At 42.7% G+C, this 71,290-nt stretch overlaps 8 protein-coding genes across 8 annotated transcripts in view; 2 read left to right on the forward strand and 6 right to left on the reverse strand.

Annotated features, from left to right (window-relative positions):
• The window catches only part of LOC310948665 (transmembrane protein 182-like), a 4,975-nt gene extending 4,623 nt beyond the window's left edge, over nt 1-352 (reverse strand). Inside the window, exon 1 of the mRNA XM_083915865.1 lies at nt 43-352. Within this exon, the coding sequence (XP_083771991.1) occupies nt 43-210 (168 nt within the window). The 5' untranslated portion in view covers nt 211-352. The remainder of the gene's footprint in view (nt 1-42) is intronic.
• A 1,674-nt stretch (nt 353-2,026) lies between these two features.
• Nucleotides 2,027-7,882, reverse strand: LOC310948349 (sodium/hydrogen exchanger 2-like; the record flags this gene model as incomplete). Its single annotated transcript, XM_083915442.1, has 12 exons — nt 2,027-2,038; nt 2,309-2,422; nt 2,544-2,640; nt 2,902-3,036; nt 3,293-3,363; nt 5,015-5,104; nt 5,177-5,373; nt 5,502-5,719; nt 5,811-6,061; nt 6,146-6,386; nt 7,134-7,356; nt 7,630-7,882. 12 exons carry the CDS (start codon nt 7,880-7,882, stop codon nt 2,027-2,029), a joined length of 1,902 nt encoding a protein of 633 aa, XP_083771568.1.
• Nucleotides 7,883-11,024: 3,142 nt separating this feature from the next.
• LOC310947873 (uncharacterized protein) lies at nt 11,025-12,666 on the reverse strand. The gene is made up of 2 exons (XM_083914846.1): nt 12,421-12,666; nt 11,025-12,200 (listed from the first exon to the last, which is right to left on the reverse strand). Exons 1-2 carry the CDS (start codon nt 12,578-12,580, stop codon nt 11,491-11,493), a joined length of 870 nt encoding a protein of 289 aa, XP_083770972.1. The 5' UTR covers nt 12,581-12,666; the 3' UTR covers nt 11,025-11,490.
• A 3,538-nt stretch (nt 12,667-16,204) lies between these two features.
• Nucleotides 16,205-31,267, reverse strand: sh3bgrl (SH3 domain binding glutamate-rich protein like). The gene is made up of 4 exons (XM_083915035.1): nt 31,037-31,267; nt 20,473-20,658; nt 17,475-17,555; nt 16,205-17,007 (listed from the first exon to the last, which is right to left on the reverse strand). The coding sequence occupies exons 1-4, from the start codon at nt 31,079-31,081 to the stop codon at nt 16,972-16,974; spliced, it is 348 nt and encodes a 115-aa protein (XP_083771161.1). The 5' UTR covers nt 31,082-31,267; the 3' UTR covers nt 16,205-16,971.
• A 941-nt stretch (nt 31,268-32,208) lies between these two features.
• hmgn6 (high mobility group nucleosome binding domain 6) lies at nt 32,209-35,399 on the forward strand. Its single transcript, XM_083915660.1, has 6 exons — nt 32,209-32,347; nt 33,305-33,337; nt 33,503-33,532; nt 34,109-34,156; nt 34,266-34,385; nt 34,482-35,399. Exons 1-6 carry the CDS (start codon nt 32,333-32,335, stop codon nt 34,527-34,529), a joined length of 294 nt encoding a protein of 97 aa, XP_083771786.1. The 5' UTR covers nt 32,209-32,332; the 3' UTR covers nt 34,530-35,399.
• Nucleotides 35,400-44,892: 9,493 nt separating this feature from the next.
• Nucleotides 44,893-51,363, reverse strand: tent5d (terminal nucleotidyltransferase 5D; the record flags this gene model as incomplete). Its single annotated transcript, XM_083915443.1, is given in 5 exon segments — nt 44,893-45,494; nt 48,029-48,038; nt 48,043-48,306; nt 48,574-48,888; nt 51,241-51,363. Coding segments are annotated over 5 exon segments (1,206 nt in total). The 5' UTR covers nt 51,256-51,363.
• Nucleotides 51,364-53,140: 1,777 nt separating this feature from the next.
• LOC310948701 (charged multivesicular body protein 1b-like) lies at nt 53,141-58,427 on the forward strand (the record flags this gene model as incomplete). The annotated part of the gene is made up of 8 exons (XM_083915908.1): nt 53,141-53,156; nt 53,653-53,750; nt 53,847-53,993; nt 55,087-55,155; nt 55,275-55,382; nt 56,106-56,149; nt 56,390-56,462; nt 57,863-58,427. 8 exons carry the CDS (start codon nt 53,141-53,143, stop codon nt 57,908-57,910), a joined length of 603 nt encoding a protein of 200 aa, XP_083772034.1. The 3' UTR covers nt 57,911-58,427.
• An 11,207-nt stretch (nt 58,428-69,634) lies between these two features.
• The window catches only part of tbx22 (T-box transcription factor 22), a gene marked incomplete at both ends in the record, with an annotated part of 5,665 nt that continues 4,009 nt past the window's right edge, over nt 69,635-71,290 (reverse strand). Inside the window, 3 exons of the mRNA XM_083915584.1 lie at nt 69,635-70,176; nt 70,263-70,348; nt 70,604-70,668. Of these exons, the coding sequence (XP_083771710.1) occupies nt 69,635-70,176; nt 70,263-70,348; nt 70,604-70,668 (693 nt within the window). The remainder of the gene's footprint in view (nt 70,177-70,262; nt 70,349-70,603; nt 70,669-71,290) is intronic.

Below are 71,290 nucleotides of genomic sequence, written 5' to 3' on the forward strand. Positions count from 1 at the left end.
TGTGTGAATTAGTGAATATGTGCACACATGTATCTGTCCTACCTCAGTCCCATTGGCATCTTTTGTCAGTGTTGTTTGTGTCGGCCAAGTGTACGGTCCACAGTTATCACTGGCCACCAGCCAGTAGTCTGTACCAAAGGCAAGGAAGAAACACAGAGTCCCTACTACCCCAAATATCCCCCCAGCCAAGGTTGCAGCTCCCACCCTCATAACTCCAGCCTAAAACCTCCTTCACTGTGCTCCTCGGCTTTCAGTCTTCAGGCCAGTTACTCCTCAGCCCCTCTCTGGTGTCCACTCTGCAACCGTCTGCCCAGCACCAGTCCCATAGAAAACAGTCTGGCTCTCCCAGCCACTCCCTGGCATGCTGGGAGCTGTGGGGAAAAGAAGCTCCAGTAACTGAGGAGGTCAGGCAGGGGGAGGACAGGAGTTATTTTAGGAAGCAGTAATCCTGTCCTTGTCAAATTACCAGTGTGTGTGCTGTGCATTCATAAAGGAAACAAGGAGAGGCAGGATTGGTGTGTGCTTGTAATGTGGACAGCAAGTATCAGCATTTATGACTGCAAGGTATTTCTAAGGTAGGTGTTACACTTTGAAAATGAATTAGACTAGAGCTGCAAATGACCCTCAAACCTCCACCAAAGGTGTTCAAGAGCTAAAACACAGAGCTAAGGAAAGCAAACACTCGAAATGATCAAACCAGGAGGCAAATTATTTAATCCAATTTAAAAGTTTTAATTGGGAGATATCCATGAAATTGAAACCTACGACTCTATGGCTAAATAAATATGAGGTTCTTATCACTTTATGGAATGGCTGCATTCACTGGTTTACAATTTCTTCTCCTCGCTTTCTCACAGTCTGCCTTCATTGGCAGTTCTCACTCTCCAAAACAAAGCTGAGTTGTTTCTTCGGGGCTCTTCCCACAGGTGCTTGATGTTGTGAAGAGAGCGGCTCCTCTCCTGCAGCGGGAGATGTTGGATCCGCCGGCCCTCTGGTCTGAGCTGAAGCTGCCGGGACCGATGAGTGGGGCCTCTGGCTCATGGAGCACACTGCCAAGAGAAGAGAGTGCTGCAGTAAGCGCAAGGTCCACAAAGTCAGAATAGTCACACCATAGCTGTTAGGGTCAAAGGTCAGGAGGTGAAAAGAGACGGGAGACAATCTAATGACGTATCTGTATTGTTAGAATGTGTCTTTAGTGAGGGCTGAAAGCTTGAGAGAAAGCAGAGGACTGGATATAGAAAAAAAATTGTTTTTTTGTATGTAAGTATGTCTTTCACTTTACCTGTGTGAGACCTGCTAAGTCCTGCTCTCACTCTACGTGAGTCACTGAACTCTGCATCTTCCACCTGTCACAATGGAAGAATACAGTAAAACATACTGCACTGTGTGTTTAATACACTAAAAGCCAAAAAAGACAGTTGAAATCATATTCAAGTATATATCATATAAGTGATCATATAACTTGTGTTACGCATATTTATTGATTTATTTATTGATGTTTTTTAGCTTCTGGTTCAGTGTGGTAGGTGTACCTTGTTTTCATTAGTTTTTTCTGTATTTGTTGCTGTTGTCAATATTTTATGTTTATCATGGACCTCGATGTGATTTGATGCCTGCTGCAAATCAAATTTCCTTGAGAGATAATAAAGTCAAAGTTGAAATGGACGTTGAAGTTGTACCTACGTGACTGAACCTCCCCTAAATTGAACATATGGCATAATATAAAATAATTTTAATAAAAAAGAATTAAGTAATAACAAACATGAAGTCAAAAAGACTTTATGTTTAGAAGATATTTAGCATGAAAAGAAAAAATATGTAATTAAATAAAAATGAGAAAAAAAATAAAGTACAGCACACATTCCTCACAATAGATTAGTAATTTCACACTTCCTATTTCACATTTCTTTAACAAATTGCTAAAACATATTTGAAATGTTGCAAAGCTCAGGCTTTCTTCCCAACTATATGTGAGTAATTTTAACTAAATAAGTTAAATTAGTAAATTTAATTTAACAAAGCGCACTCATAATCTTTCCTGAGTAGAGTGACATTTTCTTGACACGAATAAGGATTTATATCCCAATGTATTTCCAAATAGTTACACTTGATTCACTTTTTATAACAAATAAATGTCACCCTCTTTAAATGTCATTAAGTGCTTTCATAAAAAGTAAGAGCATAAAGGTAACTGGCTCAAAAGATATCTTAAGACTTATTTCACTTCATTTGTTGAGATTTTAATTTGCTTAAAACAATGAGAATGAGAGAAAATGAGACTTAATGACTGTTTCCATGGATGCAGTACCTGTGTATTATACGTATATCTTTCTCCCAGACTCTGGTGTCTGTGAAGAGGCTTCCTTGTTCTGCCTCTCATGGCGTCCTGGTGCAAAGTGTGTCTGCTGTAGGCTGGTGTCTGCTGGAGTGACAACACATGCAGGAGCCCATACAGTAGATGAATAGCTCATGTCTTTAGTGCACATTTAGTGATTCCTTGGTAAACAAACTAAAGCTATAAATCTACCTTGTTGTGAATTTACCTTGTTGTTGAAGCTCTGAAGGTTTCTGGAGAGAATACGCCTGATGCTGTCCATCTCCTCGGGTAAGAGGGGACGGCTGTGTGAGCGAGTGTCCACTCTAAAAGTAAAGGGGTGAATATTCACATCCATTTAGCCAATAACTGGGTTGTGAAGACTGATATTTTCAGTGGCATGATTGGGTTTTTAAGTAGGAAGAAGCCTGGGAATTGACTTTCAAAGTTGCAGATGGTGTATTCTCACAAACATGTTGTGTTGAAGCATTTTCGGATCCTGTGGGGATCCTTAAATGAAGTGTTGGAGATCTCTGAGCCCTACTACGAGAGGCGCTGACATAAAGTAAAAACGTGCTTTTTCTCACAGTGGTGGCGCCTCCTCGTCTCCCCTCTGCTCCCTTCTCTCCAGCTCCTGGTAAACTCTAAGGATGCTGGAGCAAGCCTGGTGATCTTCACGGATCAGGAAACGACGCAGGTACTTCTTGTTGAACTGTTCAAACCTCACACACACACACACACACACACACACACACACACACACACACACACACACACACACACACACACACATACACACTCAAACACAAATAAATTGAACCCATTCAGATTAAAAGGATATCTGACAGGAAAATTATCAGGAATATTTGCATGCAGTGTTTGCTGCCACCTATTGGTCATTTTAGGATCTATTTTTTGGACATGGAATAACTTTTAAACATGAGCAAGTAAAGTAAAGGCAAAACTAGAGAAACTTACTTATCTTTCCAGTAGTGCTGCCCCCAGTAGCCAACCACATCCTCTATTCCTGCCAGCAGGTGATCAATGAACTAAGAGGAGACATGATGTAAGTATAGCATTCATAGAGTCCTTTTCCATGATTTATTTTGAAGTGGGTGTTCGTCCCTGCATCGCTGCATGCTGCATATCTGTTAAGTTAGTATCATCACAAAACAGATTGCACTGTCTATACTAAACTATCACTACTTTTTTCATTTTCACAGATGAATGGGGAGAAGCATAAGAGGTCTGTGTTACGCAGAGGCCATGACACCAGTGAAACATGAAGCTCATATTATATTATTGCTGTTGTTCTATGACTGAATCAACTGAAGAACTAAAGCTCATCGCTGATCATTTTTAACGTATGATGTACTGATATACTGTATGATGACTTAAAACAGCAAGAAAAGTAGGTGGAAAAGGTACATTTGAAGATACATAACAAGTTATAACACATATTAACACCAAATTCGTCTTTTGGTCGACACTTTGTGACAGCATAATGTCAAAAGCAAGACAAATATAAACAAAGCAAAATAGCAGGCACTTTTAAATGAAATTATAGCAGATGATTTCATGTTGGTTTGTTCAAATATTCTACCATATTATACTGAAAAAGGAAATCACATACACAGTATGAAAAACACTGACGAAATAATGAAATTATCACCATAAAAACAGGTGAGGTGTTGTACCTGAATGAAAGATGTATTGAAGATACATAACTACAGTATTTTAGTGTCTACATTCCTTCCACTCAATGTTGACTGTTACACCAAAAACACCATACTAATAATGTTTATACAGTACTGGATTCCTTAAAGACCATATTGTAAACCTCCCTGTACATGTGACAGCACTTACAGCACAGACCATCCTCCATAGGTCAGTTGTGCTTGTGCAAGCATCTTATAGCGACCCATGTTTACGTCTGCTGTTAGGCGGCGACCTCAAGCAGCTGTAATAGTTATCATGGGAGATAACAAGGTAGTATGGTAGGGTGGTTTCAGAGACTAAAACTCCACATGAGAAGGAGGGCCGAGATGCTGGATGGATCAAACAAACACACTTTCATCAGGGAGACCAGTGTTGGTGTCCGATGTGAAACCAAATATCAACAGTGACTTTTTTTTTCTTTCAAATTATCCAAGTTCCATCTGTGATGTAGTAGCGTGACTCATGTTAAGCCAATCCATAATCTTTCCCTAAACCTAGACACATATTATTGTTGCCCAAACTTAGAGTTTAATTCTGGCGCAAAATCATCCCATGGTCTCTTTTGGCACCTATATACATCAAATAAGCCATCAGGACAGTTCTTTTCGTGCAACAACTATTAACAGAGAAATCCGTGAGATTCGCAAACATGGTTAGGGTTAGACGTTTTAATGCCTTTACCATACTGCACTGAGCTAAATCAGTGTTAGCCCATCTCGCTGTTAGCAGCTCTCCAGGAATTGTCCATTAATAGTTATTACACAACAAAAGAACTGTCTCAATGTCTTATTTGATGTATGTAAGTGCCGAAAAAAATTATGGGATGATTTTGCACTGAAATTACACTTAAGCTGTTGTGTTTCCCAACTTGGGTAGTTCCACCGTGCAGCTGTTTTTCAATGTGAAATAGAATGGTCTTATGTGTTGTTTTGTGAGTCGTTCGTGTCGTGTAGGTCTGAGGACGTGTTGGTCATTTCTCACCCTGCTGTGTATCTCCTCGCTGACAGAAGGCAGAGCTCTCTTCTTCCTCTTCACATCCAGCAGCTCTACTAGAGGCTTAATAGTCATCCCCTGGAAACCAGACCAAACCGAACTTTAAAAATATAGCCAAAACAGAATTCGCTAGTGTCATTATTCTCCCACCTGTACAAAGACAGTGAAGAGGATGACCACGATGGTAGTAGTGATGAAGAGCCTTTTCTTTGGGAAGTCATCAATCAGGAAGACGAGGGAGAAGCAGATTGCCCCTCTCAGGCCTCCATAGGCAATTATGAACTGATCTCGAAAGGTCACTTTGTTCCTTCGGATCTTGTTCACCACAGCAGTCAGCAGGAGAACCCCTTGAGTAGAGGGAAGTGTGTTGATTTCTCTATTTTGACAGCTGTTTATCAAGCTCCTAGACAGAGCATCACTGGTACATTGTTAGTCATGTAAAAAGTGAAAGTCCAGGAAAGACTTTTAAAGCTACCTGTGGCCCTCCAGATGAGGCAGAGCAGCAGTGTGGAGCAGACAAAGGGCCAGCTCCACATATGGACATCCTGTATTGTGGACACGCCTAGGAAGATGAAGATGAGGGTTTCGCTCACGCTGCTCCACATCTTCAGGAAGTACTGGATGCTGGTGTTGCTGCGCTCGGACACATTAGCCTCCACATACTGCTTCATGGTCACAGCGCAGGTCACAATGCTGCAGAAAGGGGAAATATGAGACCTAATCACATTTTTACCAAACTAAACATTTACAAAAGGAGTTTAAGTTAACATTGCGCAGCACTCACGCCATGATACCAGAGAGGTGAAGCATCTCTGAGGTCAGGTAGGACAAGTAGGAGTAGAGGAAGACAAAGAGCGGGGCAATGACCTGGGCTCTGGAGGTGAACCGTGAGGTGAGGGCCGCCACCAGGCCAAAGAAGAGGCCTATGAACAGGCCACCGAGACCTACCACAAAAACCCTGCACCCTCCTAGCAACACATCAAGACCCGACACTGACGGCAGACGGAGGAAGGACTCAAACAGCTTGTAGAGCACCTGAGAGGAAGAGAGATGTATTATGCAGAGAAAAAGATATTTGATCTTATTTTAAGACCACCTGATGATGACCTCTCCCCTCACCACAGTAACGGCGTCGTTTAGCAGCGACTCTCCAAACACCAAGATGTGAAGCTGTTCATTAACGTGCATCTCCTGGAAGACAGAAAGCACGGCAACAGGGTCGACGGCAGCGATCAGAGAGCCAAACAGCAGGCAGTGGAGCAGAGAGATGTCTCCCAGAGAGCTCTGGGCCAGCAGACACACACCGTACAGAGACAGGCCGATGCCCAGCACGTTCCATAAGGTTCCCAGCACAGCATACCTGGAGATGTATACAGAATCAGCAGCTTTACAGGAAACAAGGATGATACTGCTTGGCAAAGGTTGTGTCTAGACGGTAACCCTTGATTTGCGAAAACTTGCAAGACTGGCTGCCAAAAGTCAGACATAAAAACAGTTTCTACCCCCAGGCCGTCACACTGCTGAACAATTGACCCCACCCGACACATCACACACACATGCCAGACATACAAGACAAATGCACCTAATGCACCTTATGTATATCACTGTAAATAACATAACAAAGATATTTATAACAGCCTGGTCACTTTACTTTGCACAATTATTTTATCTTTCTATTTTAAATTTCTCATATTTACTTGTTAACCTATTTTTAATATTACCTCTATTTTTTATCTTAAATTATTGTTCTGTGTTGTTCTGTTATTGTTCTGTTATTGTTAATGTTATTGTTATGTTTAGGTTTGTCCTGTTAAATGTTTGGAACTGTGAGTAAAGCATGAGCCGGAGTCAAATTCTCTGTATGTCCAACATACTTAGCAATAAACCTGATTCTGATTCTGATTCTGATTCTGATTCAAAAGACCTATCCTAGTCTTAACCATTCATGGTCATTGCCTGACCTCAACAATCTTACCATTACCATCTTGAGTGAGTATTGCAAATCGTAAGTTACAATCTAGACACAACCCTTGGCAGGGTGGTCAAGATAGCAACCAGGAGACAATGCCACACACATTAAAAAGCAAAACATTGACGGGGCACCAACCAGAGGATGGTGCCGAGGTTTTCAAAGAACAGCTTTCCTGGCAGGAAGTATCCTGCATCCAAGACGATGGGCGGGAGCAGAAAGAGGAAGAAAGCATTAGCGCTGAGGGTCGGGGGAGCAGAGTGACGAACACCATAGATCACCCCTCCAACCAGGAGGCCCACCATAATAAGGAGACAGCTTTCCGGGACGACTGCTGGGACTCGACCTGACCAGTGGAAACCTGGAGGTTAGAGACAGAGATGATAAAAGGACATCATGCTAGATTTAACATTTGCTTTACATATTCATAATATTCAATTCCTTGTTATCTCTTGAGAAGACTTACACATTTTTGAATAAGGATGCTTTTTACTTCATAAATTTTATTTTAAAGGCGGATTATAGTAGTGGTATTTCCTGTATGCCTTTATATTATAAATATGTAAATAAGACATTTGAAAATGCTAATGATTTTGGCTTTTCATGTATGAGCAGAAGACCAATTGAAGCTTACCCAACTTGGCCAGTGAGGCCAGCATGATCCACAACACAATCTCAAAGGGAGCCTGCACATGGTGATAGTCCACACTGAAAACCCTCAGAGCCATGGGCAGATCCACAGATAGGCTGCCATCGCTGGCGTTGAAGCCCAGCGAGGGGGGCAGGTTGTGGGGCTGCGGGAGCTCAGCTGGGGGAGTCAGGGCCAAACATGCAGGCCAAAACAGGCAGTCAGAGAGCAGCAGAGAGAGCGTCCACAGGGCAGCCATCCTGCAGCCATACTGGGACAACAGGAGAAAGAGACAGGGAGAGAATAGGGCAGGGGGTTATGAAGATAAAGGGAGGGGGAGCAGCACACGCACATACACGCGGATGTACACACACAAAACAACAACTCCACAACTCATGCGGCCACTAATGTGCACAGGAATCCCTGAGCTAGCAATGATATCCATCCAGCAGTACAGAGCTCAACACACACACACACACACACACACAGACACACACACACACACACACACACACACACACACACACACACACACACACACACACACACACACACACACACACACATACTCGCTTAGGAGAGGACCCCTCCTTTTCTGAGTGCTTTACATTATAAAAATAACTTCATATTTCAGATAAAACCTATTATCTATCTATCATCTATTGTACCATGTAAAATGATACCTTCTGTTTAGGGATAATGTACACAACATGGTACACTGAAGTCTTAAGAAACCTACTTTGTTTACTTCATGTTTCCTTTTTTTTACCATGAAAAGCTTTCATTAGGTCAGGAATCAATTCATCTATTGATTATTTTCTTTTGCATCTAACTGATTATGTTTTTAGGCCCTGAAATGTAAATGCTTATCAAAAGTTTCCTACTAACTATAACTACTACTCCTCTTACTCACATGTGCTTTTCATCGAGCTCAGCATCCTGCAGTATGTCTACCCTACCCTGGTTCTATTTCGTACAGGCCTGTTGCTTGTGGGCCTCACCATCATTATAAATAGCGATGAGACTGAAAAATTGGCTCTCACCTGCAGACCAACAACATCAACCTGTCACTCAACAATCACAAGATCAATACCAGCAAAGAAGCAAGATCCCTGGGTATAACATTTCAAAACAACAGGACCTGGACCGAACACATCAGTAACCTAGAACAAACAGAACGTACAGTCAGCTAATAGTCATATACGCTTCAGGCCTCTTTAGGGATTCTAGTCTTTCTTGTGATGTGTGTTTTCTTGTGCATTCATCCTGTGTTCTATTGTGCTTCAGGACCATATTCTTCAGCCTTCATCCTCTCATCAGCAGCAATCCACCAGCCAACTCCTGCAGGCCACACCGTTCCCATCCATCTTGCTCGAGTCACTCATTGCTCATCACTCTCATTCCTCTGCCAAATGCCTCCCTGCCCATTCCACCTCCATTCCCTGTTTCCCTTAAATCACGTTTTATAGTCATCAACTCTTGAGTCTCTCTGGGTCAATCTGCAAAACACAACTTTCATTTTACTTTATTCCTGTACTTCTACAAGTCTGACATGTTAACATTGTTGTACAAATTAAAACTGCACGAGCAAGAGCAAAGTTTAGTTCGCACAGATTAAAATGAACTACTTCAAGACAGCTCAAGACAGCTTCAACTTGATGTGATATTGCAATTTTTAAAAAAGCATGAGCACTTCAAAACACTGCATGTGAAAATGTCTTCTGTGAAGTAGCCTTTTTCTTTTAGTGGTAAGGCACCTGTTACAGTAGGACAACTTCCACCTTTGCCATTCTTTTTACTTAATGACCCAACTTCCCACATAGCGCTACAAAACTTCAACCTGAGCAAATTTCTGATCAGCCAAGTGGAAGTAGCCATGTGAGCTCACAGGACAAGGCCTCAACACAATCAAGCAGTCTAGTATACAGTAAACATCCACACAGTCCTGAGAACAACAGCTCTAAGCAGGTGACATAAGTGAAAACACCTGTGGGGCTGTGATTGTGTAGGCCCCTTAATACAAATTGGTAAAATGTCATATTGAACTTTCTGGTCAATGTAAATTAGGTATTTTATCATGGTGCAGCTGCAATGTAAAGTAAAACAAAAGTCTGTTTTCTAATGTTCTGAAGCTTTTTTTATTATGTTATTGAGGTCTCTATTAATAATGCACTTGTGTTTTTAATTGTTCAAAGCAGCTCATCTCATTATGAAAAGTACAATATTATAGTGTCGCTCTAGGGTTTCAACTTTGATTCATACATCTTCCAGGTAGAAAAATTGTATTTAACTTTAGAGTTGCAGTAAATAATAATAATAATAAATTCCCTTATCTCTAAAAAGAGGCTGTATGTAACAAAGTCTAGACTCAGATCTGTTAATTAGAGGAAACCCTCTGTATTGTTTTTATCTTTTTGCACAGATCAGTGAATCAGACTCCATAAAGCATGCTGATGGATCACCATTGCCTTCACTGTGGATACAGAGGAAGCTGAGCTATGAGGAATTGGGTTTCACAGGTTACAAATCAACCTTAAGCAGGCACATGCATCATAAATCTATAGGCTATTGCTTTTGATGATGCACAGCTCCTCACTAAAGCACACCATCCCCGCCTGTCCTTGGGATATTTTAGCAGGGGTTTATAGGATGAGAAATGTCCACGTTATTCAAAATAGTTACAGCTTTTATAGTATTGCAAAAACAGATGATGTGGACACAATGGACACTGAGACAGGTTTCTAGTATTTCACAGGTTTTATACAGACAAACCATGTGATGTGAGGTATAAAGTTGTCCAAACTCCACAGGCAATAACTACTGGCTTCATTATATTACCTCACATTAAAGAGAAGAAATGCCCTGACACAGAATCAACTGTAAAAAAATAACAACGGTTATTGTAGTTGGCAGTGAAGTTAGTGTGTATGTGCACTTCTTTGATTTCTATGTTTCAATGTCTATATATATTTAAATGTCCTGAACAGGGCAGCAGGAACGCATTCTGTCATAATGTTGTAGGTATAACCATCATGCGTGCTAACCATGACATGGCAAATCATGTAAATCTGAAAGTCCAATTTGTAGTTATGTTTCCAAAATTCTACACATCTTCAACTTATAAGACAGGAACAAAACAAACTGCATCCTAAAATTACACTCAGGCTGTCTCAACATGTTTCATGTTGTCGTGTTACATTACCCCTGTTTGACATAAGTGATTTGGGGACATAAAATGTACATTATTGAGAGACAGACATATCTTTTAAAAAACAAGAACAGACGTGGGTGCACAATATTGAATTTGAACATTTATCCTGCCATATAAGACCAAATATAACAGTCACCAGCAAAATAAAAACAACAGAATTAAATCCAAATACAGCTCAAAAAAACAAAAAGTTTTTTTAGATTTTTATTTCACTTCACTTAGACCAGATGGATTACTTTATACTAGGTTACATCACAAGGCAACGTCAATGTGCAGCATACATTTAAATCTTTTATCTGACGCTGGATTACACTTTGCTTCAAAATAATAACTATCTTACACACATCCACTTATATATCAATAAAATAAATTCAAATGTTAATCAGGTAAATCCAGGACGGTGTAGTTCTTAAACCTAACAGCAGATGGCTCATGAGAGCAGTTACATTTGAGGCATCATTTCATCAAGCAAGTAAACAAAGACACTGTGTAAATATAGGTAAACAAAAATAAAGCATGCCATGATTTACTGAATTGCACTTCACACAGTTGCATGCAGGTCTGTGTAAACTTGGAGGTAAAGAAGTGCAGAAGCAGCGAAGCCTATAGCTGAGCATCACATTCAATACTTTTGCAGAATCTGTGCATGGTTGCATTCATTGCAGATCCGTACTATCAGCCTCTGAAATCCTTAGCACAGGGGAGCTGAAGTTGGACGAGCAGGGAACTAAGTTCTGTGTGCTCAGATAACTAGTCCTCTTGCCGTCGCCCACTCCTGGTCCCTGTTCCAGACTGGCCTCCAGTGAGTCAGGCCCCTGCAGCTGGCTGCTGGGCTGTGGCGGAGGTACCAGGCCGTGCAGGATGCTGTTACCCAAGTGGGAGTGACATCGAGCCAAGTTGTCAGTCAGATGCTGCATGTATACCTCCTCCAGCTGTTTCTCCAGCAGCCCATTGAGCACAGAATTAGACATAGGCTCCAACCCTGATCCGGGCAGATCCAAGCTGATGTTCACACTGGCCCCCATAACCAGATACCCCTGGTCTGATATCAACGAGACAGGCTCTCCTTGTGACCCCGGTTGGGCTGCCCATTCTGGGTGCTGGCAGGCTTCGGGGGCAGGAGGCTGAGTGTAAATTCCGTGCTGGGGGATGGTGGCCCTCAGTGGGTTTTGGGAGATGCGGCCTGAGTCGGCCACCTGCAGATCGGGATACTGTTGCAGCAGGCTACAACTGTCTAAGCAAACTGTAATGTCAGGGTCCAGGGAGAGGACAGGTGGACACCCGGGGATTGAAAGGCCTACAGGTCCTTGAGGCAGCACTTTCAGACCCTGGAATTGGTGGAAGTCTAGTTCTTCCTGCTTTGGACCTGATTACAGAGAGTAAACTGGTTATTTGGATGTGTTCAACTGGCTTGCCTTGACTTGTGTCTCTCTTAAAACATTAAAACATTAGTGAACTTTTATCTGACGAAGGAAGAACATTTTCTTAAAAGGGAAGCAAGTGAACTAGATCTTCTGAAGTTAATGTTAGTATGTGAAATCAGTACGGCAAGTTAAACTTAGCACTACATCAGACGGTTTGTTTACCTGCTTCAGATGAATCTGTCAGTAGGTCTGTAGAGTTGGCAATACAGCTGGACTGATCCGTACAATGAGTTTGTGTCTGTGCTCTCTTTATCTTGGAAGAAGAAGCAAACTTTCTCTCCTCCCTGTACAGCAGCACTCTGAGAAAACCTTCAGCCAACATGGCACAGAATGACCGTCCACTTCTTTCTTCTCTGTCTCTCTTCAGCTACCTTTGCTTCTTATGATTGTCAGTCTTAAGGACAAATAGCACAGTGCTACTGCGTATATAATAGTTAAGTTCTACTGACTAGTTTCACTTCTGCAACTGAGAACTGGCCCCTCCACCCCTACTTCCTTTATTAAAGTGTAAAGGAAAATCACAGTTCAGAGAAAAGAGAACAGTACATTTATACACAAGCTGAGTGTAATAGGTGTCTCCAGGACCACACACACACAAACGCACGCACGCACACACGCACACATACACACACACACACAAGAAAACAAAATGATCAGAAATCTCTTGCAAAATGAAACACTGCACTCAAAATCATGTTCTTTCTTCTCAAAACTTTCTCACATGAATATCTCTTACAGAGCATCAAAAAACACTGGTGTGATACATTTAAAACACTACCATCAAAATACTGTTCATAGGCCTATATGTTTTGGTTTAGTGAGGCCATGTTACATATTCAGATGTATAAAAATGTGTATACATTGTTCCCTTTAGCACTGTCGCCTTAACCCCCTGTTCGAATTCGGGCTGGGGCCTTTCTGTGTGAAGTTTGCATGTTCTCTCTGTGTCTGTGTGGGTTCTTTCCAGGTTCTCCAGAGTCCAAAGATATGCACGTGTTAGGTCAATTGATTACTCTAAATGGCCCGTAGGTGTGAATGTAAGTGTGAGTCTGTCTCTGTCTCTGTGGCCTCCTGTCCAGGCTGTACCCCGCCTCACGCCCAATGTCGGCAGGGATTGGCTCCAACAGCCTGCGAGTTCGAGATGATGATGATGGATGTTCCTTTTGGGGTAGCAGGCTACCTCAGCTGGTAGAGCATGCGCCCCTTCAACTGAAGTCCTTGCAGCTGTGTTTTTACTGTGGCAATTAGTATTCAATTCCAACCTGTGGTCCTTTGCTGCGTGTCGCCCTTTCTCCCCTTTACTCTATCCAAAACTGGTCTCTTGTGATAAAAATGCAAGAAGTCCCCCAAAATGGTTCTATTTCTTAAAGTTAAGCTATTTTTTTTTCATTGTTTACTCATAATTGGTTGCATTTTATAAAAAAAACGGTTGACTTATTGTAATACAATACTTGGAATATCTATTTTACTATATTGCACTAACACAATCATTGTACCAGCACCAGATACAATTCACATTTGTCTCTTAATGAGCTCCAACCAGCTTCCTAAAGTCAGACTGTAACAATGTAAGAGCTCTGATAATAAACAAATGTTACCTTTTGTCAAACTCAAAGTAATTCCACTGATAAGCAAAATGAGAAACACTACTAAGGAAATATAAGAAAATGTTTAAACTGTTTTTCTGGGGATGTAATGCTGAGACCAGTGCATGAATACAAAAAGGTAAATATGTATTTGTTACTGTAATACAGTAAAATATTCCGCTGACTTAAGTGACTTCATGAAATAAATTCATTTCCTGTAGGTAATGTGCTCCATGCTCCCGGATGCTCCTGAATGCTCCAGTGCTCATAGCAGAATTCCCCTGAGATCTCTTTTATGCTCTGACACTTGATTGGAGTGTTGCTAGTTGAGTTTGACAATAGGGTTGCTTGTTCGAATCCCGGCTGGGGCTCTTCTGTGTGGAGTTTGCACATTCTCCCTGTGTCTGCGTAGGCTTTCTCAGGGTTTTCCGGCTTCCTCCCACAGTCCAAAGACATGCATATGTTAGGTTAATTAATGACTCTGAATTGCCCGTAGGTGTGAGTGTGAATGGTTGTCTGTCGCTGTTTGTCTCTATGTGCCCTGCGATAGACTGGCGTCCTGTCCTGGGTGTACCCCGCCTCACGCCCGATGTCAGCTGGGATTGGCTCCAGCCCCCCGCGAACCGACAGGAACAAGCGGTGAATGGATGAATGGATGAATGAATGTTTCACAAACTCACACAATGGTTTCAGTCTATGTTGTTTTGGGAGTCATTGGCAAACAATCTAGTCTGTCGTTGTCATGTAAGAAGACGTGTTGTACAAGAAACATGCTACTGACGGAAAACTTTTCCCTCAAAGGTGTTTCGCTTGGGGTCTTGATGGGCCTGAACTTTAAGACTCTGACTGTCTGAGTCTGGATGTTGGTTGCATGTTGTCCTTTTTTCCACCTTAGTGCTATATTTACACCCATTAGCGGTTGAAGATGGATGGATGGATGGATGGACATGCACAATAAAGATGATTATGATAAAAGTCTTTGGCGATTAGACCCCATCATATTTAAAGGGGTTAGAGAAGCTGTCAGTAGTGTAGGATAGACATTGGTGGTGATGGTGATGAATAAAGAAGATGCTGGGAAAGATGTGGATGGATGAGAAGAGGAGCTCAGACCTGGATGCTGGAAGTGAGGGGGTGGAGGAGGGTTGCAAGGATTCACACTGATACGACAGCTGACAGCAACAGAGAACAGATTTAAATGTTGACAGCAAAGATGTGATTGGCTGATAGAGATTGTGGCTAGATCTGGTTGGCTTATTTAAAAGAACAAACACCCCTTATCAGCTGATAAGAGGAAGCAGGAGAAGAGAGAGAAAGGGAGGAATGAGTAAGTTATGAGTTGTTACATTAGTCTTTCTGGTTGACCTTACGCCAAGTGTCAGGAGAGGAGTGATAATGAAAAAAAAAAGAGAACTAAGTTAGAGTAACGATACAAGAGGAGTCCCGATTCCAGTGTGTAGATACTTCTTGTATTCTTCAGAAACACTCGTCATAGATTTCACCATCTATTGCTACAAAAGTCAGTACAGTTATGTTTGGCGCGGAAGGCTCTGCTCTTAATAGATGGATTAGCCAAGCAGCAGGCTGAGCCAAAACAGGAAGTGCAATGCGGAAAACCCCTCATGGGTATAAAAAAATGGGTCCAAAGTAAGACATTGAATACCATTTTGAACTTTTGAGCCATGTTAGGACCCTGAGGCTGGGGTGGTGGTGGCAAAGCTTTGGCGGCAGCAGCAGTAAGTGGCAGCGTTGGCGTAACAGAGGTCAGTGAGGAGGGAGTCATATTTAAATGGCACGCCTTGTTGTGAGAATGGGCTGCGGTTAGTGTGTGACTAATAGAAATGATAATTGAGTCAGCGGGCTGTCAGCTGATTACAGCTGAGGCGTATCATTTCTATACCCTGCATGAACTAACACAATGTTTTAATTTTTCTAAGTTTAAATTGTTATTTTATGTAAAAGTTTATCCTGAAAAGTACATAGTTACAACTGTCACAACCTGTAGTGAGTAAAAGGCACACTACTTATCTCTAATATGTGGTGGAGTAGGAATATAAAATAGAATCGTGGAAATACTCAAGAAAAGTACAAGTGGTTTTAGTGGTTGGATAACATTGTGGGGAAAATGACTTCTTCAAAAACAAATCCTACTTTCTCTTTCAGTGTTTATACTTTGAAGACAATGCAATCTCCCAGAGAAGTCGCGCCTTAAGCCATGCTCTGTCAACTAAAAATCATATATTGCACATTAAGAAGGTGGGATTTCTATAATATTTGTTTTACTTTGTCATCACTGTAATGTATTTCACGACAACCACCAATGAGTGCTGAGAGTCAGGCTTGAAGATTTATTTGCAGTCTTATTTTTATTTTATGTATGACAGGGATTACCAACACAATGTGAAACAGGACACTTACAGCGAAACCAAACTCTCCTTAAAACAAAAACAGCAAATAAAAAGTTCACATTCCTCTATGTTTGCACATTTGTACTTTTGGCATGTGCTTTCATTTCTAAACATATAGCATCTTGTAGAAAAAAGTTTGCTATTAAAGCAGCATTAAGACAATATAAAGTAAATAAAAACAGATAATGGGATTGTAATAGATCACTTTTACAGAAGGTGCTGCAGGTTTGGCCATGACGTGATTGGCAGGAGCGCAACATTTGACTCAATGTTTCCAGGACTCAAAAGGTAAGAATTGCCCAAATAAAGCTGTCTAGTGAAATAAATGAGGATAAAGTTTCATGGATGGTGTTCTGTTGGCCAAATTAGGTTGTGCTATGTTACAACTTACAAAGTGCTTACATTTTGTTGTGTCTGATGATTTGTTCTCAAAAAAGAAGCTACACATTCATGCTAATGGTTGATTGACATGTCATTAGGCCAATAGGCTTAGCAGGCTGAGATTAATGTGAGGAGGCAGAGCTGTCTGTAGGTACCCATAATGCTCTGCTTTAGTACCTCCTTTCACTACAGCTCACAAGGCACAGCTGAACACAGATTAATAGAAAAAACATATACTGTCCACATGTTTATAAGCCGAGTGAAATGTCCTGGATCAGCTCCAGGTCCTTCTGGGTCCAGATCTGGTTTAGGTCTCAGGTAGAAACGGTGTACAGCTGCTACTGCTGTTCTTTCTTCGCAAGAGCCTCGGCCTCCTGCAGGGTGACAGAGGCAGAGACGGAGAGAGAAAAGGGAGGAGAAGAGGGAGAGTGTGTCATATTAAAATGGAGGATATTGGTTTATATATCCCCTGTCACAGCACAGAGGAAAACCCCTCTGTTTCTATGGTAACTGGCACACCTCCCTGCAGTTCCTGTTGTGGCACAGAGGAGGTGCCAGTGTGCAGGAGTGAGAGGAAAAGGGAGAAGAAGCCTGCTCGGTTGTCAGGATATCATGAACAGATGTATTATGTAATATGTGTGTTTTCTGTATGACAACCACACTTTGAGGATATTTATATGCATGCACACACACACACACACACACACACACACACACACACACACACACACATATATATATAGATATAGATATACTTAGGCACATAAGCTGGTGTTACAGAAAATATGGCTGCAGGAATGCATTTTTAAAAAAAAAGGACATAGTGTGTTCATAAGCTTACCTTTGAGCCCGGGGGAGCGGTCAGACCCAGAAACGCATACACGGCGTTGTCCTCTCTGGCATCAAAGAATGCCTCATAATTCTGAGAACGAGGAGGACAGAGAGAAGTTTAGATGCAATTCGATTGGAGGATCAACTCCAACCTGAGGAATGATAATGTGAGACAGGTTCTGGATCGGTGCCTGAAGGCAACAATCAGAGTGCCAATGCCACATGAAGAACTCTTTGTGAGAGTCAGTCGTTGTCAGGGTTTCTTTATTTGTCCAAGGAAAGGCCTCGGTAGTCAATCTGATGGGAGGGTATTGTCTTTGAGAATGTAACCCACAGTAAACAAGCAAACACATTCACCCGTTTACTGTTCAGCTGCCTGCCGTCTTTCTCATTCTTTATCCGTCACTCCTTCTCATTCCTTTGTTTTCACTCCTTTTGCTCCCACACGCACATACCAGTACACACACACACACACACACACACACAAATAAACAGATTTTTCTAAAGGGGCCGTACAGCTGCAAGTATCCTGGGAAATGCTGTTCTCTTTGTCTGTGACATTCAATACAGCCCATCCTGCATGTGCAACTTCATTTCCATCAGTTAGCTGCACAGTATGACAAAAGGCTTAAGGCCCTGTGTCCTTGTAATGGGAGTAAACCAGCATCTGCCAACACAGCAGATAACGCCAGGGTACATTTTTTAAATTTCCTCTCATTTTTTTAATCCATCAGCTGTTCAGTTCTGTAAATTTGATCTCAACACGTGATGTTTAAAGGGATAGTTTGACATTATGAGAAATATTGCAGACTTTATTATCCCATACCGGCACATTAATTTAGTCCAGTGCTCCAGACACCAAGCCACAGTAAATAACACAGAAGAACATTTCACTTTTTACTGTGAGTTAGGTGTAAAGATCAATACCAGTCTTACAACCATCTGTTAAATACCTTCGATCCTTGAAAAATGTAGCCAATGTGTAAGTGTTTTAAAACTACATCCTTTCTAATGGCCAACAGGGGATGACTCCACTGGGTGTAAAGAAGAAGTCAGAAGCTCACTTGATTTATTACCATAGTAAACATTTTCCTAAAGAGTTTATGGTCTCAATCGCTAGTTTCAAGTCTTTTTCAATACAATATGATGTTCATTAAGTAAAATATGGCCCCATTTAAAATAGAATAGACAAAGTAGGGGACACTTTAGGACGTGGATACCTTGTGTTTGACGGTACGCTACCATGTCCATGACCTCGGGTCATCAGTAAAAGCCACCACTGGCTCCTCCCAAGATCCAACCTTTTGTCCAATCATTTGCAATTCAGGCTCCAAAAAACAAGATAGTGACAGCCAAAAGGCCAAACTCGGGGCTTCAAAACAGTGGCTCACACACCTATGGTGGATGTAGCTACGTCTACTCACACTTAGCATTTGTACCGTGCACAGGCACGAATCACAGCTAAAGTCTAGTCCATTTGACTGGTGTGAGTACAACTTCCCGGCCACGGCCCAGTTCAAAGAGTCAGGCTTTAGTAAAGCTAGATTGCCCAAGCACGAGCACCAGCATTGACAGCGGTCCTGATGTCCATATACGACTGTTCCCCGCGACAGGCATTTAAAAAGATGCCTCCGAAGGGTTTGCGGTGGTCTCATGCAGAGGTGGAGTGTTTACTACAGATTTGGTCGGACGACAATATTCAAAAACAGCTGGACAAAATAAAAACTCTGAGCATCGACTATCTTGATAGTGTAGATCGCAAAATATACATCCCACGCCGCACGTTTTACTTGCTCATTCACGAAGCCAGACTAGGTGATGGTCTCTTTCCTTTAAGCTCTGTTTATGTTGTATATGTACTTAGGATATATCCGGCTCTTTAGAGGCTGAATGCTCCACTTTTTTCACCAGCTACTCACTTTCTCAAAACTAATGAGAGTTGTAAGAGTGAACCAACCAGTAAAGTTGGAGGCCATAAAACCATAACAATGAGCTGGGTGATTATTCTTAGTGAGTTTATCAACACCATTTACTTTAGAAATTTGATCTATTGTTGATATAAAAATGTAGATTAGTGCAGCTTTGAAAGGTGCTGTAGTACTTGAACTACAAAATTCAGTCTGAGCTGGGATGGCTTCGACACGGCTCAGTTTGATTATCATTCAAATCTGGGGCAGGAATGGCTGCTTCACCTCTGACGTGTCAAGGAAACATGTAGGTGGCTAAGCTGTGGCGGCTATATATCCACCAGTGGCGATTGCTCTAAGACTGCAAGGGAAGCTCAGCTTCCCCTAAAATGTCACCAAAAAATGAAAGTCTATGAAATGAGTGTACATTTCATTGACTAAATACGCGCTAGAAAGCCTTCATCTTTTGTTCAGAATCAGCTACTTATCACAGGTAACCGACGCAACTTCCTTCTCATTCATCCACACAGCACTTTACAGTCGGGGCAGTGGGCTGAACTGGACGCTCAGGTTCTGCCTGATGATTGGATGAGCTGTCTGAGGCGAAATCCTTTTATGATTGACAGCTAAATGAGCGAATCAGCGATCTTGAAGAATAAACAAACAAACAAGTTTTTCATTCCGTTGTTCTGAACTGATCCAGAGACTTTACCGATCCCCAGAGACTTTGTCTTTGTTAAAAGCGACTAGTGTTGTGTTTGGCGACTCTGTTCTGTCACTCTGCGGTTTCATTTATTTTTTATTTTATTTACATTTATGATGTATGCTGGAAAAATGAGCTTCCCCTCGTTGAAAGACCAGCAGCCGCCACTGAAATCAACTATATCTATACATAGCAAATAGTTGTTTGCTGGTATATTAATGTTCTGAATGAACTGTACAGGACATTTTAACATACTTAGTCTAGACATCAGCATGCATGATCTGTGTGTACTGAGGAGATGAGCTGCAGTCCTGTGTGTGTGTGTGATCAGAGTACTGTAATTGCATGAACAATCATGTGCCAATAGTGAAGAGCATCTGTGTGCACGTGTGCCTCACCCCACAATAGTTGCTCTCGTTAAATATCTGTGGAGGGAGAGGGTTCCCTGCGGCCGGCCTGGACTCCTCCGGAACATTCGCTCTCATCCACTTCCTGTTGCCCTCGTTGGCTGCGATGTCACACTCCTCGAATTCTATCTTATTGGCCGCCAGGAAGCCCATCACATCCTGCTGCTGCTTTTTAATCTACATGCGGGGGAGATGAGAGAGGGTGACAGAGGGGAAGTTGTTAGTTAGATGCGTGTTAACATTCAGCCTTATGAGGAAGCATAAGGGCCTCGATTCACCATACTGTCATCAGTCTGCTGCATAAACAAGGACGCTTCTTCTTCTCTGCTGGGAGAAATTGCACTATAGGGATTGATGGCTGCTCATTTACTATGTTACCACTCGTTTGCTGAAGTGAATAAAGTGATATGACAAGAGTATTGAAGAGGGTGAACTTGCCGTGCATTCACACCTAAAGCAACAGGTGTGAATAAAGAGACGTTGTGTTGTAGTGAGAGCAGGCTGTCAGTGATTTAACCTCTGAAGCTGTACAGGCTGCTGCACGGTCTCCGTTTTATCCATGGACATAGAAAAAAAGAACGGACAGAAGACCCAAAATGGCGCCCCATTCATTCCTATGGAAAGCTGCTCAGTGGTGAAGGCTCCCCTAAGGACGGCGCCATTGTTGGTTCTCGTGAACATGGGAGGACTTACCGGATGTAGGAATGCCCAAGCGCCAAGTATGAGTGTGTCTGTCTCGAACAAACAAAGCCCAAGAGTATGATATTTTTGTATTCTTTTTTTCTGCCATGGCATCTACGGCTCGGTAGTTAGTAGATTGAGTACATGTTGTCTAGAGACGTAGTTGGCAAATGTTATATATTTATTTAAATTAGCCGAAATAGTATATCATATATACTGTATTAACGGTTTGAATCAAGCAAAGTGATGCCAAAATACCATCTAAAGAAAATAGAAATATAAGTTTTACTTCCCTGTCCTAAGCCCTATCTTGAATATAACTGGAGTTATTATATTTATATATTCATATTCATATATTTATTAGAAGAAGTGCATCTACCAAGTACTAACTAAATAAAATACCACAAGTAGGCCTATTTAGTATGATGAGGTTTCACGACCCATATTGTAATACAATTGGATTGTACACTGGCATTGGCTCCATAGCTGAAAAAATAAATAAGTGTAGCGTATCAAGTTATAATGTTTATATAAGCCTACTAACAATGTTAGGAAATTACGTACCATCATCTCCTAATACGTCCGTGCCTAAAACGACATATATCAATTACATGTAGGTCATGCTAGAAAAACCTTTACCTAAGCAGCGGAATGTGTTTCACTACGGCTCTTTTTAGCCACGCACCCTCCTTCTCCTGTCCATAACTCCATTTTGGTAGGGTCTAAAATTATGAAAGCATACATTTTCTCGGTAGAGGGTGTGAAGATAATTATGAGGCTTTTGATTTGTATCTAAAAAAAATTGGGTAGAGATCTCCTCTTCCCTGCATGTATGGGAGTGAATGGGCGAATGTGCTTCCGGAGGGAGCGCCACTTAAAAAGGGGGGGGGGGGGGGGGTGCTGCAGTACCAAGCTTGGCCACTAAGCACATGGTGGCATACGACGAGAGCGCCGGTCCTGGGGACCTGGGTAGATCACATCAGCTTCACTCTGCTCTAACAGCTTTCTACTTCTTCTTCTTCTGGATTTCTGGCAGACTAGATGCCCGAAGGCACATCCCTGCCCTCCAGAGTTCATAGTTATATCCATTATATTATAATTAAAGGAACAGCCTACATTGATTTTGAATGGCGGCTTGAGGCTTTGATCGCCTCCATCGCTTTTGATATGAATGCACGGTTATGCATAGCTTAGCAGGGACATATTGGGTTTTATCAGCATAGAAAACGCTAGATAGTAAGGAAGACGGCACCTCCCATCATCACCCACTATGTTGTTTACATGGAACTATTTCAAAAGCATTTGAAACTTGTTGCATACTTTTAATTTAAAAAAATCTTTATTAATTAATGGTTTATTTGATAGCGGCAATATACATGGACAAACTTAGTGCCTAAGTCCTTTTTATACAATAAAGTGATCATATTTCCCACAAAGAAAGACTGTGTTGGCAGTGATGCATGAGGGCTGCTGTCTTTCTCACTATCTGGGATTTTCTCACAGGTGTGATTGCTTTTGGCGGGCTCCCCATTCTCACAAAAGGCCATTCTGTTGCATTGTTCCTGTTTCTGCCTCTATCTACTGTACTGTATATGGATGTGTGTGTGTGATTTTAGTGTATGAAATTGTGGTCCAATGAGGTCTCAGTGGGTGTGAGTAAGAGGGAGGATGGCCCTACAAGGCCAGACGGAAACAAGAGCTCCTCTGGGACTCGAGAGGAGGTAACTGGTCAAACACGAGCCAAATAAGGCCTGCTGCAAGGAGACACACACATCCAGCCTAACACACACACACACACACACACACACACACACACACACACACACACACACACACACACACACACACACACACACACACACACACACACACACACACACACACACACACACACACACACACACACACACACACACACACACACACACACACACACACACACACACACACACACACACACACACACACACACACACACCAAACTAAGCCCTCTTCATGGTAAAAGCACTGTAAGGTGACGATAAGCGATTTATTGTCTTCCTGTCAGTCCAGACACCTCCATGTGAGAGGGCTCCTCCAAGCTATTGCGTGCAGACGAGACAGGTGGATTACTTATTACTCGGCCATCTGCTGAAACAACACTGAGGCACTGAAATGAGGGAGCTGACAATGTTGGCAGATTGGCCGTGCTACAGTTTGAATCATTTAATGGCAGTTGAACTTGCAAGGCCAAAGTCCTAAAACCAGCAACGGAGTGGAACGCCATGAGCTCAGATTGGCTTTAACTCGCTCCGTCTTCAAACACAGACAATCCTCTCTCTGATGGAGGAATCTGCTCTATCTCCACTTTTGACCCATAGGACACATTAAGCTGGCACTCTTACCCAAAACTGCAATAAACTTACTTCATTCTAAATTGCTAATATGACAAGTTAGGCACAGAGATCCACGTTCTCCTTTCTCTTGGTGCACGCTGGCCATTACCCAAGAAGTCTGTATTGTACTGTTGCCAAGCAAAATTAATTTGTAGAGCAAGCTGGCCTCATGCCATCTGCCCCTAACTAATTGCACAGTGAGAGGTTCCAGTTTTGCCCCATTTAGTCCTTTGCGTCGCTCTCGGGTGTCTTTAGTGAAGCTCTTGGTTATTTTAATATGGAAGAAAACAGACTGTCCCTGTCATTGGCTGTGGTAATACACAACTACTCTTCTCCTGTTGCCCCATTTCATTACTTATCTATCGCTGAATGTTAGGAAACTACTCAGTCCTCAGACTTAAACTTAAAGAAAGTAAAGCTCTTCACACATGCTCAGCAAACCTGTGAGATAGTGGGCGTGTTGATGACGTCACTATCATGTTGCTTGTGTGATACCAAAAGAAAACAAACATTAAAGAGAACAAGGGTGATTTACACAAAGACGCAACGAAAATGTCTAACTGGAGAGATGATGAAATTCAGGATCTACTGTCGGTAAGAACCAACGCCAGAATCGTCAGCCAAATTCAAGGAACGGCAAGAGTCTGGTTGTTAATGACCAAATTTACAAACCAGCGATGTGATCGCGGTGTAATCCATGTCATACCCAGGCACCGACCCGCACCTAAACCAAACTGAGTACTTCCAGTAAGTGAGAACACGTCTGAGAGAACATGTCCGCAACTGATTTGTCGGACACTGTCTCGAGTTTATACGAGATAATGGCTTAAGAGAGATGAACCAGTTTCAGACCTGCAGACAATCCACAAGCAGAACCTGTGAGCCTCAGGCTTTCATTTCCTTAACCCAGGCTTTCTCACAATACCTAAATAACTCGCCGTGGTATATACTGTATAAATTGACATGAGTATAACAGTATGTGAAAGCAGGAGAGTCGTCTCTGTGTTGTTTGTGTTGACTACATATGGATCTCGCAGTAACCAGGGTTACCACACCTTCTTAAACAGATATTTTGCTGATTTTATTCCAGGTCCGTATCATGGCAATGTGGACATTGTGTTCAGATGGCCTGTGTCTGGCATGTCTCCATGGCAGAGGTCCCCAGGGAATGGAGCATCTGCTGAAATCGGTAAGTGGGCCAAAGACTGTTCATCTGAAAACAATGCACACATTGCCATGACACAGACCTGGATTAAAATGGGTAAAGTATCCGTTTAAACATGAAATTGAAGGACTTTCCAGGCCAAATTCCCTCAAATTCAAGGACCCAACACAGCATAATTCGCACCACTACTCAAGGTTAATTACTGTTAAAGCACTGACAGCGGACCATAGCTGTTTACTAACGATAAGTGAAGAAATTATCGAAAGAACTTAAATATACACTGGAGATCAAAATTATAGAACAAAGTATTAAAACTTTAATTAATTCTGAAATAATGTTGTGTTTTATTGTTCAGAATTTGATAGAATATCTGCTGTGGCTATGCCACTGCTGTACTAGCATGTATTTCTTACCAAGGCACTTCAACAAAAACCTTTATTTTGTGAAAAAAAAAAACAGTGTTCATTGTGTCAGAAGAGAAGATTTCAACAATGTTTTCTTGGGACTATAGGATCCAAAAATGAACAGGAAGTGTAGAGGCCACAGCTTTGAATGACTTCAGCACATCTGCGCCCACAGGACATCACTAGTTTCTCACACTGCTCTGGTTTGATCTTGGTCCATTCTGACTCAGTCTCTTCCACAGTTCAGTAACTGTAGTGGGTTTCTTAGACATTATACTTTGTTGCCATGGATTTTCCAGAGATTCTCTATTGGGTTTAGATCTGAACTATGGGCTGGCCATTTCATTGTTTCAATATTCTAAAAGCAAACCTATTTAAGGCCTGGTACAAAAAAACATTCTCGTCTGTATGTTTAAGTCATATCTCCATGAAAACACTGAGGGGGGTGATTGTTTTGTTTGTACCAGGCTAGTTTTTATTTTATTGGAGGTTAAAGTTAAGGTATAATTAGGGGCATGGCCTCTTGAGTGACAGCTAGCCTCTGGCCCTCACTTCTCCTCAATGGTATTCGTCAGCCAGATCACATAGATGCCCTTTTTTGGTAGGAGTGAATGAGGCGGAGTCAAAGTCTGAAAAGATGGCGACTCCCATAGGCGATCGGATCAAGTTAAGGGAACGAACCTCGATGGAGAGGCTACGTCCAATTTTTATACAGTCTATGATTCTAACACATTGGTAACTGTTCTCTAATTTTGCTCACTGTTTTCTTTTTTTAAATAAAGGTTTTTGTTGAAGTGCCTTGTTAAAAACATGTAATGAACATCATTGGTATAGCCACAGTGGATATTCTATCAAATTCTGAAAATATTAACATTTCAGAATAAATCAAGAATTGATTGGGTTTAACACCAACATGAGGATGATATTTTTTATTTTTGGTGAAAAATCTCAAAAACAAATGAATGGCTTACCATAACATTTTGTACAGACATTCATGATCCCCAGAGAAGGAATCCCAATATATTTGTTGATCCCCTGAACATTTCTATAGTTCTAGCAGCAGGCCAATGCTTTCACTAATCCTGTGAAATATCTCAACATCTACAGACCAAGATGGAATTGTAATAACTTTAATTTTTCCAATACTTTGGTTTACACCCAAATACCTGAAAAAGTAATTTAATTCCCAGCAGCCTCAGCTTATCATTTTCCCGTCTGAAAAGTCCATTTCCTCTCTTTGTTGCAACTTAAACTGTGAAGCTAGGGCTTACCAATCTCAGTTTATATCAAGAACATAAGGCCCTGGGAACAAGGGAGGACCCACATCTAACAAAATGAGGGTCATTAGCACACAAAAAAGTTTGGATTCGTTCAATATTTGTTATTTTTTTAACTCATTAAATTGATTTCTGATGCATTTACAACTGAAAAAAAGAAAAAAAGAAAGAAAAAGGGCTTAGTAAGTAAGCAAACAAACAAAAACACAGATGTGGAGAGGGAATCTGCAACATAAGCTCTTTGGTTTACATACCACATCATCCACCTCATCATGTGAGAGATGTGGCGGGCCCATGAGATCAGATCCAGAGCTGATCAATCCCTGAAAAAGGTCAGAACTAACAGCTGCTAGACAATGATAGACATTGATTGGATGCACTGTATCCACAACAACACAGGCATGGATCAATATGGCGGAGACTGATTCAATCACTTACAGTATGTTGACTCAGGGCTGGGATCAATGTGCAATTAATTCACATGTTAAACAAAAAGACACCGCATTTTGTCAAACATTCTTTGTAGAAAACACTAAATTACCTTTCTCGTGGCTCAGGAGTCCAACATTTGGATGCAGGAAAATCCACAGTCTGGACTAAAGGAAACATGAATCAACCCGGGCTCTGCGTGTTTGTCAGGATAAAGGTTTTGTCTTGATTAGATCGAGTCTGATTTGTGCTGAAAACAGACTCTCAGTGGCCTCCACCCAATCTTGAGCTCAGTCAGCATTACAACATTGTTACAAAAGAGCCTTACAGTGCTGCTCTGGCCAGGTTCCCTCAACTGCTGCCTGAAGGTGAAACAACAGCAAAATGGCAAAAAGTAACCTTTTATACAGACCAACTAACTGTAGCAGCTGTCCAGGCCTGACCTATAGGCCTTAATGTCAAACCAACAGTGGAGGAAGAGCAGTAAATCTGAGGCAGAGAGCAGAAGACTTGAGCATTAACAACATAGGATATAAATAAATAGTCTTTGCCAATTATTTGTACATTTACAGTGGCAACGAGGAAATTGTACAATAGTGCAGTTGCAGCACATAAAGGGAAACGGGGCAGTAAATGTGGTTTGATGTGGTGCTGGCCAATGTTTTTGGCTCTTTCCACAGACAGACTTTCAGTTTTCAGTTAGTGCTTCACAGTCTAGATTCACTACTACAGGTGTGTATTTACATAAATGTAAAAAAGAAGATCCTAGTTTTTTATTCAAATGTGGCCTCAATGTAACCTAAGACGAAGGTAAGGAACACTTTTCTCTCAAAGATACTGCATGTACAAATACAAGAATGTATTAAATGTTCTATCCCAGAGTATATGGGTATGTAGCATTACCTAATCTTTACAAAGCCATTATTGACGGTAACACTTGAAGTCTCTCTCTGGAGAATTCACAGCGAGTCACAACAGCATTCTTCGGGTGACTCAAACATTCTGCTTCTCATTACTGTGTGGAAATGCAATGGTGTCAGCTTGCATTTAGTTTGCAGGGATACCACCCTCCACATGGGACTAGCACAGGTCAGGGGTCAGGTGAGAACTAAGCTGGCAATAAGTGCTTTTCTCAGGGACTCTTACTTGCACTAACTGTGGCAAGAGACAGACCTGAAACAATCCTTCTCTTAAACGTATTATGCTCTTTTTTTCTATCAGAAAGGTTTTGATTCCACACAATGATAATATGCGAGACTGTAGCTTGTGGTCTTTATAATGCGTTTGTTAGATTTACCTTCAAACTAAAGCACCGGGGCTTCACAAAGATAGCATTTATTCCAGGAGTATTACAATGGACTGCAAAGAGTATACATTTGAATGCGGAAGAAAGTTGGCACACACATACCTACTTAATCTATTAACCAGTCATGCAAATGGGAAATGTTGAAGAGCTGTCATGTAGATGCAACTCGCCTAAGTTCTCCATTGTCTTTCTTTCCCATACTGTACTTCCCTCTGTCTGACCCTGTGCATTATTACACATCTTTTGCAAATCAACTGATGTTGTCTTATGTTCAGTCTATTAAACCTTAAAGGGGAATTTCAGTATTATGTGTGTGTATTTCTGTGTAAGTGACTAATGGCAACAACTTTTTTTGAAACTTGTCCAGTATCAAGTGCGAGTGCTGCAGCCTGGGAAGCGGATTTAACATTTCATCGAATCACACTCCTATCTGTAATTACATTTTGGATATCCATAATGCCATTTCTCCTAGTCAAAATTCAATTCTTACTAGTCTGAATGATAATTGCACATGTCCACAATGACATTCTTCATTTCTTCAATTGTCATTTCAGATATCCACAACATCATTCTTACTAGTACAAATGATGTCACTTTTGCTATTCATTTGTATTGGGCTCTCAATTCTGGATATCCACAATTACACCTTAGATCTCTAGAATGAACATTCTGGATATATGTAATGTAATCCTTCCTAGGAAAATTGCAGTTCTTAAAAACTAAAAAAAGTTGTTGCCATTAGTCACTTGCAAAAAAATGCATGGTATACCCTTAAATGGACAGTTCAGATTTTTTTGAAGTGGGGTTGTAATGCACTTAGTGTATAGTCTCCCATGTATTTCTGACATTAAACTGCTATTGATTTTTTTAGGTGGGTCTAACTATGTGTCTAAAATATGTTTAGCTGCTGTCCCCTGACCACAGCAGTACATAGATTAGCTTCCATGCCTGTCCAGGAGACTGCTTCTCCAAACTGGGGGCGTGCTGACCACCATCTACAGTAGGTATTACACTGACTATGGATGAGAACCTCATACCACACTTCAAAAAAAATCCAAACTGTCCCTTTAAAACACATGTTACTTTCAGATGTTTACCAGCCTTTGAGCTACATAGAACAACTTCTGATCACTTTCGGCTGTAATATGGATCAGACATAAAATCAATATGCATTGATAGATAAATAAATATGCATCAATGTGGAACAGAACTGTTTGTCTCATGTGTCTAATACATCTAATACATCTGTCGAACAATGCTGACTGTCGCTGATATACCCCTCTGGCTAATTTTGCTCTCTCATGCTGATCTGCAGTTGTTTCCTCTGTGTTTTTGGAAGTACTCCTACTTTTCTCTGTTTTGGCTGTGGCTCCATTCACACGCTGAGCTAGATTGGAGTGATTCATGTAGCAGCAGACACTGCTGGATAGTGGAATGCTATCATTGTTTCGTATTCACTGATGCAATTGCACTGCAAGCTGAGGGTTTCGACCCACAGTTAGTCAGCAGCTTTTTACTACTCTGAATGTCTCTTGTTAATGGAGTATTTGTATTCCATTAAAGGCAGACATTAATACACTGTAGCATTATACTGCATCATCAGACATGGAGTAAGTCTGATAAACTCCAGTATGACAACATATCCTATATAACATTAATGCAGGCTAAACTAAGAATGGAGATGATAATATGTGTCTGTACAGCACATAAAAGGATATGAGCATGTCCACTTAATCTAGCAGACTCCACTGAAGACAGATCGATGAGAGGTAATCCATCTTTTCGCAGCAGGCTGTAGCACGGTGATGGGATCACTGGCTCTAAACTCAGACCACTCTGACTTTACAGGAAGCTCCGGTCCTGTTAAGACTGCTGCTGAGCTTTGGCAAATGTCATTTACTGTAAGGGCCATAAAGTAACTCAGAGCTGTCCAAATGAAAAGAGGCTCTGTGTGCGATCACTCCCTCTGTATGTGAGCTGTGAAAACAACCACGCGACGCTACATGGGACTTTTAATTCTAAGTGACTTTTGATTTAAATGCTGTTATACGTGTGCCGTTTCCATGCACTATGGAACATTTTAGTAACATCCTAGACTGTGATTCCACATCACTGATTATGTTCAGAAGACTCTTGCAGTAGCTGTTAGCAAATTATTGATTACGAGAATAGTGCATTATAGTCAGATTTCATGCTTTAGTGCACTTTCTAAGGTGGTAAATTCCTACAAATCTAGACTTCCATCAAGTACTAAACAGAGCAAAAGTGTTCCTGGGCTGCAGCTGCATGTCTAAAAAGGGTCCCTGGAGAATTGCATCACCATCATTCCTCTGCACTCTGGACTAAACTGGCAAGAATGAAGCTGATGGGTCCTGTGGGCTGCAGAACAGTGAAGGCAACACTCCACACTCTGTCCCCCTATCAAACACACTGACCTAGAACCACTGTATCCTGGCATCAGGTGACAGAACAGGAACTTTTCAAGTACATTTACGGATTTTTTTTTTTTTTGTTACTGCATACCTTTTCTGTTTGTCAGACAGGTTTCAGCTGCATAACCGATGAATTCAGGAAACGTGATAAACCACAGCCTAGAGAGAAGCACCAGCCTCAAACTTCCTCCTTGTATTTAACTCTGTGACAAAGTTAAAGAGGTGAAAAGAGAGAGGGGGGGTACTACTGACAGACTCCGCTGTGTCCGAAGTTTTGAGGGGCAGAGCAGCGTGTTTACTGATGAGTCAGACCACTCCATAATGAGAGGATGACAGTCGGATGGACAGAAGTTGGTGAGTTCAATAAAAGTTCAGCAGCATTTATACAGTCGAACATGCTGAAGAGGAACCCAGCTTAAACATAATGTGTGTGTGTGTGTATATATATATACATATAAAAAAGACATGCTATCATTTATCCCTTACCGAAGTGGACCCGGACGACGATGCTATGTACACTTTGATCACCATGTTAAATCCTTGGTGCTGCTGACACGAGGCCGGTAAGCAGAGGTTGGATTCCCTGCTCCTTGCAAGACTCTTTGCAGGCGGATTGCTCGGCAGCTGGACAAAAAAAGCAACAACAACAAACTTCCGCCGGCTGATATGATGTGTATCTGATGAAGGCAGCGCAGACTATCTGCGCAAATGCTCCTGTTCTCGGCACTGGATGGAGCTTTGCATTCCTCCTCCGCCTCCCCGCCCCTTCTAGTCTCTCTCTCTCTCTCTCTCTCTCTCTCTCTCTGTAGAACGAGAACACACACACACACTGGGAGACGCGTTAACGCACGCACAGAGGGGCAATGGGCCTATCATGATGGCAAGACAACAGGGTTACATTGTCTGAATATTTCAGCATCGACCCCATTGTCTACAAGCCAGACGTTGGCTTTTGTCCTTCTTCTACAGTGCAAACGTGCACCGTTGCACGTGTTTATTTTTTAGTTTTTAGTAAACAACGGATGCGAGTAGGATGTTAGGTGAATAAAACAAATAAAAGCTGCTGTGATTTTCGAACACTCCTGGGCGCTTTTGTGTTTCCAGCAGTGCCCTCCTTTAGCAGCCACATCATTAGACAGGCTCTGTGGGCCCCCTGCAGGCGTCTGGGGCAGACGACGCAAAAGGCTTCTCTCTCAAACGAATTTAGGAAAGCCGACTGACAAACAAAAAAAAAATGTGTGAGAGGAGTGGGCGCCATATTGGACTCAAACTCGAAGTGAATTTAGGGTGAGACGTGTGCCGCTGCAGACGTGAGCGCTGCTCTCTAGATATGGAAGGAGGATGCACGGCTTTACACTGGGGCACGTCGCCTGCCGTCGGGGGCCTGTGTGGCGGCGCATAACGGCTCGCCGTGCGGCCTCTTTCTCACTGTCATTGAACACACTTCGCATGAAGGCAATATGTCCCCGGACGCAGCCCTTTGCTTCTCGCAGGCTTCCTCCCATCTCTCCCTCTCCTGCAAGAAGCCATTCGCCTTCAGAACATCACCGGCTCCAAAATTCCAAGTGTTCTGCAGCCCCGAATGGCGTCACCTGATTGGCCGAGAGCCTATCAATCATGCCTTTAGCCGCACCCCTCCCCCCATTCAACCACTCGCCTCTCTGTTCCAGTGTGTTTACTACACTGCCGAGCATAAGGGAGACACTCGTCTTCACATGCACTGAACCCACTGAGAAAAACAGTTTTTAGTTGTATTTGTAAGAAAACCTCCGCGAGCTCAACATGCCCAAGAGAAAGGTACGTATTCTGAAAATAACAAAAATAGTTTGAGGGGGATTTCAGCTTTTAATGCATTGCAAACGATTGGGAAGACATCCCTCTGAGACATTACTTAATTATAACATAACGGTTTGGCGTTATTCGTCGCTGGTAATTTTTTGCCTATTTTCTAGATATAATGTATATTTTTATGCGCTAAAATGAATATTTTCCCGCTCGGACACGGCCTTTAAAACGCGTTTTCTTGCTCGAGCCGCTGTCCTTTGGGGAGTCAGAAGTCTCTCTCGGTCTCCATGCAGTTAAAGCACAAGCAGCAGCCATGCTTTGCAGCTCTTGTCCACCTTCGTCGCCGACCTACCGAGAACAAACGCTCCACTTATCGCGATTTCGCCCCCAAACCGGCGAAAAGTGCCACCAGAAAATGCTTTAGTGCTTTTACTTTGCATTTTGGCCACAAAAACAAACACTCGCCGTCGCGTTTCGATAAAATCGTATATTTTCTCTCTTTGTTCATAGTCCCAAAAGGCTGCGATGGCGTGGCTCTGCCGCCAGGTGGAGCCCGTGAGCCGCAGCAGGTCCCTCCCCCTTCTCAGAGACTCCCGCGCCAGCTTTCAAATCTGAGCTTCATACATTGAATGAGAGAAAGAGATGGGGGAGTGAAAGGGAAAAGCAGACCCTGGGCCCTCAAAATAAGGCTCCAGAGGCCAACATGGTTGAGCTCTCACAGCCCATTGCTGAACTCAGCCACTGCCCCTACATTTCAGGGCTCTAATACTTCAAAATGACCTGTATTTGACATAAAATGTTGTTTTCGCCTGAAGTCAAAAAGTTTTTTCAGCAGGTTTATAATTATTCATAATATGCACCTGAGGCATTTAGCAACTGTTTATTGTTGGTATAAACACCATTTAAGCTCCTTATAATGTGAGTATTTTTTTGTTTTGAATTTTAACCTGGTACGTTTGTGTTTTTCAGACAGCACTAGCTGAAGGAGCAGACATGGATGAGGTAAGAGCAGCAATGCTTCATACATGGGATTAAAACTGAATTTTCATCAGTATGTGAGGGCATTAGCAGGAAGAAAGTACTAGTATTGAATTCAAATGTGTGCTTCCTGAATACAGTCCCTATCAAAATAAAAGATGTGTGATAACAGTCTTTGTTTTGTTTCAGCCCATGAGGAGATCTGCTCGGTTATTAGCGGTAAGACACACACAAACTCATTTACATTAACACATTCAGTTAAAAAAACATGCTACCTGGAGAAGAAAGCTCAAAAGTAGTTGCACACGTGATTGATGGACGATTCCCAGCCATACCAAACTTCAAACAATGTAGTTTTTACATTATTGTGATTCAGAATGAATTACGATTATTTAACTAGTAATAAAGTTGTCAGAAGTACATTTAAAGGTAATAAAATGTCATAATATACATATAACACATGATTTACAAAGTTTTTTTGCAGGGAAACAGTACATAGGCCTACGTTATGCTATTTGCTTCATAATTATTACTTTTAGTCTCTCAATATTGTCTAAAATCCATATTTAACCGAGTTAAGAGCAACATATTCATATTATAAACCTTCAGACAGTGTCTGATATAAAATAAGTTCACTTGTAGGGAGAATTAGAGTTATATTCATTATAAATTTTTTTAAAAAGTGTATTATGGGAGCTAAAGTCTAATATACCTTCACGAAAAGGTACAAGAAAGTACGTACAATATGTATATTGCTGTTCCTTTAATTCTTTCCCTTGTTTTTCTCCACCACAGAAACCGACCACAGCCAAGGTGGAGCCAAAGGTCAAGAAGACAGCGAAGGTAAGAGACGCTTATCCTTGATTGTGAGTTAACATGCATCACAACGCTGGAGACACAGGTAGTGTGAGAATATACAGCCTGCTAACGGCGCACCCTGTGCCCACCGCAGAAAGAAAAGGCCGTGAATGATAAGAAGGAAGACAAGAAGGCCAAGAAGGCAAAGGAGAACGCCGAGGCAGAGGCAAACGAGGAAAACCACTCTGAGAACGGAGAGGCCAAGACCAACGAGGTGGGTAGACTCAAAACAAGCATTGTTTTCAGACTTGCACACACAGTATCCGCTTAAAACGGCTCAAAGTTTTGACCGGTCTGCTCTGTCCCACAGGTGGAGGCAGCCCCAGAGGAGGCCAAGGAGGAGGCCAAGTCCGAGTAGCGCCCCTGCCCTAGCTTCCTCCTTCTCTACAATCCCTCCCTCCCCTGAACCCCCAGCCAGCCAGCTCCCCCAAGTCTCTCACATGGTTTCCCTCCAAGGCGTATTGTTAACAGAGGAATATTTTTATCAATGATTTTATAAGTATCCGTACAGATTTTTAGCACAAAAAGCAAAGCTGATTATGGAGCGCCTTGCAGATTTGCAGTGGTCATATCAAGTGTCTGCAAGCAAGATGAACACACTAAAATCTTTTTTAAATGGCATTTCATGATTATTGAAGGCTTGTTTGGTGTAGAAAGTGCGTCCCTGCCGGATTGGCTATGTTGTGAGTTGTGTATTCCTGTGTTTTCCCTCCTTCCCCGATCTTCCCTCTTCCTCCTCCTCCTCCTCCCCTCCTTTTCTTCCTCCACAGATTAGACCATTCTCTCCCCCTACAGTTCTGCCTTTATCCATGTTTTATTAACGGTTCAGCCATGTTAATGTGGGTGATTCTTTTAGATCTCTAAATGTGCAGTGAGTTCCCCTTTGCTTCTGTCTGTTTGTTTGTTTTGGTTTTTTTTTTTTTTCATTGAAATCGTGTTTTAAAAAAAAAAAAAGCGTGTTAAAGCGTGTTGTCCATAAGAAAGAGGAAGATGAACATGTGAAACATTCCGGGAACAGCGATTGCCTCCGACCTGTCTCCTAGACGACCCTGCGTGTGAAAACGGCTGCTCCATCCACGCTGTCATGTCAGCTTTTCTAAAACACTCTGGTTTTTTTTTTTAAACAACTAAATTTGGAAACCCTCTCTGACAAATGCAGGTGTCTGGTCCCTCTCTTATGTTCTGAAATTCTCTTAATAAAAACAAGTCCTGGGAATTTTCCTCGATATCTTGTGTCTCACGTTTGTTTCTTTAAGAGATATAGAGTGATCAGAAGTTGGAGCTTCCAACATTAACACCATAACGCTCAATAATTATAAGTATAGGGGGTTTTGTAATCTTTGCATGCATCTATAACTGAAGTGAACTACACCAGTGGCTCAGGGGGGAAGTTAATGCAACAATATTTCATCTGGAAATAAAACATTTAAACCTGTACTCCACCTAAATCTAATGCAGTCTTTATTATTAACTACATTTGAGAGCTTTTCAGTGTTAATCTGATGAGGGAAATGTAAAATCAGACCTTTAATGCACTGGTTGCATTCATTTTAATACATGCAAAACATAAAACAGGATTCAGACAGCCTCTGTGACTTCTGACTAAATGAAACATGCCTGTAATGTAATTTCACTGTAGATCACTCCGACATATCCGCTGAGACTGCTGTTGCAGGATACGGATTCCTAAAGGACGCGTTTGCATCGTCTCATAAGTTTTGCTGATCCTCCAAACTCACTCGCTGGTGGGTATTTGTGAGTTTAGGATTCAAACCAACAGGGTTTATCTCAGATCTATTGCCACACATCCATAGGGAGGTCAGGTCAGCAAAAGGTCAGGCACAGTTGGGAGGGACACCACCTTGCTTCTCCATTCTTCGTCCTTAAATGATAATTCACCCTTGTTGTGAATCACTGAAATATATTCAAGTCAAGACGAAATAAAGGCCCCTACTGAAGCCTGTACTACCTTTTACGCCCGTGTCCATGTCCATCACAAGACAGAGGGACGGTAGAGGCCTACGCCTGCTGAAGGAGCAAGACATGGTCTACCCATCCCACATCTCTATTCCCCTTAGGAGTCACACGTTCAGATTCAAGCCTACATGAACTCAAGCTTGAGTGCCGTGACCCCTGTACGCCTCAAGACTTTCACAAAATATCACACATCTATTCATCAGTATCACATAAAGAGAGCTCCATATTTAGTCTATGCACACAAAGCTGAGTGTTCCGTTCATGTTAGAAGCCTGGCAGCAGCAGCAGCATCAGCAGACATGAGAAAATGCATGTCGACTATTGAGCAAAAACAGTATGAATGGGATCTTTTTCTGAGCTTTGTGTGTGTGTGCACTTTGCCTCCAGCATTGACTGTGTAAATGTGGACATGAATGCATGTTTGTTGTGTTCTCTGAAGCCCACACCTCACTTCATGTACATTCAAATACACAAGTGAAGATTATTATTTATTTATTTCTTGGTGCAATTCCCTCTGGGCCTATATAACATAAAATAAAACAATATTGGATTATCTGCACCTGGCTGCAGCAGGCCTTATTTCTTCGAGACGAGCGCTGGTGAGTGCTCATTTAACTATGAATCACTGCCTGTATTCTTCACAGAAAATAACGCTGTGTTGGGGGTTTCCGGCGTTATTCCGTGCAGCAGTTGCAGCCCTTCTGACCTGCATTGTCATGGCCGAGCAACGGGCTCCATTTTGTCGATATTTTGTTGCGTGCAGCGCGTCATTGCACCGCGCCACCACTAGATGGCAGCCTTGCCTCACATTTACTCACTGCCCTCTTCATATGGAGTCAGTGCTGCAAAGAGGAGCCTTGCCCGTGGCATCCTGGCGAGCTTCGATTACCCTTAACTGATACATTAGAGAGGGTTATTATATTCCCTGAGGCATTGTGAGGGATCAATGCATCATAGGAGGCGGATCATAGGTTTCATGGTGAAAAGGCACATCAAGAAAAGAAAGAAAAGAAAATCCCTTTTTTTTCTCTGTCTCCCCTCATACTTTCTTTTAATCATCTGTCCGCTTCATCTGTTTAATTCAACATGTGGTCAACCACACGGTTCCATCAAGAGCAAATTCATTCTTCTGTGACTCGACTGTGAGATCTATCGGGCAAGTGCAGTGAGTTTTGAGGGGGAAAACTAAAGGAAATGCATTATTGATCAGATAGAAAGTTTCTGATCTCTTACACGGTGGTCTCTTCTTCCTCCTCTCCCACTCCGTCATTGATCCGTCCATTCATCCCGTCTCCTGTGATCAGCCCTCTGACTCGTAAACGCCTTTGAGACGCAGACGCACACACGCAGCCCCCCTGAGGCACTGTGGCATCAAAGAGCTAATCACTAAACAATATTGTTTCATCTTTTGTCTGTGCATGCTTGCCGTCTGATCTGAATGTTTGTCTGCCTGCTTGACTGTCTGTCTGACCATCTGCCAGTCTGCACTTCCTCCTCTTTTCACTGTCTAGTAATCACAAGGGAGTTGTGCCCCAGCCCTGCGCAGTGTGCAGTCTCATTCTGTCCTCTCTAACTCTCTGATGGGTTATGATATGTTGACTAAAATAGCCCCGTTTCCCTTTTTAAACATGCGCATATCCTATTCTGTCATCCCACGCGTTTCCAACCCCTGTCTCCTCCCCGCACTCTCATCCATTCACATCCACTGTCCACATCACTCTGCTCAGGGTCTGGCGCACGCAGGGGTGGAGTGAATGAGTGTGTGTGTGTGTGTGTGTGTGTGTGTGTGTGTGTGTGTGTGTGTGTGTGTGTGTGTGTGTGTGTGTCTGTGTGTGTGTGTGTGTGTGTGTGTGTGTGTGTGTGTGTGTGTGTGTGTCTGTCCCCGTGTGAGAGACCGTGCGTATTTGCACACTCCCTTGGTGGTGTGTAGCACGAAGAGGGGAGGTGGGGGTATTCTGTGCGTAAAAGATGAGGATGACCTTTAACGACGAAGTGATTTAAATGATGTCCTGTCGTCACCAGGGATACCAGTGTGTAAATGTGGATGAGCATTTGTTGTGGAAAGAATAGTCACACTTTGGCACATGCTGACACACATAGTAGGACAATATGCGCGTGCACACACACACAGACGCAAGTTGCCCAACAGGTATGCGTCCACGTTTTATGTGTGAAAAGCCTGAGCCAAATGTCCTCCCTGCAGACCAGACCTTAGTGATGCTTGAAATGAACAGATGTTTCGTGGCAAGGTTCTCTAATATGCTGCTCTGAGAGGATGTTGCTGTCTAACTGTGTCTTAAATTGTTTGTATTCGACTGTCTTGTTTATCTGCGAGACTGGCTGCACCCTACGGGGGCGGGATGTACACGAGCGAGTGAATGGGAAGAGGCAGGGTGAGAAGGAGAGGAAGAGAAAGTGCCAGGAGGTTAGGATGGAAGAAGATGGAAGATGGGAATCTATTCTCTCCGCGCACGCAGACAAGATGGAAATGAGTAGGCGTCTGTGACGTCAATCAGGGTACACACACACACACACACACACACACACACACACACACACACACACACACACACACACACACACACACACACACACACACACACACACAGTGAGACGCTCCCCTCCTCCTACAGTCCCATGCTAATACAGGCTTCACTGCAAACAGCAGCAGTGCCACAGATTACAAGGCATAAACATCAGCACACACAAACAGCCCCCCTCTCTCCACCCCCAACAACCACCACCACATACAGACATGAGGGATCTCAAGCACAGGATCTCAGTTTCATCTCTGACCTGACTGGTGATGTCAGGTCAAAAAAAGTAAAGAAAAGAAAAGGTCTTGTCTGTGAAAGGCATTGACTGGAGAATGGCAAACGTTTTCACAAAAAGGAACACATATAGCATCATTCATAAGGCTAAAGTCCCAAGAGTTAGCGGAATATATTGTTATTAGAGTATTGTACATGTATAACCCGGTAGTAGTAGTACTTTTATGTAGACATTACCACTACTTTACTATTAATGGTACCAGTTGGAGGAAAAAATACTCCATTACAAGTAAAAGTCCTGTATTCAAAATCATATTTAGAAAAAACACACAGAATATTTTGAGCAAAATGTACTTTAAGTCTAAAAAGTGATACAACTCGTTTTGCATGCCCTCAACATTTATAGTTTATTATTATTATGATCTGATGATTTTTTATGATGAAGATGATGATTATTATATGGTGTATGATGACGTTATCAGATTGTTAATACTGATGCACCACTGTGTAAATAACATTTTATTGTGGTAGTTGGTTGAGGTAGAACTACTTTTAATGACTTCATAACAGAGATGCTCACAAGTCCAGCACCCTGAGACTATACACTGAGCGGAAGCTGGGTGGCCGAGGAGCAGTAAGAGTCAGAGCTGATATCCAGGATGAAACAACAAAGATCCAGGAGTACATCAGGAAGATGGCTCCATGTGGTGACCTGCTGAGTGAATATCTCAGGCAGCAGAAACCTGGTAATAAGATGGCAGGAGGCACAGAGGCACTAATCATGGTAGCAAAAGATCAATAGAGGCCGGGGTCTACCATACCAGACAGTACCCTAGGTGCAAACCTGTGTAAAGATGCCCCTGAGACAGTCCAGCACATGGTGGTGTAAGATGCAGGCTGGTTCAACATACATGGAACGGCATAACCAAGTGGCTGGCATAGTGTGCGAACATCTGTGCAGAGTATGGGCTGGCCCAAGGTTAAAGTGAGAGGCACCTCCAAAGGTGGCAGAGAATGACAGAGCTAAGATCCTGTGGGACTACCAGATCCAGACTGATAAGATGGTGGTGGCTGCCCAACCGGGCACCTAGGTGATCTGCAAACAGAAGAAGAAGGCACTTGTGATTGATGCAGCAATCCCAAGCAACAGTGACATCAAGAAGAAGAAACATGAGAAACTTGCTAAATATACCAATGGCTTAGAGAGGAGCTATATTAAAGATGTGGAAAATGAAGGCAACAGTGGTCAGTGGTAATCGGAGCACTCTGGGCTCTTACCCCCAAACTGGAGCAGTGGCTCCAGCAAACTCCAGGAAAAACATCTGAGCTCTCCGTCCAGAAGAACACAGTCGAAGGAACAGTTAAGAGACTGTGCAGAACCCTCAGGCTCCCAGGCCTCTGGTCTAGCTACTTGGAGGAGAAAGGCCGCCTAGTATTGGGCGAGTGGGGAATTTTTAGATGTATATACAAAGAAAGAGTGGCACATGGTCTGCTGTATGAGATAAAATAATTGGTACACAGCCAGCTGCATGTACAGCTGTGCTGCCTCAGTACATTGTCCCCCTCACTCTGTTGTAAATCTGCCTTTCCGTCCGCCTGATTGATCACTTCTTATGTAAGCTTGTGTCTCTGTCACATGGCTAACATTATGATCCATTATGCGGCATTTAGTCTGCATAATTAACTAAATGAGGTCTCAGTGACCCACAGGTTCTCAAATGGATTTGATACCAAAGACAGACAGGAGGCGCAGACACCATTCAGGATACATACTCATCTCCCACTATATTCTGCATCAGTGCACAATCTGAATTAATGTAAGAGGAGTTAAAGTAATGGTGCTACAATCTGAGCGTGAACATAGCACAGATGGGTTGAGATTGTAATTGGAATAACAAAGTATTATGATCGACGTTTTCAGTTCCTCCAGGTTTACTGATTCAGGCTCCGTGTATTGCATGTATTTGGCAAGTTCGCCTTTAAGAAATCATCCATCCATGTCACTGAGTCGTGACGACATAGACTTCTATCTAGAGAAATGAAAAACTATTTTTAAAGCACTCCCCACTGCCTTCCAAATTTTGCTGTTAAGGATGATTTAGCAGATAAAGTAAGAGTGCATCAATTTCAATGAGGAGGTGGTGTGTGTGTGCGCGCGCGTGTGTGTGTGTGTGTGTGTGTGTGTGTGTGTGTGTGTGTGTGTGTGCGTGGTGGGTGGCATTAGAACTAAAGATGCACTTGCCTTGCCAATTGTTCTATTTCTTTGAGTTAAATGGTTTTCTTGGCTGTTTTTCATCAAGGTTTTTATCCTCTTGTACCCTCAGATGGGAGAGGACTGAGTCATAGCAGGTGGGTGGGATGCGCATAGTGGGTAGGGGGGTGGGAGGGGAATTGAGGAGAAAGGTAAGGATGTGGGTGGCACGGGTTAAGGAGAGTGAGGAGGAGGTTGTAGTGAATGAAGGAAAAGATGAATGGTGAATACTATGGAGTCCTTTCATTACCTGGTGTTCATCATTCACATAAAGAGAAATCCTGTCTGCAAAGGAGCATAAAGCCCTCACAGATGATTTTGGTTTCTATTTGTTGTGTGCCACTAAGTGCTTTATAACAGCAGGTTCAGTGGTGTCTATATTGGCTTTCAGTAAACATTGCCCTCACATTAGACTTTAAAGGTGTAATCCACACAGTTACAGGGGAATTCATTTGGACAACAAGATGAAGGGAGAGTGGCCGGCAGCCATAATTATCACTATTCATACTTTAGATAGAGCAACATGTTTCACACCTCAAGCCTCCGCTAACCCAAACTCCCCAAATGCTTTTGTTTTCATTTACACTGCGGAGGCTGCGTGTGCCCACAGGCCGGTCCTATTTTAACTCTGAAAAAAGATTTGGAAATAAAAAGCCAAAATTATTACGAGAAGAAAGTCAAATCAAATGTATCGATCAGAGTGTGTGGGAGACAGAAAGAGAGAAGGATGTGTGGGTGATTGACTTTTTTTCTCTGTGAGTCTGAAACTGTTTGTTGAGGGTGGACGGGTGGGCAGGCCATTAGGAAAATTGATGTTCATGCAGCTGTGTGTGTGTGTGTGTGTGTTTGCACACGCTTATACACGTGTGCTGGTGCTTCAGCTCTAACATCACTGCTGCCGTCACTGCAGCCACCTCACAGTGACTCCCCTGTGACCGAAGGCCTGACAACCTCCCACGCTCTCCCCATAAACTCCCCTGCTCTTCTCGCCACGCTTTATCTATAACCCCACCACCACCACCACCACCACCACTCTCTGTCCTTTGCATTCTGTCTTCCCCTCAACTCTGTTTTCTCATCCATCCACCCATCCATCTCTCTCTCTTTCTCCACTATCTTTCTTTCATGTCACCCACCTCTTTTTTTCAATTTGCTTGTTTTTTATCTCTCACCCCCTCATTTGGTGTGTGGGTCTTCCCTGTCTTTCGTCATGCTCTCTGTCTCTATGGAAACCCCGAGTGGACAAGAGTGGCTGAGAGGTCTGGGAGACGCTGATACAGACCCTATTAGATCACACGCTCTCTTTCTCTCCCAGAGAGCCACATGCTCCTAACCTTGCACACACAAGTGCAAGTCTATGGTGTGTGTAAATAGATGTTGTGTGACTGTGCCACTACACGCCATCACACGAGTCCCCCTGTGGAAAGAGACGCCCCCCATCTCCCCTTTTGCCCACGACTTATCAGTGGTGTGAAGTGGGAGGAATGGATGGAGACAATGTGGGAGCCCTATTGTTTCATTATACTAGATCTCTTCAATTACTCAGTGGAGAAGGGGACCACCTGATGCCGCCTCTGCAAATATATTCCCATCAGAAGCCCACTCACACACACACACAAACACACACACACACACACACACACACATACACACACAAACACACACACACACACTCTGTCCCCCTCCTCCCTTGTCATCCCTTTCAGTCTCACACCTCGCAAACCATATTCTCCTCACATTTACACGTTTTTGAGGCTGCTGTGTTGCGTAGGCTGTGCGTCATTCGGATCCAAACACATCTGAAGGACAGGTGATTTGTGATAAGAGGCCTCACACAGACAGAATTTCACAGCTTCCAGTCGCTCTCCTGGCCAACATCGTGATTTGACGGTCACATTTAAGTGGATCATTGCAGAGCGCAATCATGGGGAGGATACGTAAGCTGTACGGCGTGTCATTTTGGGGAAAAGTGGAAATGAGAAGGACTCAAAAAGACATGGAAAAAAGTGTTGTAATTGTAAGTTTCTTTTGAAATGATTCAATTTCCGGAGGTTTGTGGAGTTTCCCCTTTATTTTATCAAAATGTACATGAAGAAACTACAACAAAGGACTACATTAAAGAAGACATCAAAACGGGCAGCAATAACAGGGGTCAACAACTGAACACACACCCAATCCAGCCCCAGGCCCACCCCATTAACACCCCCAGTGCAGTGAGATAAAGACATGCCAATGATGTCTCACATTTAGGCACTTGATTTCCCTACCGAACCATCTTTGGTCATAGTTGCTGCTGCACGGCTTTGAACTTAGATCCAAACAGGTTTGAGGTGGATTCGAACTTGTTTCATGTTGATTCGGACTGCGTGAATTAGAGAATGCTGATTCATGCAGATCAACATCTGCCATGTTCAGAGATGACCCAAAGATGGTTATAACCTGACCACCTCCATAGAGTAAACTGTAGCAATAAATAAATCAACACTCGGTGGTACAGTACTTCACATGATTACAGAAAGGACTCCACAAGGAAAAGGAATCAAGCACTACATCTTAACACAATTGACCTGAAAACAATGCAGTGTATCTGCACACGATATACTGTATTCAATATTCTGTACAGTCTATTGCAAAGGCATTGATGTTGGCATTTTTCTGTAGGAACTAACCGGCCGGTTTCTGTCTGTTCTGAGTATTATCTTGGAAAGTCTTGCAAAAATAGATCAATTTTTATTTAATTAAAAGCCTTTGCTTTAACTTCAGGATGTGATATACAGTATATTCAGCTACTCATGCATTGTCTGACTCTGTGTGCATATATGTGTGTTTGCATGTATGCATGTATGCATGTATGCATGTATGCGTGTTTGTGTGCATGTGTTGTGCATGCGTGTGTGTGTGAGTGTGTGTGTGTGTCTGATGGAAGTGCTGTAGACACTGGTAGACCTGTCACTGTATTTTTTTCATAATACACCCATTCAGTAAAGGATTAACAAAATTACATTAACTGTATAAGAAGCATAGTAGTCACACAGTATTTGGCAGTGAGAGAACAGTCCTAATTTATCCATGCACAATATCAACCACAGGCAAGGTCCACATTCTGAACAAACCCATTAAGAACAACACAGTAAGAACATGAAAAGAGTGTACAACAATTCAAGAACCTGGAAGTGTGAGTTTTGTGTGTGTGTGTGTGTGTGTGTGTGTGTGTGTGTGTGTGTGTGTGTGTGTGTGTGTGTGTGTGTGTGTGTGTGTGTGTGCATGTGAGTGTGTGTGTGTGTGTGTATGTGTGTGTGTGTGTGTGTATGTGTGTGTGTGTGTGTATGTGGTGTGTGTGTGTGTGTGTGTGTGTGTGTGTGTGTGTGTGTGTGTGTGTGTGTTAGTCCGTGCATGTGTGTGAATGTCACCAGCACAGTTGGTTTCCCAGGGAGACCAAAGGGCTATGACTCATGCAGTGCACAAAGCGTTTTCTGGAATTTTAACAATATCAGAAGAATTATTGTTTTCCCACAAAGCCCAGATAATTACACATAATCATATTAGAACCTTACAGAGAACTCGGGGAGTTGACTGTAAAACCCCACTCAATCCCACCCCCATAGGTCTATTATAGACCAAAGTTTATCCCTGGATTATATTTCCATGTCACTGAGCTCTTTCCTCATGGAAAGCACCTTCCCCTTGCTCAATTGTGTGTTTTGTGTAATTAGATGTGTGTTTTAGACTAGTCCGGTCTGTGAGTGTAGATGTAAGGGGTACGGTTGGTAAAGCAGAGTTGATCCTCCTTGGGGTATGTAGTAGCTGCAGTAGCTGGGTTCTGCCAAATAAGGGGCATTGTGATCAGCAAGGTATGGGGCAGGCTGGTAGAAGCATGTCACGTGGTCTGTGTTGGGGATAATGTTCTGCTCTCCTAGAACCTTCAGTGCCAGCACTGTTATCATGTTGAGAGTCTGACGCCTCTCATGTCCCATCAGACACACTGTGCTGTCGTCGACCACGCGACGCAGCGTCATCAGGTACTGGTACTTGCTTCTCTCCTCGCCGATGAAGTGGTTCTTCAAGTAGGACAGGATCTTCCTCTGCTGCTCCTGCACATCAGGGAAATCGATGAAGAAGCGTGAGCACATGTAGCGCTCCAGTGTCTTTATCTGAGTCTCGCTGGCTGGACGGTAGTCCCTGACCAACAGGTTGCTGTATTTCAGCAGGCCGCCGCCTCGGATCTCTTCGGGGTTCCTGGTAGCGATTAGGCGGTAGCGTAGGTGGTCCATGGCTGCTTCAAAGTCACCATACATGCTCTCTGCAAGGACCTCGACAGCAGGGACTGAGCAAGATGCCTGAGGAGCGTTGCTCTGTTCAGGCATGACTGCTGTTACCTCAGGGACCTCTTTGTTCTCAGGCACAGAGCTGGATGCCTCATCGACTGTTGGAAGGGCCAATTCCTCTGGGCCTTCAGACTGAGAGTGAGGCAGCACATGTGAGGTGGAGCTTGGGATTGTGATTGGAAAAGAGACAGGCTCTGCAACCCGAGGCGTTGATGATATATAATCTTGTTCTTTTTTATCCTCCAACTGTAGGAGAGGAATTCCTGGGTGAGAGGAGGACTCTTCAACCTGTTCCTCGCTGTCTGTATTCAGTATCAAAGGCTCCGCGTCTGAAGATACCTGAGATATAAGGTCCTCTGACTCCACCGGTGGTGTGAGGGAGAGGAGGGGAGGGCTGAGGCAGGGGGAAGGAGGGCTAAGACAGAGTGGCGGAGGGCTGAGGCTAAGCATAGGAGGGGTGAGGTAAGGAGGTGAGCTGAGGCAGGATGAGGTAGGGCTGAAACTCAGAGGTGGAGAGCTAAAGCTCGTAGAAGGGCTGACAGTGTTCAGCAGTGGAGATGAGAGGCAGTGAGAGGGAGGGGTCAGACATGGGGGAGGGCTGAGGCTTGGGGGCGAGGGAGTGAAGTATGGCGGGGAAAGACTAAGTACAGGAGGGGTGAGACAGGCAAAAGGAGGCGAGACGCAGTGGGAAGAGGAGGGTGAACCGAGTGTGATCTCTTGCGGGCTGCCGTTCGGCTGATTCGAGTCCAAATTTCTGTTCTGTGGCTCTCTGTTTTCATCTTCATCGCTGAGGTCAACTTCTGAGGTATGTACAGGTTCTTGGGCATTTGAGCTGGACGTATCTGTGTGTGAAACTAACGTGTCCACTGAGTCAACAGGCTCTGATTGTTTGGGTGCAGCGGCAGTTTCACTAGGGGAGGGTTGGTTTTGTTCATCACAAGCCACATGTGTAGATCGCATCTCGTTTAGGCTCTGAATACTTGTTTCGCATGAACTCTCTGTGATTATCTGAGAGGATGAGGGCTCTTGAGGTAAAGTGGACATGCTGTCTACAGCAGAGGTGGAGATTACATCAGGGGCTGGATCAGGAGGCGAGGTAAGGTCTAGGTTTGAAGCTAGGTTACTGAAAGGGATGGCTTCAGGCCCAGGGTTTGTTTTAGTAAAGATACTGGGTGTTGGGGTAGTTGCAGGGTCTGAACTGGGAGCTGTTGGCTTTGGGTCAAAGGGCATCTCAGGTTCAGGGCTAGGGCAGGGGTTTGGATCTAGACAGGGCTCTATGGCAGGTTCGCTTTCAGAGACTGGTCCGGGGTAAGGATTAGGGGTTACCTTCCTACACATCCTTCGAGGGGGTTTGGGAGAGGAGTGTTTGAGCACCACCATGTGAGATAGTCTCTCTGAGGCCTTACAAGAGGTCTTTTTGTCACAAACAAGGCTGGGTGATGCAGGTGAAACATCCTGAGTATCTTGAGGGCTAATGGCATTGAGCGTGTTTGGTGTTTCTTCTGAGTTATCTGTGTGTAGTATGCTGTGAATCTTCAGTGTGTCCTGCGTACCAGCAGGCTCTGTGTCGTGAAGTGAAAGGGATATTGAAGAGGTGGAGCAGGAACAATCGATACCCTTTGTGTCTTCTTCATCTTTTGCTTCTGATCCTAAAGTCTCTTCTGTCATTTCACTTATTTCTCCCTCATTTTTTATCTCTGCTCGCTCACCTGTCTCTGTATCTATTTTTCTTTCATCTGCTAACTGCGTCTCTATCTTTGCATGTGAAGATGTGCTAGAGTCTGGAGCAGTCACATGTTGTGTTTTATCTCTCTCATCGCTTCTCTGATCTTCACTGAAACGCTTAGAGAAGTCTGCACTGTGAGATTCTTCTGCCAGGATGAGAGACTCTGTCTGGGTTTTGTTTGAGGCTTCTGGTGCCTCAGACTGCCCCATCTGCTCTGTGACTTCTTTCTGTTCTTTGGGGGGTTTTGTGGGGTTGGATTGTTCTTTCTGGGCAGAGAGTTCCTTGTTATTTGAATGTGCCATCACCTGTTGTTTGTCATCACAGGGCTTGGTTTGCCCTGACTGTTCCACCTCTGTCGAGCATTTGGTCTTGTCCGAGAGCTCTGGTTCATGTCGGGGTTCGATCTGAGTTGGTGGTTTAACGTCCTCAGAGGTTTGTGTCTTTTCTGACAAAATGTCTGGAGAAGTCTGGTCAGAGAAGTCTGTCTCATTGAAGGTTTCTCTGTGTTCTGACGCTTCTTTGAGCTCCACAGGAGTTTTCTCTTTGTTGTCTTTTCCAACTTCGGAGTGCTTTGTCTGGTTTGAATGTTCAGTTTGTTGTGAGAGTTCTGTCTGGGACTCCTTTTCATGCACCCCCTCTCTCTGTTCTGTTTGGCTGATGTGATTCCCCTCTTTGCTGGATAAGTCTGTACCAGAGGACTTCTCTGTTTCTGGAGCCATGGCCTGTTTAAGCAGAGAGGGAGAGTCTTTATTCTGATTCTCTGCCGGCCGGTCCTTAAGATCAACAGTATTATTTTTGTGCTGTGACTCCTGCTGCATGTAGGACGCCAGGAGACGATCCAGAATGATCTGGAAGGAGTCAACGCTGAACTCAAACTGCCGCCTCAGGGTGCTCACAAATTTGAGCTCCAGGTTTTTGCCACTGTTATTTGAGAGTGAGATGAGGCTCCAGCGGTCGTGTTCATTAAAGACCTTGACCATTTTCTGGACGTAGGCCTCCTTCATTGTAGAACTGCTGATCCTCTCCCTGTTGACCCCAGCAGGTAGGCAGTCCAGCAAGCAGCCCAGCACTGACTCCTTGATCACCTGGGAGGAGAAAAGGTCAACAACATGACAGCTACAACTAATGACTGCAATCTTTGCAATTTTGCTTGTATCATACTCTTGTGGTTTATTTTTATGTATAATGCAGTTAAACATATTAAAGCCAGTATAGATTTGCCCCAATGGTAAAATGTTATACAACAGAATTATAGTTAGGATTACAATTACCTAATTACCAATATAGCACAATAAAAATCAATACTGAAACACCTGCTTCCTTTCCCTAACCATGCAGGACAGTGATCATACCTGGAACTCCTCCTGACTGGGCAACTCCACTCCAAAGATGATGTCCAGGTCCTTGTAGCTTGTTCCGTTGTCTCGGACGAGGACGTGGCTGGCGGTGGAGCCGTTCAGACGAACATCTCTCACTGTGATTCCCTGCTTCTGCAACCTGGACCGCACAGCTATTATGATGTCTCGGGGACGCAGCTCCAACGTGGGGAAGTTCCCGCGGCCGTGGATTGGAACCACCTCTGACAAAACCTGATGAAGAACCTCCACTTGCTCAGTGTTTAGGCTGTGGAACCGCTGATTGGACTTGGTTTCAGACATGCTGTTGCCCTGAAACGAGGGAAAGAGGACAACAATGAGTTTATTACGACCCCCCCAACAAAGTGCGCTGTGTTAACTCCCTCGCTCTCCTTGTCTCACGCACACACTTAGCGCTTACTCACACTCACATGCACACTCCCTGCCAGTCTGCTGTCTACAAGTCACAGCTTGGCTGACAGCTTTTCCACAATGCTAATGCAACTGCTGTGTTGACAAGATGACACATGGAGCGATCCACATAGATGCGCTTTGCATCAATATTCTTCCACTGCTCAACGAGATCACAACAGATTGTGGAGGATCTGATTCAATTATTATAATTCACTACCCAGACTTATCACATCACTTAGTCCCTTTATTTTCAGTCTAAGTCAGATGAAATACAGACTAAACATTAAAATATACTTGAGAAAATGATTGTTTAAGATGAAAAGAAAAACAATAACATGAAATATTATAGTGCTAATCTAATGATGATAATAATTATAATAGTAATACAATGACCTGTAAAGGCAGAGTAAAACTTTGTTTATTGATTGTTTCCACCAGAGGAACAAGGGTTAAGTTGAATGAGTCATCACCAGCAGACTGCATTAATCACACCAACGTCACTAATTAAAGACACACATCTGTTTTTTTTTGCCTGTGTGTGCAGCACACGATTTGCATAGATCACAAACAATGTTTCCTACACGCACTTCTGTGAGAGCACACAAGCTTTTATATAACACCTTTGTAAGTTGTAACACAAATTGGAACAAAGTGGGATTTAATATCGGCCAATTATGTTTGTTTGGCTTTCCCATGTGTAATCCTCCTGGCAGTTACGCACGCAGCCGCTGCTTCCAGAATCCATCAATCAATCCCTACAAACTAGACATATTTTTCAATAGACCAAACAACATTTGCCTAACCAAGTCAGTCAGAAGAGTCTGTTATGCGATTGAGTGAGTGATTGTGGGCGCATGTGAAAGTGTTTCAGAGAGAGTGTCTGAGTGTGCAACTGTGGTTCATAGAAGTCCATTATGATCTATTGTTTGCTTTAATCAATAGATGTCAGTCACTGCTGCAGCTGAACGCTGCTGATTGCTATGATTTGTCAATACCAGCAGGGTAAACATTGGGATACTAATGAGCAGTAATGGGACGCTTTTTGGTAGCAATTTGTCAGACATGAGACAGCTATACTCTGTAATAACCACAAACAATCTATTAGAGGGTGTTTATAAATCTTCAACAAACACTAACAGACAGCACTTTACTCCATAGCATCAGCTACAAAAGGCAATCTCTCTGCTCACTGAGAAATAACTGCTTACCACAAGACAAAGAAGTTGAGTCTAAGAACACAGCTCCTACAAAACTGTCATGAATGAGACCCCTCTCTGTGCCACACATGAACAAGGTGCAACAAAAACTGTAATCATACATCCAGAGGCAATAAATAAATATAGTCCCAGGTGTTGACACTGGTCATATACAATGAAACGATGTGTTGAGGAGGCAGAGAGGCACTGCAGGATTGTTTTACAGCTAGCCCCTGTATCCCCCCCTCCCCGTTGGCACTCTTCTGCAAACTTGCAGCCTAAGTGACTCATCCAGGCGTATCAGCTCAGCTCGCACATAATCTATGGCTATTGAAAACCCAACAAATACGGAGGGACTTGGATACAGTACATTGGACGAAATCTAAAACAAACACTAACAAAGATGCTTTGTAAACCGTCTCTGGTATAAAATCTAAAACAGGAAAACAATCAATCATGTCCTGTATAGAAAACTCGGAAAAGTGATGAATCCCTGACTTCTAATTATTAAACAGTGATATGTATCCAAATGTCCTTTTTCTTTTCCCTTCACTTGAACAGTGATGGTCCCATTGACTATGGCTTATAATGAAATAGAAGGTAACAGTATTTGCTGTTACCCTACACAAAATGTTGTATAAAATATGTATGTAGCCTATGTAAACTGTATGTATGTATGCGTATAGACGCTTTTAAATGTTACTGCTAAACTGGCCTGACAACAATACTTTAATAAAACATAACCCCATAAAATAACCATAACTGGAGGCTTTAGTTTTGTAGCTTCTGTTTTCACAGTCCAACACTGAATAAAATGTACTGTAAGTGATTCAGAGCCCTGCTGAATACACTTCTGTCCTGCTGCACTTCACTTTAATCGACTAATCACACAGTTACCCCTGAGGTACCAGGTGAGGGCAATTAACGGCAATTAAGTGCCTTGCGGGATAAAGTGTAAAGTGCGTCTGAGCACCAGGATTAAAAAATGAATCAAATACCGGCATGTGAGCGCCGTGCGGCCACACATAAGTGAATGATCCGACTCTAAACTTACCTGTTGCTGTGGCATTTGAGGGAGCGACCGGCTCCTGGCGTGACAGCTGAATGAAACCTTGAGTGTCCACCGAGCTTCAGGTCCAGAGTGTCTCTTGTGCGTGGGTTTGTTTTTATTCTGAAGTCCCTACCCACTCCGGTTAGGCTCGGTGCTGATGCGGCTCTGCTCCTTATAAGGCATACGAGAGCAGAATCTGTGCGCGAGTTCATTCGGGCGCTGTCCAGGAGCTCGCGTGGTGCTGAAACGAAGACTGAAATGAGTCCTCGCGCTCCTGTTTTCTCCTCCGGCCGCCCGGCGCGTAACGCAGTTTCCATAGCGACCTGCCGTCATTCAGTTATGACTGGTGTGTTTCTCTCTCTCTCTCTCTCTCTCTCTCTGTGCGTGTGTGTGTGTGTGTGTGTGTGTGTGTGTGTGTGTGTGTGTGCGTGTGTGTGTGTGTGTGTGTGTGTGTGTGTGTGTGTGTGTGTGTGTGTGTGTGTGTGTGTGTGTGTGTGTGTGTGTGTGTGTGTGTGTGTGCGTGTACACAAGTACAACAATTATGAGGAAGTTGTGTGTTGTGGTTGCGCGGGGAGTTGGAACAGGTGTAATATAGTTTGAATGTGTGCAAGCTCGTGTTTTCATATTAAAAACAAGTTTAAAATGCGGGCTAAAGCCTCTGAATTGTGTGTATATGCTTCTTTTGGTGTAACATTTCTGAAACACTTCTCATTCACGTCTTCACTCTCACACACATCATTGTATCAAGTGCTGTGTCCGTACAGAGTATCGGCACATACAGTGGGCTATGAGTCATCCATGCTGCTCCCTGACCCAGCCGTTAATCCCCCCCCCCCAGCCCCCTTCATCTGGCCGGTGCACGTACACACCACAGCCGTTTCACCCCCTTTTCCCTTATGCTGCATTTTATTGCCGTCTATCTCTTCAATAACAACACCGGGCAAAGTCCAGGCTGCCATCCCCTCCATGCACAACTCTGCACAAAAACAGTTGAAGATGATGTCCCATAGCTTTTCGTTGATGCATACCAAATAAAGTGAAAGTAACGCGTCAAGGCAAATAGCCAGGAGTGGCTCGAAAAGGTCAATCTGTCCCCCACAGAAAGAAAAAGCACACATGACGTCACTAGACGTGTACAACACAACCTACCGATATACCGGGTACAAACTATTTTTAGCTTGGATGGAAGTGGAACTTGTCTGCTCTGGACACGCGCGCCCTTCCACCCAAGCGGTCGTGACGTAGCATGCGCGAGCTCGCCGTGCAAAAAAAAAAAAAAAGTCGTGACGTGTGACGACCACGACGGTGTGAGGTTGACAGGAGTTATCAAATGTAGAACATAAATCAAGATAGTTCACACCTCTATGGGCCCTGCTTTCGTTCCTGCGGAGAGATGCACGGACGACAAAGCTATCGCACATAGTCCCGTGCGTCTGATTTTACGTTATTTATTAATAATCAACCCATAGGCTGGATGTGTGATGCAGAACACATGAAGGGAAATCCGTAAACGGTTAGTGTTGGTTCTACATCACTGTGCTGCGCATGCGTCACACGACACGACCTACATTCTCAACGTTTCATAGGCATTTTAAAAAGTTAGTTCTCACCTTGATAAATTACAACAGCCCTCCTCAAGTAAATATGTATATGTAGTAATAAGTTCAAACAATTACGAAACAGGGGTTTTGACTGCAAGACAGATGAGACAGTGCTGCCGCTCTGCCTAACTGATTTAAAGCGAATGCGGAAGTACGCACAGGGGAAGCATCTTGCCTCACTACGGTGGCGAAGACACACTAGCTTAAAAAAACTAAAACAAACAACTGTGGGAAATAAGTGAGCGGCTGGATGCCGCTTTGTATCCGTACATGAGTGTTTGTCTCAGAAAGAGAGCGTCGTAATGTCGAATATGGAGAGTATCCTTTCCTGTGTACACTAACATGCATAACGGTAACTCAGATACAGTTACCTAGCAGAAGTAGTAACGTTAGCTAGCCAAATGTAACGTTAAAATGGATTTGGTAGCTAATTTTTTTGGCTTGTAACTTCTGCCCAGTCATTCAGTGATGAAGGAAAACAGTGGTGGGCTGTTTGATGACCCCTTAGTTACATTGTCCTGTGTACTTTCCGTTTATCCATACAGTATTACTGTTAAACATGTATGACTTCTGTTTTCTTTGCAATATAATGTAGTATTCTTAGTATTAATGTTATTGTTATGTTCACAATTAGTCTTCCCTACACTGAATTAGCTCAATGTTTTAGGTTGTAGGTGCTTAAGATTACAATCAGTATATACAGTGTGGATATATATATATATATATATATATATATATATATATATATATTTATATATATAATTCATATTGATAACTATTACTAAAATAAACCATCCCTTGACTTGCCATACAGAACAGTTGTTCAACCTCAAGTTTGCTGCCAAAGAGCTACACCACAACTCCAGGAAATGTGACAAAGAGGAAAAGGCAGAAAAGGCTAAAGTGAAGCAGGTTGGCTTGATGCATTGGATGATGACTTGATTCAGGGGCAGTGCAGCTACACTCTGTATTATGTTGTGTGCACGTCCTCTTTCCTTTGTTTCTCAGGCTATCCAGAAGGGTAATATGGAGGCAGCTAAGATCCATGCAGAGAATGCCATCCGCCAGAAGCATCAGTCCATTAACTTCTTGAGGATGAGTGCACGTGTGGATGCTGTGGCTTCTAGGGTCCAGACTGCTGTCACTATGAACCAGGTCAGGATTGCAGGTCAATGGTTTGTCGAAGACTTGCTTTTTGATACTGCGTAAAGCAGCCGGGTAAAGGATAACCAGTGGACATACCCAACCTATATACTGCAGTCACACATTCATTTTTTTAGGGTAACTTATTTTTATTTTTATTATTAATATTATAATTGGAACAATTTTCTGCCTTTATTAAATCGATTTATATAGAAAGAGATAAATAAAATGGTCACCATATAATCCATGGAGGCACCCCGACATTGTACCTCCTGAAAAAAACAGCAAACTAACCATCCACTTTATTAACACCACCATCTCCTGCTTCATTGGTATTAATCACTGACAAAGATGTAGAAGTCACATGACTTTTACCTGATACCAATGTGACAGATATGTGTCTTCATATTTACCAGATATTATACTGTGCATGTGGTTTTTTGAATTTTGGAAACTGCATCTTATTTCAGGCGAAGAGCTGCAGAGTGGAACCATTTCAGGGCACAAAGTGCAAAGTAGTCCTTCACTCAGTAAAAAGTCCAACACAATGGAGACAGGGAGGGACAGTGAGAAAAAAAGGCTAGCAGACATGGAAACAAAAACCCACCAGTTGCATAATGTCATTAGATGTGCTTCAGACTTTAGGCTATTAGCTTCTTCCTCTTATGCGAGCGACATCCTCTTCAAATGGCTCTAATGCAGGTTCATAGAATAGAACTTAATAGCATCTATAGAAATGGATATGTTGTTGTAAATTCACTGCCTGTCTCATTAAACATGAACACAATAGTACTGATAATAAACACCTCTACCATAATTAGATCAACGCTCGGTAATTTGGTTTTGAAAAGATTAATCCTTAATAAGTGTCATCTTAATAATATAAGGGATGCTTTTAGGATGAGAGGTTGTCATGACACAGTATCTGGTTAAATAGCTAAAAGTGACACCTAGTGGTAATATAAGGAAATAGCACTTAAAGCTTTTCCATGTCAGTAGCCACTTCAAATACCCTGATCCTGTCAGAATCAAAACAAATTAGACCAGTAAGAAGTGTAGACCACAGAGGTGTTCAGCACTTTATTTGATGTGTGTTTTTGCCCAGGTATCTAAATCCATGTCTGGAGTGGTCAAGTCTATGGATTCTACACTGAAAAGTATGAACTTGGAGAAGGTAAACAGTGAATATACTGTACATGAGCGTAGACAGACAAGTAGCCAAACAATGTGAAAACAAAATATGTTTATTGAGATTTTCTGAATGTTATTTTCTGCATCTGTCTTTCTATACAGATCTCTGCATTAATGGACAAGTTTGAAAACCAATTTGAAACGCTTGACGTGCAGACAGCTCAGATGGAAGACACAATGGGTAACACCACCACTCTGACAACACCTCAGGTGATAAGCACTGTCCAGTATGGCACCCCTGCATTCATTTGAACATTGAATCCTCTGAACTGCTCCACCAAATGAAAATCTGCTCAAAGTTTGTCAAACCCTTGAGAAAGTATGAAACCATAATAATATATTAAGGCTGGCCAACAACATTGTCTCTGACCCGAACCATGTCCTGAACGAGTAATACAACAAGGGGACTTTATTTATGTATGCAACTGGCAATACGAGCAGGCATAATGATAGGTTAATTCAACTACATGAGAGACTTGATGTTCTCTGCGTTAGGTGGAAAAAAACCCACATATCAACATCGGCAATCAGCCAAGATGAATTGGAATATATCAACGTATTGGCTCTCGCCGAAATCCAATAACGTGCATCCATGATAAATACCAATCGTTATGATCAAATCAGAGCTACAGCAACATTATTTAATAGGGTTTGATTGAAGGACTCGCACCAGTCAATCCTGAAATGAAATCTGGAACTTAATCCCAGATCAAATGTACGTCCAAGGGTCCTGCATGTATTATCTTTGGTGACTGTAATGTTAAATGTATGTATCCTTGTATACTCTCTTCCCACATCCTTTGTTTGATGTTGCAAATGCGGCTGCCGTGATGCAGGAAAAAAATAGACAGGATTCGACAGTAAAGTATCATCATCATCGTCATCGTCAGCAGATATATTTTTGAAATGATTGTTTGCTTGGTTGGTCCATAGAATGAAGTTGATACGCTGTTGCACGAGATGGCTGATGAAGCTGGGTGAGTCTGACCCGTATCTCCGCACAATTTGAAAACATAAATAACAGGAATGACTACAGCAAAAAAGAAAATTGAAAGAGGAAAACAAAAACATACCATACCCTCTTGTTAAAATAGACATCTAAAAGCTTTTCTATCCCTCATTTGTTGATTTTCTTTAAGAGCCAAGCAGCAAAGCAGAAATCATGGTGAAAGGCGGTTCCTGTGACCTGTGTTTTCTATCTTTCTCTTTTTTTGTAGGTTGGATCTTAACCTGCAGCTTCCTACAGGCCAGACTTCCTCACTGGCTGCATCTGTGGCATCAACAGAGCAGGTAACACATCCACTCTTATCATTTAGCTATCACTATTATTGGCGTCTTACATCACAGAATACAATGCACACATTATCCTGTCTTTGGCGGTCTCATTAGTGTCATCCAAATCTTTAAGATCTACTCCACTGGAACACTTACCTCCTGTACCATTGAAAGCTGGCTCTTCAATATTTGTTTTTCGGAACAATGTCTGTCGTCAGCTTGAATTATTTACAGTATGTAGATTCTACTGACAAATATGAAAAATGAAACATATTACAGGTCCTATATTATAAAAAGTCAGATAAACTACAGAGCTCATTTCATTTGTTCTGACATACACATCTGCTGGAAATCCAAATGAAAAATTAATGAGTCCATTCTCTGTCCAGCCCTTACCACGCTCACAAAACTCTGATCAAACTGTCAAACTAAGCAGCGCTTAGCAAATATACTGTGAATGAAGTTTCTGTTACTGCATTGTCTATTTCTCGGCTAAAATGTTTGCGTCAAACCGAACCAAGCATGCGCCGCCCCGACTTCCATGTGTCTTCAGTGCTACTTCTTTTCATCGCAGTGATTGGTTGTAGGTCTATCCAATAGCTTCCATTTTGGTCTGCACTGTTGATAACGCCCCTTTGGAGATTGAAAATGAACTAAGAGGTTCCAGACTAATACAAGGATGAACCTGAAAATGAGCATAATATGTCCTGTTTGAAATGTCCACAGACACTTCTAAAAACACTCCTGCAGCTTAATGCACTTTTCCACTGTCAATCTGTGTGCTCGACACGTACACAAAAATGGACACAGGCTGTGGTGGAGCTCTGGAATCGTGGAGAGTGAGTGTGCGGCACAGAAGTAGTGTATTTATTTCTAAAATGACTGTGCGGAAAATTGGGATCATACCAATCAACAGCGGAAAGGTGGAATATGTGGCAGGAAGTGTTTGAGCTGTTCCTAAACATGTTTGGAGATTTTTTCCATTATCACAACCCACTATTGGAATCCACTGTAACCGACATAATTTAAGCAGTTTGTGAAGGGTTTAACTATACACTTTACATCTTTACAGAATTCTTTTTTCTAAGATATTTCCACAGTTAAACAACTTAATGTACCTCGCAATTGTCTCTAGAACAGATGCATACGTGCAATTGAGTAAACACACCAACACATGCAGCATTGTCAAGTGCCGTGTTATCACTATATATATTATACACGATATTAAAGAATATATATTTATTTTGGGGTTCGCGTGTTGCTGGCCCAATTTTTTATATGTTAAAAAGATGTTTCAACAGATGGCAGCCAAAGGACAAGAATTGCAATTTGTTGAACTGCCCCATGTTTGTTTGTTTACTTTTTATAGACTTGACCTCCCCTAACTGTTTTACCTGTCTTTGTGTTGTTATCAGGATGAGCTCTCCCAGAGGCTATCCAGACTGCGAGACCAGGTGTCTTAATGATGCAAATGCAGGGAGAAGAGCAGGAGAAGCAAGAAGAGACAGGCAGGGAAACATTGGAGAATAAACAAAAAAAGTTGTAATGTGCCTGAAAAGGTCTGTATTGGAGGTTTGTTTTGTTTTTTTGTCAGAAGGAGCTGTCTAAGCAGAAAATAAAGGGACAGAGGAAAAAGCAGCATCTGTATACTCCACCACATGTGGTCCTTCCATAATAACGTTCATTTGCACACTCATTGTACATGTATATGCCATTGTTCATTCAGTAGTGCACTACTGTGCTAGCATGTTTATTTAGTTTAAAGTGGAACACCTTGGGCATATTTCTAAATGGGATTTTTTGCACAAATTGTTGAGAATAAAAAGAGAGTTGTGTACTGCTTAATAGCTAATACCTCATTCCAACAAGTGGTTATACACTGTGTATAAAATGCAAAGAGAAATATTTATTTATTTGTGTATTTATTTATTCACTCACTGAATTCAAAGAGCCTGCTAGTATTGAAACTTTTGTCCTACCTGCATGACTGAGGATGTGAGGACCTCTGGTATTGTTGGTCTCTGTTGGGGCTGTAGTGTTGAAACTCAAAGTTATTTTGTTTTTTATATATTTTAAAGGTCGTCACATTGTAAAAGTGTGCACCGAACGTCTTTCAATAAAGCTGGAATAGCGCGGGTTTTCTGCATGTAGCAGTATTAATTCCAGTGGCTCGCCGTCGCTGTGCACTTGTATGCAAAGAGTGATTAAAAGAGTTTTCAACATGTTCTACTTGTCTCGTGTTTTTCCTCAGCTCATCACTGTGTTTTGGGCAAAGTATGCATCCCGGCATGCCTCTCTGTCCCTCCTTTTTCCATCTTAACCCTCCTCTCTCTCTCCTCCAACAGGGAACAGATGAGAGGTCAAAGGTGTCACCTGTAGAGGAAGCAGCCCTCTGCCGCTCGCATGCCAGTGCCTCATTACACACACACACACACATATACATATACACATACACACAGTTCAGCATATCCCGGGGGGGGGCAAGACTCAGCTGGGAGCCATTACAGGTGCCGTCCAACAAGCACACACAAATATCTATACATGAACCGCCCCGTAGCTGCAGAGTGACACCTCTGACCCTTTTTGTGTCTTTCCTAATCATCATCAGCACACACTTAACTACATTCACAATCATCATCAGTGCCCCCAGACTGACACAAGTCTCGATTTTGCCTATTATGCACATACTTCTTCAAGTCCTCAGTCGTTAGGAGTCATCCGGAAAACACTGACCCCAGTGATCCAACAGCTGTCAGTCATTTCTGGCAGTTAGATCACCTGAAATTACAATTCCATGTCCCTCTGCTGTCACAGCTACTAAATCTGTATGGTAAGTTTTCTTCTAAAATCTGTTTTAAACCTCCATCATCAACTTTTTAAGTATGATGAAAGCCGGTCTGTCATGGCCTATCTTTCCCTCCGCTGTGTGCGACTCAACATGTGTGCAGGGATGCTTCCTCCAGATGCGCTGGAGACGGCTCCTGTACGAGCACTGCTCAGGGGGAAGCCTGTGTGTGTGTGTGTGTGTGTGTGTGTGTGTGTGTGTGTGTGTGTGTGTGTGTGTGTGTGTGTGTGTGTGTGTGTGTGTGTGTGTGTGTGTGTGTGTGTGTGTGTGTGTGTGTGTGTGTGTGTGTGTGTGTGTGTGTGTGTGTGTGTGTGTGTGTTAGTGAGGTGTTGATACCAAGTGGCTTTCCTCCAGTGCCGTCAACACCTCCTGGTCTTGGTTCCTAGAGGAGGGGTACTCGCTGACAGGCAGAGATCCGGTGGTCCTGTCCCCGTGGCCGACCTGTCTGCTTCTGCAATGGGGGAGGGGGGGGGCTCCTAACGACTGAGGACTTGAAGAAGTATGTGCGTAATAGGTAAGATATCAGTCTGGGGGCAGTGATGATGAACAAGCTCTAATTGGTCAGATTAGTCATGAGCTGGGATTCAGCAATAGATGTGTTGCTTAAGCCCAGATTTTTATCTTGAGGATACAATTTAATGTTAAAGTATTTTAAAGGACCACTTACCATTGTTTTTAAATGGTTTGCAAAGAAGCACACAATTATTTTATCATTATATTTAGAATAAAGTTTATCAAATGAATAATATTTAACATATAATAATAATTTCGTCATATAATAATGAACCACTATTCACTCGAGTTTTTTACGTAAAAAATGAACCAATTTGTCGAGTGACTAATTGAAGAAAAGCTTTTATTTGTCATGTATTATTGAAAACCGAATACCCTTGCTGTTATTTCATAAATATCTGCAGATTTGTCGATGATGAAAATAGCTGTTAGTTGCAGCTCCACTCGCACTTAAATCATATACTGTAAAAATGGAGCAGGTCTTTCTAGAAAATCCCAATTTTCCCTGTAATCACATTATGATTACATATTATTATTATGATAATGACAAATGACATCGTTTTTTTCCAGGAGCCTAAAATTAAGTATCAAGATTTTCTTTTAAGAAGTACTGACCTCCAAAATATACCAAATGTCCTGGTATGTACTAAATTATTAAAAACGTTATTCTGCATATTTATTGTATATGGGTTTAAAATGATATAGGCCTGATAAAAGAGATTCACTTAATTTGAATAGGTCTTGGAATATGATTTTATATATACATATATATATATATATAGTACATAAAGGAATATGCCTTTAAAAGTTGTTTTACGGTCACAGTGTATCATCAGTTTCTAGTCTAGACAGTAAAGAGACTCATCATCTGTTTAAGGCGGTGTTTGAGATAGAAAAGTTATACAATGAGGTAGCACAAGATCTTTTCCTCTCCTTGTCTTCTTTCTTCTCCTCAACCTCCTATTTGAAATATTCAATTACAATGCGTGAAGGGTCAGGTCAATCACAGGAAGCTGAGCTGATTGGTTCTACTCGGATATCGATGGGCATGTGTGACCAATCGCTGCTGCCCTGGGCTTTCCCCAGCCCCCATCTGCTGCTGCTGCTGCTGCTGCTGCTGCTGATAAGTGTGTGTCTAATCGTTCCAGCCCGAGGCTTTCCCCAGTTTCCACTCACCTCTTGACCATTGCTTCCTGTCAGATGTGTTAACGCTGCTTTTAATCAGTTTTACTGTCTCATGCACACACATACACATGCGCCGACACAGCTGGCCCTATCCATCCCTGCTTTCCACTGGAGCACGCTTCATTAAGATTTAACCAATCTCCTGCTCACACCATTACAACCTCTGTCACACACAAACACACACCTGATCCTACCAGCCCTCCACTTGACCTTCACCTCACCCCATCACCCACCCTGATATCTCTTACAGTCAAACAAGCCGTGAACGTGGACATGTAGCCTTGTCTTTAGCTCTTTATTGAGGCAGAATTCATCAGCCTGTGTCTGCACACATGAATACAGTGGCTATGGAGGAGTGTGCCACGCTGCATTATTACATTATAGTTCGTCACCTTACATATGTAACTGTTGGTCCAACAAATAAGAGTTCTCTTTTACCCAATGTGCTTCATGTTTTTTCTTCTTTTACTGGTTTGGCTCTCTAGGGTGCTCATTTTTAGCCAAGCTAGAAGCGCAGCCTAAAAGAGCTGTCAGACAACTATTGGATGGATTGTCACAAGATTTGGTTGAGACCATAGACTGCATAGTCTATGGTTGAGACATCCACATGTCTAGGATGAACTGTGGTTTTATCTAGTGTCATTATCAGGTAAGAATTTAAATGTATCCAGTACTTTGGCCTATGACTAAATACCTGCAGAATTAATGATAACCCCATCAGCCTCAGCTTTACTTTGGTGCAAATTGCTGTCACACAAAACTAAGGTGTTGAACATGGTAAACATTACCTGCTAAACAAAGTGCTAGGATTGTTGTTATGTGCATGCAAGCAGGCTAAAGTTAGCTTGTAGCTCAAAGCACCAGAGCTGCTAGCATGGCCATAGTCTGACATGCATGTTTTGAAGTGCACTTAGTGTTTTAAATGGCTGAACACGCACCAAAAGCTGCTTTGATGCTCCTACTCTGATCTTGTTCTGAATTTGGAGTGTCAAATAAGCCCATAGCCACCAAACTGTTCTTTCTGCAGCAGCAGTCTACCTGTTTGGAGAGCTAAAGGCAATAAAAAGGATTTTCTGGGGAAAGAAATCATTCATAATCCTAAACTTGTTTTGAGAATTATATCCACATTGGACCAGTTTTAGGGGAGTACCCTTTTTAGAGGCTATATGTAGCTGTAAAGTCTCAGTAATGTTAGCAGCGAAAAGCATGGACAAGGCGAAGCTCATCAATTAATTCCAAAAACGACCTGTAATATAGGACTGCAAACTAGAAAGTTATAAAAAATAAGGACAAGAGAGACAAGGCATGGCATGAAATCTCTGAGGTTGTTGGTGCAACAGGTAGGGTCTATATTCCCTGGTCGCATAAGCCTATGCCTTCATGGATTTAATGCAGCATTTTCTTAGGGTTGGAGGTTACGGTTAAGGTTGGGGTGAGGTTCAGGGTTAGGGGAAGTGTCTATGGTCCAGGTCCTATGTTCCCCGCTCAGGGAACATCAGAGCCTTTTTTTATTCAGCATTTTGTTAGGGTTAGAGGTTACAGTTAGGGTCAGGGTTAGGCGGTAGTGTTAGGGTCTACATAGGCCTATTTGCCGGGGAATTCGGCACTGATTGTGTGAAAAAATAACAGACCGGAGAACATAGGACCCTTTCCGTGACAAGTGGGGAACATGGTGGTAGGTATGCATAGGTATGCTCCCTGTTACCTGCGATTTATCACGGACCATTCTACTCTATTCTAGAGGCGCATGACTTGCCATCGGTAACAGTGGTGCTGCTGCTTTAACAGATGACTGGCAGCAAGTTCAGAAAATTATTTTATTTGGACTGAATAAAACTATTGGACTTTTAGCAGAAATATATGAGAATTGAATAATTACCTGGTGGATTTCTTTTACATTTTAGTGTGCCATATGCTTATAAGGAGCATTTTAAGATTACAAAAGAAAAGTGTAAAAATGCTGGAAAGGTAAGAATTGATTTTAATCTTTAAAATTCTCATATTTTATGCAGTACGTTAAAATGCAATTCAAGTGACAAATAATAATAGTTAAATCATCCCTGGTTGTATTAACTCTTATTTTCAGATTCAAATCCTGTAACTACAGTGCGTCTCACTTGGCTGCGTGTGTAAATTGATTCTGAGTTAGGCAGTGAAGTTGAAAGGGTTAATAGGGTCTGTAGTTGTTGACAAGATGACTGTGCCGTGGTAATGAGAGAAACAGGAAGAGAAGAGATCTATTAGGATTTATACCTCTGGAATTACATTATTATTATTCCAGTGGGTATGACAGAGTGATGCATGTGTGTGTGTGTGTGTGTCTGGACTGATCTGTTAGTGTGTGGTGCATATGGTAAAACACTCTGCAGGTCTGCTGTTAGTCACACTCTCGCGTCTCAAATTGAATTAGCGTTGACAGCGCACAGCGCCAGCCGCGTGTATGTGTGTATGTACTGGGGCACTGTTGGCAAGCTGTGTGTTTGTGTGTGTGTGTGTGTGTGTGTGTGTGTGTGTGTGTGTGTGTGTGTGTATGTGTGAAACAGAAAAGAAAGAGGGCCTTCCCCCCTGAAATCAATTAAGTGAGTATAGGTCTGTAGATGTGGGGGTGAGGGGGGCACATCCTGTAGAGGGCAGCCCAGACAGACAGCACCATCTGGGGCAGTAGGCAGGTCGACCCTGGGTTATGACATGAAAGAAGCGGGGCAGGGATAAGAGGAGCGGAGAGTACAGGCCAGCGTTAAATCACTCTTTTCTCTCCACCCCATACCCTTACCCCAGCCCCTCATCTGCCATCCGATACATCAGCCACGGAGCATCATTCTCACTCAATCACCCTCCATCTCTTCCCTTATTCACCCCTCTCTCTGTATCTGTCCCAGGAGTGATAACCTGTCATACACAGGAAGCAAAAAGAAGTAGAACGATCCATCCCTCTGTCAGACATAGGGGCAAAGGGAAAAAGAATATCTCACATCTCTTGTTCCAAAGGGGTTGATTTATAGGTCCATATTTAATAAAAACCAATGCCAAAGAGTGCCTCTCTCTCTCTCCCTCCCCACACACACACACACACACACACACACACACACACACACACACACACACACACACACACACACACACACACACACACATGCACACACACACACATGCACACACACATGCACCTGTAGAATCCCCCTCTGGTCCATCAGACTGGAAGGAATTAGCGCACACACACACACACATACACACACACATACACACACACACACGCACACACTCACACTTATAGGGGGAGGCCCCGTCCGTGTGATGGACAGCTAAGGTCAGAGTGTGCGTTGTGTTTGTTGGTCATAAGCTGAGTGCTGACAGCCCTATTCCAGCCACCCTGCACTCAAACAAACAACTCCCATAATGACAAATTAATTGCGGGTTAAAGAAACGGAATTATATTAAGAGGCTGTGGTAAGACATGATCAATCAATCAAGTCAAATCAAATCAAGGTTGCAATACCACAATGTAGAAATATTTCACCGGAAGCGAAAGTCCTGCACTGATAATGTGACCAAAGTAAAAGTACAGCAGTATTCACGACAAAATGGTTTTAAATTACAAAAGTGTTGCTGAACAGAAAAGTAGAACATAAAAACCAGATTTGGTGATTTTGAATGTGTTCCTATATGTTTGAGAAATGTATCCTAGTTCTTGAAACTCAATTCACTATTTATAAAACCCACTGGATTAGCTAAGAATTTTTGACGTTTTTCATTGCCCATCATAAGCTGATATTCACAGAAAGTATTCATTATTCAGAATGCCCCTTGTCAATGTTATATTATGATATTATTGGATCATTATTATTGACGCACTAACATGTAAGGCGTATTTTTATATTGCAGTTGGTTGAAGTGGTTCTCATTTTGACTGCTTTATATGCTTTCTTGTTGGTTTAATCTCAAATGAGTGCATTCAATTATGCAAACCAATCATGTAAAATCTTAATCTGACAAGAAACTATAGCTGTAAAATAAATGTAGTAACATGCAATTTTTCCATCCCAAATGGAGTGAAGTAGATCTATGAAGTACCATCTTTCTTAAATGGGAACACCTAAATTAAGAATTAGAATATGCTATTTCAATGGCCTAGGAGAGTTCAATCAACCAGAGAAGTAAATGGGTTTTTCTAATACCCAAATGAGCTTTATTGTATAGTGGTGTTGTCAGTTGTGAAACCTTAAACTCAAAACATTCCCCTGGGGCTCTTAGTGTCTAGAATATCGTTCACAATTCATCGTCTATGGAGCAGTTCAGACTTTATACTTGATGACATCACACAAATGAGAAATGCACTTGTGAGGGGAATTACAATTAACATGTTTTGGGTTTTAAAACATGGGACAAAACACATTCTTTATCTCCTCATGATACAGAAGTTTTCTTTATCTTTGCATGCAATGTACAGCCCTGTATATCTTGTGAAGATACTTCCCTTCATCCTGTTACATGTGGGACAGAAATGTAAAATTATGACTCTGTGATACTCAAAGCACAGGACAAGTCGGCCTTGTGCTCTGTAAACATCATGCCAGCTGGGCTGTTTTGCACATCTGTATTTAAACTCTCCAGAACCTGACTTTGGGGGCATTTTGAAGAGGGCTTTCCTTGCAAGAAAATGATTTGGAATAAACTCTCATGGAGAAAGCCGATCTTATTGTTCCTTCATCTTTCTTCATTGACCTGTATTGACTAATTTTCCCACAACTCACTCTAGTTTTTGGATTTGGGAGAGAGTTGAAACACATGTATGAATTTTGAAAATGGGTTTAGTTTCTTTAAATTCCTTCATTCATCCTTAAAATACCTCCATTGAGAAAAGGTCGTCGCATCGCACCTCTGGGTGAGTTGTTCTGTTTATTTCACAAATCTGAGACGTGCCTGTAATAAATTCACGCGCACTTCACTGAAGTGGAGGAAAGGTGGAAATAGAGAGGTGAGGTGTGAGGGCATGTGTATGAGCTGTTTGGGTCATTACCACTTTCTCTGATGAATGGCACGAGTGTGAGGCCCAGATGAAGCACTCAGAGGAAACCCCAAAACGCACACACACAAACACACAAAACATGCAGGCCAGGTGCCAGGCCACATGTTAAAGCAGTTTGTCCTCCACTCATCTAACCTCTGCTCCTGTAAGACAGGGGCCTGTCGGGGAGCACATGCCTATGTAAAGCCCCAGTGACCCCTGTCTACAAACGCTCGTTGAATACTGCAAGCAGTGTAGCGCACACATACAAAACAACATGCAAGTCGACAGAGACTCCTGGTCCTGTCCGCACTCCCATGATCTAAAGCTGCGAGACTTCTGATCACAACAGAGGATGTCACAGTCTTGGCCCATATTTAAAAAATCTTGATGTTTCCAGCAACAAAGGATATGTTTGAGAGGAAAGGAATATTTTCACTATCCGGGAGGCAAAGTTTGACTTGGGTAGCGTACGCCTGCTTGATAGCGCAGTAGAAGAGCGCTTAATCACTGTTAAACTGCCCTTGCTTTTCACATTACTCACTCGGTGTAATTCAATTTCAGCCACAGCTGGTTTCACTTTCAACTTTACAGCTGAGCTCAGTCACGTCCCATAATCTGAGCTGATAAATAACCAGCTTTTATTGAGTTTGCAGAGAAAATAGCGTCCAGTATAAACCTTCACAAGTGACTCGCACAGCCAAGTACGAGCAAGGCTGGAGGGCACGAAGTTAAACAGGCAAACAAGTGTGTGTGTGTGTGTAGGTGCATGTATCGGAGTGAGTGAGTGAGTGGTAACTATTATTAGGTGATGATTAGGTGAACGTACATGTGGGGTTGTGTGTGTGTGTGTGTGTGGTTGTGTGTGCGCCGTGTATGTTAATCTAATGAAGGCAGAGTATATTTACACATCCTGACTCTCTGCTGAGCTTCTCTCCTGTTTCAGGATGCCATTTCACATGATTGGAAACAAATGACTTCAGGGTCAAATTTCTCTCCCTTTACAGCCTGTCAATCACTGTGGAACGGCCCAGAAAAGTCCCTCCTTGTGTTATTACAAAGTCGAATCAGCACAGTTTCCATGTTATTTCTGCCACCACCTACGAGAGGATTATGTTGACACATTATCAAGCAAATTAACAATTGCGGGGGGACAGACAGCGTGGTTATTCATCGTCAGGCTGAAAAAAGGTAAACTCAACAGTGGTTTTCAACCAACTTTTGGGTCTAACAAGTTCTCAAACAAAGGTGACGTTTGAAGAAAGATCGGTATGAAATATATAGAAGCTTATAATATGATTAAATGATCTACCATACTAAAAGAAACACAGCCAATTTAAATGAATAGTTACTGGCCGAGAGTCTTGCTTCTTGTTGTCTGTTGATTGACACTTGATGGTTAAATCACAGCTAAGCCACACCCAGCAGCCTGTTAGCTTAGCCTAGAATAAATTGTAAATGGGGGAAACAGTTAGCCTGGCTAGTTTTCCCGTCTCCAGTCTTTATGCTAAGCTAAGCTAACGGGCAGCTGGCTGTATTAAGTGTATAGACAGAGTAAGTTTGTGATGGCACAAATATAGACACAGAGAACGCAGATGAGAAACACTGACCAATCAGAGCAGACTGGGCTTTTTCAGGTGGGGGTCTTAAAGAGACAGGCGCTAAAACGGAGCGTTTCAGACAGAGGGTGAATACAGGTATATTCAGACAGACAGGATGAGAAAAAATAATGTGGTTTTGAACATTAAAGCATGAAAACAAGTTCTATTAGAAACCCCAAATACAACTATGAACCTAAAAATGAGCAGAAAACAGGACTTTTAATGACAGGTGTCCTATTCTATGTAATGTGTGTTGCTGTGTTATTCTTTTGGAGAGCAGCAGGTGCAGAGTTCAGCTCTCCTGGAATGAAAGCAATTTGTCTAATTGAAAGATCAGGAATGAGTTGGGAGTTTAAAATGATTGTCCTACATAGCCAAACATGGAAATGACAGACAATATCAAATAACCAGCACAGATTATGTCTGTCTGCAGACAAAGGGCAGGCTGTTTGATAGCAGTGCACCTGACCGCTCGTTGAAACGCGGGCCTTCCCCTAAACTGAGTTCCTCAATTAACTCCTTCCTGCTATTTCCACGTCCAGCGAGCATAAGCCCACTGCCATGCTCAGCCATGACAAGTAAATTGCTGTTTGGTTATGACCGTTTGTCGGGAAACAGGCCATTTCCCCTGCTTTGCCTAAACCACTGTTCCTCGCTCTGCGGAGAGGCAGGGAGGGAGAGATGGTGCAGGGATTTGAGTCAGAGCTGAAGGCAGGAATTATCACATCAGCGGCTGAACGGGCGTGCCCTCTTTGGTATGGACAAAAAACACAGCATTATGTTGGCCACAGTCGGTTTTCATTCTCTGTTCCTCATGGCACAGTAGAGTTTGCTTCCCTGAAAGCCTTCCACATGTCCTCACACAGCAGTATTGATTTACTGTTGATCCTGGAACAATGCACAACCATGATTAGTCTACAACAATGATGACAAGGCAGCAAGGAGCCTTCTTCTAATGCTGTTATAGTCTGTGCCTAATAATAAAGACCTCTACAGAGTAACCCTTTCACATCCACCCATCTCTGATTAGTCCTTTTATTGGTAATAAAGGACAGGAATGAAAACTGGCCGTCTGAAATCTGGCAGCTGTTGCTCTTCCCTTACAATCACAGATACCTGATGAGCTCATGTTATTAGTCAGGGGTGGCCAAGCCTGACACTGCGATTCAGCTGTGTTTAGAGCTTGAAAAACACAAAACACGCTTTGTTTTCACAATGTCTGTCCTATTGCAGGAACACTAATGCCAAAAGGAGAATTTTTTTGCATAATTTCTTATTTAAAACTTCTTGTTGCACAATAGCATGTGTTTCTGTTTTACTTGGAAATACATTGTATATTATGGAATCAGTGTGAGGCAAGAGATATTCATTTTTCTTTTTCCCTTGGCATGTTAAGACGTAGATGTAGAGAAAACAATTTAGATCAGACTTAAAAAATGGATCATCACAAAAAAAAAGTATCAATTTGCCTCTCAGGGCTTCCATAGTATATTCCTGTGAATGCCACTGGAAAACAAAATGTTTCCTCTTTCACTTTGTTTATATATATGGAAAAAGAATAATTCTGGTGTGTGATAAGAACATAAAAATATGAAAAATACTTTAATAGGCACTTATGGTCAGTTTAACAGTCATTCATTAATATTTATATTACATACCTCAGGTCCTATTGCTGATGCTCTTTGGTAACACCATTACAGTGTGTGAAGTAGTTAAGGTGGAAAAGAGGTTCTGCGGTAAAGAAACTGTGCTTTCTGTCCCAAATAAAAATCAACATCCTTTCTACATGTCTCCGATGTTGGGCTTTTTGGCTCTATAGTGAAGAGGAGCAGCTCATGATCTGCTTTAGGATCAGTTTTTGTGCTGGTAAATCCAACACAGCGTACAAAACAGTTTTTTAAATACAAAAATGTCCCGACTGCCACAGTTTATTGCTCCTCTGAGTCTTGTCTGAATAAAGAATCAGCCCTCGTTTTGTTGCAATAAGTTTTGGCTTGTTACACTCAATGGGCCGGAGCCTACAAGTGCGGTCCAACTGTCAGAGGCAGTGATTGGTGGTTGGGTGCCACGGAGACTGGCGCAGCAGACAGTCTGTGGTGTCTTCGGCTAGTTTGGCGTTCCGGGAAATAGCTGTGAGTTGGGGATTCAGGGGGAAGCTGTAGCGGTAAAGACAGTAGGGGCTCACATTGTCAGAGAGATGAGGGAGAAGGGAAGGCCCCTGAGGGCTGAGGGGGCTGTGAAGGGGGAAGAGGCAGGGGGAGCTCCCCGGAGACCTGTGGAGACATGGGTCCCTACAGTGGGGAGGTTTCTTTGCCTGCAGCGCTGAGAGGAGCGGAAGGTCTGTCAGCGGCGACAGCGGGGGCAGGCCTCTTAGTCTGTCTCCTCCCAGGGAGGAGAAGGCCCTGCTAGGCAGCGGGGATGCTGGTGAGGCGGTGGAAGTTTTGCCGTAGAGAGGAAGAGCGAGGGCGTGGAGAGCGGCGTCCTGGCAGGAGAGCGCAGAGACTGAGAATGGGTGAAGGGGTGAAGAAGAGGAAAAGGGGAGCAGAGTCTTTACACTGCTGGTCGGAGACCCAGGGCTCCCTGCCGAAAAGAGAAAAAAATGCGTCAGAAACTTGAATCCCAAAGGCAAAAATTGGAGCATAGAAGTAATAAGAGCTGCACATTACCTTGAAGTTGTATGGTGAATGGCTTGAAGTCTAAGCTGAGTGGGCCTCTCCAGGGATACGACTCCAACAAGCCATCCAACACTCCCCTACACACAAACACACACACACACACATTTATATATATACATATATATACTGTAAAAGCACTGAAAGATGTTATTCCAGGTATTTAAATATTGGTTCTGAGAGGTGTGAAATTCTGCACTACACATTTCAACTTCATTTGAAGTTTTTATGTGGTGTCAGATCTCAGTGGTTAAACCTTAAATGTCTCTTGGGTCCTTACGTGGAGCACTTTCTGAGCTAAAACAAGTGTGGATGTTCAGTGAGGTTTGCTGTACCTATTCCTTCCTGGATCTCTGAAGCCCTTGGCGAACGGGTTCCTGTCGATCTTTAGTTTTGTGATCTTGCCCGGGAGAGAGGAACAGACATGGGTTAGAGTGGACGTGTCAGCCTTCGACGTGTTAAGCTAACAATGAGCTCAGCTGTGCATCAGCATGGAGAGTGGCAGAGCTCTCCCTCAGGGGACTGCATCCCCAAGCAGCACCCGGGGGCGATCAGCCATGTCAAACAGGGTTCTTGGAGGTGGTAGAGTTTTATTGGGTGTTTTAATGGCCTGTGGACTCCAACAGTTGGCACCAGTCACAGCTCGTTATTAAGTTTCTGTAATAATACGTTCGCTGATCGTAAAATGAACCCTGATGAAAAGAGCTGGCAGTCCCCGCGGACTCCTCTGTTACTGGAGGAGCTGTGGCCAGCAGCTCCCCCCGAGGAACACACACACACACACACACACACACACACACACACACACACACACACACTGGCACACACACACACACAAACACACACACACACACACACACACACTCTGAGGAACTGGAAATCAGGACACTGCAATTTATGACGCAGAGGCCACAGAGAATGATGTTCGGAGTGAAAGTCATTTGAGCTGATTGACTCAGACTTAATATGTGCTTTATTCTGGCACGTAACTGATGTGAAATGTAAATGTGTAACATCATATA

This window comes from Echiichthys vipera, assembly GCF_963691815.1.
Source record: "Echiichthys vipera genome assembly, chromosome: 6".
NCBI classification, from domain to species: Eukaryota; Metazoa; Chordata; class Actinopteri; order Perciformes; family Trachinidae; genus Echiichthys; species Echiichthys vipera.

Coding starts and splice junctions, on each gene's coding strand:
- sh3bgrl (XM_083915035.1), bottom strand. CDS start 31,081: ATGGTGATCAAAGTGTACATAGCATCGTCGTCCGGGTCCACTTCG. Junction 20,659..31,036: donor CGTCGTCCGGGTCCACTTCG/GTAAGGGATAAA, acceptor CCCCGCATGTAG/ATTAAAAAGCAGCAGCAGGA. Junction 17,556..20,472: donor ACGAGAGCAACTATTGTGGG/GTGAGGCACACG, acceptor CCTCGTTCTCAG/AATTATGAGGCATTCTTTGA.
- hmgn6 (XM_083915660.1), top strand. Junction 34,157..34,265: donor AGGTCAAGAAGACAGCGAAG/GTAAGAGACGCT, acceptor TGCCCACCGCAG/AAAGAAAAGGCCGTGAATGA. Junction 34,386..34,481: donor GAGAGGCCAAGACCAACGAG/GTGGGTAGACTC, acceptor TCTGTCCCACAG/GTGGAGGCAGCCCCAGAGGA.
- LOC310947873 (XM_083914846.1), bottom strand. CDS start 12,580: ATGTTGGCTGAAGGTTTTCTCAGAGTGCTGCTGTACAGGGAGGAGAGA. Junction 12,201..12,420: donor GACAGATTCATCTGAAGCAG/GTAAACAAACCG, acceptor CTCTGTAATCAG/GTCCAAAGCAGGAAGAACTA.